At 41.3% G+C, this 72,089-nt stretch overlaps 1 protein-coding gene across 2 annotated transcripts; it reads right to left on the bottom strand.

The window, feature by feature from the left end:
• Nucleotides 1-12,843: 12,843 nt before the first annotated feature.
• CACUL1 (CDK2 associated cullin domain 1) lies at nt 12,844-53,409 on the bottom strand. 2 transcript variants are annotated; one of them, XM_042818347.1, is made up of 9 exons: nt 53,075-53,409; nt 48,546-48,672; nt 44,797-44,899; nt 35,022-35,117; nt 30,349-30,451; nt 20,829-20,918; nt 19,395-19,533; nt 16,471-16,514; nt 15,679-15,803 (listed from the first exon to the last, which is right to left on the bottom strand). In XM_042818347.1, the coding sequence occupies exons 1-9, from the start codon at nt 53,370-53,372 to the stop codon at nt 15,763-15,765; spliced, it is 1,041 nt and encodes a 346-aa protein (XP_042674281.1). In that variant the 5' UTR covers nt 53,373-53,409; the 3' UTR covers nt 15,679-15,762. The 2 variants fall into 2 exon arrangements, with proteins under 2 accessions (XP_042674282.1, XP_042674281.1); XM_042818348.1 differs by lacking the exons at nt 19,395-19,533; nt 20,829-20,918 and having other exon boundaries at nt 12,844-15,803.
• Nucleotides 53,410-72,089: the final 18,680 nt, after the last annotated feature.

Raw genomic sequence — 72,089 nt, 5'->3', positions numbered from 1 at the left:
AGGGCTTCCACCTAACATCACATCCCCTCGTACCCAGCACCTGGATCCAACACCTCAGGGCCCTCCAGTTTCTCTCAGCACCACTTGCCATGGAGAAAAACACAACGCTGATAGTGAGCCACTCTTCAATTTCTGAAGTGTGACATCCACTTGGCTCAAAGCGATGCTTTCATGATGAGGGCAACCAAGCAGAATATCTGCTCAAACACAGAGCACCAGTTCCTGAGACATGGGGCCCAACCTGGGCCTTTTGCCCATCTGTGTTCCATTGTAGTGTGTGCTGGAGGCCTCCAAGCAAAATGCAAGGCAAACAGCTGATATCCTTCCTTCCTTCTCTTCCTCACCCCAACTGTTCCCTTTTTTCCTTCTCAGTAATTACTCTCCTTCCCCATTAGATCAGGGGTAACCAAACCCACTCCAATAGAACCAAGGGTGCACCAGCTGCAGGCAGAACGTGTCATTCCAGCAACAAATACACCTGAGGACTTATTTCCTTGATTAATGGAACACCTATGCTATGCTCTTGTGCAGGAAATGTGTTACTGGGATAGTTACTGCAGTCAAATTGCTGGAAAACAGGAAAACTTTAGGAATGCTAATTTTGATAAATTTTGTCTCTGAACATTGCAGCTTGGCAGAATGGAAATAGCTTTCTTCCAAATAATAAGTGGGTTCTTTTATAAACTTAAGAGCACAGAAAAGATACGGTTTATAGTGCGTGTTGTGCATAGAGCAAATAGAAGCAGATGCACATAGCTGGCAGCCTCCAGTTCAGTGCCTTGTCTGGGAGTCCAGAAGTCTCCCTTTACATAAGGAGGCTTGCCAGTGACAAAAACAAACCCACAGGTTTTCCGAAAGCACATCCCGGGCAGCATCCACTCATGCACGATTTTAAATAGCTTTACCTTGGCTGCAACAACAAGCCCAGGGGCACGGACAAAGGTGTGACAGCAGAGACTTGGAGGAAATTAATAAGTACAAAGGAGCTGCACACAGCAGAAAATCTAAATATGAGAGAGACGATGGAAATGATCCATCCCAGACAGCCCAGAAGGTGAATTCCCACCATCAAAAGGCATCCTTAATCTCTTAATGCATTAAGTGGATTCAGCAGTCATTACAACTGCCTAAACATTTAAAGGTTAATTGCAACCAAGATCTTCTAACAAACCAATGTTAGAGAATAAAGATTTCAGGAGATGGAACAACTGTGATTAAAAAGTTGATATCACAGATTCATCTCTCCCAGAGATTTGTTCAGTGCCTAACAGGACAGCTGTCCCCTGGGCAACCTGATCTAGTGGGTGGCATCCTGCCCATGGCAGGGACATCACAACTGGATGATCATTAAGGCCATTCCCAACCCAAGCCATTCTAACTCTGATCTTCAGCTTTACAAGCATGAGTACATCAAGTCCAGTTTTTCCTGCACTGGCTTTACACAAGTGCAGAGTAGATGTAAGGCTAGAGCTTTGCTAATTTGAAATAGTAAAAGAAGTGTAAGTGAAGGAGAAGAAAAGCAACGTTGGTATCCTGTAAGACATATGACTTCACTCAGCAATACTTCTCTTGGATGAAATCAGATCTCTGCTCTATTTTCAAAAGGAGATCTGAAAGCAGGACTAGCACCATGCCAGGAACATCTCTACTTACAAAGCAAGATCAGGAAACCATCCCAGGAAACCCATCCCCCTGGATCATGTCCCATCCCTGGAGGCATTCAAGGCCAGGCTGGATGTGGCTCTGGGCAGCCTGGTCTGGTGGTTGGCAGCCCTGCACATAGCAGGGGGGTTGAAACTAGATGATCATCATGGTCCTTTTCAACCCAGGCCATTCTATGAAGCAAGCTGGACTTTCCTTAGGAATATACCTCAAAACCTCTCCTCTGACATCTGGTGTTTTAGGACTAGTGGTATTTGAAAAGGCTTTAAAACCCAGTTATCGTAACAGCTAAATGCATTGTTCACATTTCATATTGCAGGGGAAGAAGAAAACAAAGAGACAAGACCTTTTCCATTAATAAACAGCTGAAATCACCTCTTGGAACTGCCTTTTAAGATAGGGATTTCTACTTGCTTTGCACTCTTAGGGTGTGCTCAGGAAGAAGGTTAAGACCGAGGATGTGAGGTACAAGTGCACCCTTCTAAGATATGCTCTTAACAGAAGCCAGGCAGTTTTCTCCAGGTCTGGTAGGAGTCCCAACCAGCTTTTATTACTTTCTATAGGGAGTTTTGATAGATGTGTTGCCCCCAGGAAGGAAAATGCTCATTTAGTCTTGATCTTGTTTCTCATTAGCAAGATTGCTAAGCGAAATATTGGGCCACCTAACTTCAGATTCAGCAGGACCAGGTGCAAAGTATAAGGCTAACAGACAACCAGCAGGAAGAATTCTCAGCCTCTGAAGGTCACAAAGTATATGCAAAGGAAATGCCAATAACTATGTGAGCTGACAAAATTTGCAATGAATCTCTAAATCTAAGCAGCAATGCAAATTGGCTCTGTCACTCAGCATTCAATTCATCGTTCACCCAACACAGCAAAGAAATCATTCTTCTAATTAAGACAGAAAGTAAAGAATCAGTGATTAACACCAAGTCTATGAATGCTCTATTATCTGACATTAACAACCCTCCACAACCAAGGATTGGTTCCAGGCACCTCAGGCCCTCAAGAGCACCTCAGCAGAGGCATAGACAGCCCTCTAAGAGATATATCAAGACCAAACTCAGGAAACTTTCATCTGTATCATAAAAGCAATGTAAAAAAAAATATGACTGCAGTTAAGCCTGTAAAAAAAGCCTAATTCTTAACTTTTGGAAAGTGATTAGGGCAGCATTTTGGAGCAATGGATTGGTGGGAGCCCCACGTGAGCTCAATTTTGGAGGTGCAGATGATCCCACTGAGAAAACATAGCACAAGTTAAGGATATCCAGCTTAACATACACCAATGTTAAAATCAGGCCAGGTTGAAATGAAAGAGGGCCGTTTTTATGCTGCTGCTTGAAGTACAAGACACATGGTGTTGTACATTCTCTCGGTATCACAGGGAATAACACTCATCCTTAGACTTACTTATCCTCCATGGAAAAGGTCACAGATACGCACGAGGGTTGTTGCATGGAGAAGGCCAGCAGAGCTAATGGAGCTCCCAGCTCCTGCCAAGAAGTGCTGTTCGCAGTGATGGAGACAAGCACAATTCTTCTGGTGAGAAAAGGCAGGCCTAAAACTTTCCACAAGATCATTTCAGAAGAGTTCATACAAACTTCTCAACAGAAACAGGAGAAGACTACCAGCCTGAGACAAAATTGAGACGCTCTCCTCAGTGTTCTTCTGGACTTCTGGAAGGTGCCCAGCTCAACAACATGCACACTAAACAGGCAGCGGAAAGGTCATTTTGAAATTAAATTCTAAGAAGAGACACTACAGCTAACATTTTCCAGGCTCAGAAGCACAGAATTGAGTTATTTATTCAGAACGAAGCGGGTCTGGCTAATGTAGAGTTCACATGTAATTGGCTCTGATGAACTATGAAGTTACAAACTCATTTCACTAGTGCATGAACGTGCAGAAGGCAATCTACCATTGAGCATTTTATAGAAAATCCAGCGACATGCAGCCTTCTGCCATGTGGATCACAGCCCATTTAACAGTGACATCGATGCTGGGCTGTTCTGAGGAAGGAAAGGCAGTTCTTTACATCGCAGCCAACATCATTAGGGTCAATTACCCCATTAGCACTGAAACAAACCACAGATTCCTTACGCACGAACAGAGAGCTTCAATCTTCTCCAAGTATCACTTTCAACTAGCGATCACAAAATGGGTATGCAGAGATATTCAGCTACTTACAAAGAGCACTAAGCACCTAGCAGAATTGGGTCCTTAATTAGGGTTTAATAAGATGGTAATTGTAATGGTAGTGGTCTCATTAGCCTGATGCCTCATAACTGTGAACACAGTTCAAGTAGAGAAAGCCAGTCAACCTTGCAAGCCTTTCCAAACAATGAGACTAGAGTTGATTAAAGCAAGCACTGCTTTTGTGGCAACTACTAATTAAAAGCTATTTCACAGCCGATGGGGAACTAATAGCAATTTGTGTCACTCTTTTTAAGTACATCTTTAGTAAGAAGCATGGGACCAGGAAGTTTGTTAATACTAAATAAATGCCAAAAATAGAGAGGAAGAATTTGTAGTCAGCACCATAAAAATCAAGAACATTGGACTGGAATGATGTTTGCACCAAAGACAGTCCATGGAAATTACTAATGACTGTTCATTGTAAAGTCTCTAAAGCAGACCAATACATTTCTGAATCATGGAAAACTTAATGGCCTTTGGTTACCTGCTATATCTATTTAAGCTTCCACTTCAGGCACAAATTTGGGCACTGCTCTATTCCATAGGAACTGAAGTCATGCTGGATTTTCAGTGTACCATTCTACTTATCTTTGATCAAACAAAAACACCTGTTCAGTGATTCTCATCTCCATTTGTACAAGGTCTTAGCTGCAGGTCCAAGACAAAGCTGTGCATTTATTAGGAACAGCATTTATGGCAATGTGTGTCATGATTTTTTTTCTTGTGATTTTGGCAGTTCAGAGGAAAAGCCAGAGTGCCCCATGAACAAAATGGAAGTACAGATACCACTTCATGCTGGGCAATCCTCCAGCTGCCAATCAACTAACTATTTCTGATCACAGACCAAGATGGCACATCCTCTAGACTGTTGCTCACCTACTTTCAATTGAGAACAAGGCTTGCTGAGACTAGGATCTTGCAGCAAGCCATTTTACATCATCCTTTCACCATCAGAAAGCAATGTGAGAGTTGGTAAAATGAACTCAAAAGAAATGGTTCATTAAAAGTAAATGTTGATTCATTTTGCTAAAGCCATTTCACTTAAAAAACAACAAAACTTCTGGTCTTGATCTCTTGATATCCAACTAGAAAATTTAGAAAATAACCTTTTGTTGTTGTTGTTGGCCTGTTTCTTTGTTGGTTTAGGTCTTTGAAGCTGCTTACCCCAGGACCAAACATACAAAGCATCAATATCATCACTCTGTGTATCAGTCGTGTGCTTACAGAGTCAGTGGTGAATAAGAAGCACCTTTCATGGATGTTAATGCACATAGAGCTCCTTCAGGGTGGCCCAGGAGCATTACAGGAGAATAAACACATATCACAAGGTGAATTAATATAAAACAAGAACACAGAGCCACAACATTTGGAAGTCCAGCTGCCTGCTATTGGTTTTACACTACTGGCTACTGAAATCCAATGGGGAATCTTTGCTAAAGGCTCAATCAGCCTTCAGAAAACTCATTTAATACCAAGGCACAACGGCAAACACAGGCCAAGGGTACAATAGAGAGATTTCTACCAGCCGTGCTATGCAACTGCTCTTTTGAAGGAAATAGATGATTATCTCAGTACCAAAAATGCCATTTCTAGCGATCAAGTGGCCCCAGACCCATGCTGTAGGATGCAATCCACACCAAAACCCTGCTGTACATCAGAGAACTTCCAGGACAAGCCAGACAATGGGCATGTAGCAAGGCAGAGGACATCAAAGGCAGATGGAAGACTTCAAGCTTGTAAAATACTTAATGAGGCAAAAAGAGATTTTTCATCTGTGCAGCATCACTTAAGGGCAATCAGAGCTGGCAGGACTGAGGTTTTACCCTGGTCTGTGAAATATTCAAAATGGAGATGAGGAAAAGCAGTAACAGCCTCTTCATAGATGAGAAATGGAGGCATAGTATGACTGAAAAAATGTACTTTTAAAGTTAAGTACCTCAATATAGGTGAGCGGGAATATAGGTGAGCGGTTGGACTGGATGATCTTTTAGGCCTTTTCTAACCTTGGTGATTCTATGATTCTATGAATACTCCGAAAAGCATCTCGATTACTAGACAAAAGAGGGCTAACATTACCCAATACCAGGAACATCTCCATCACAAGGATGCTCTTTCCTGAAGTTGAAGCAGGTACTGAAGGGACTGGCTCTGGCTGAGGTGCATCAAGAAGTACAATACAAATTCCCCAGGTCACCACCATCCTCCTTCTCATCATGCTGTCATTTAACAATTCAAAAAACTGCATTCAAATCTCCATAGTCAGTGCAGATTCCAAATTATGGGGCATGGGGTACTCTGATACACCCAAGCTCTCTCAATAGAGAAAGAGATGGACAGTGCAGCAGGTACATATGTTATCATTGCCAAAAAAAAAAAAAAACAAACAGGGTATATGGCTTATTCTAGAAGGATGCGTGGAACGGCTGTGCAAGAGGTTGTCATACCAGCAATCAGAGTGAGGAAAAGCAGAGCTGTAAGCTTCTTTAAACTTATAACTTCCTCATAAATTAGGGGCGAATACTTCTAAAAATTGCTTATAAATTGCATTACTCTAGCATTCACATCAATTTTGATGCTCATATGAACAATTGTGTTTTATGGAGCTTAACAAAATACACAAAGAAAAATTTAATTTTAGCAAAGGAAACAATTTTGTGACTGGAATGTAAAGTCTCTCTTGGTTTCTCCCATCTTACACTCACTTTCAGAGCCCACATCACCTCCACCACCCTTTCGTGCTGAAGGAAGTGATCTGCCCTGAATCCTCTGAGGGCCGCAACTCCAGCAAACTCTATTTTCTTGCCTAACTTACTGTCCAACCCAGTTTCAGCATGGTGGAACCCTTCACTCGAGTCACAGTTTCACACAACATCCCTACTCGGTTGGTGTATCATTCAAGGAACAGACAAATGCCATTTCCGTCTTTGCACAAGTGGGTGCAGTCACACACTTGAGCACTTACTGAACACACACTTTATGTCAAACTTCCAGCCTTTGGGATTTCATGGGGCAGTTCCACCCCGGGATAGCACAGGCAGCGCTCCCATCATTCTTCATAACAGATTTCTATCTGTTTTGGAACATCAAGCTACCAGCATTTTAATCCTTTCTGCAACATGACAATTTAGGGGAATTAAAATGCCACTCTGCTAAATGACTGCCAGTACATCATCCATGTAGAAGAGAGCAATTAAACCTGCTTTTGCAACTGCAGGGAGATTACTAAGCCCAGGGGAATTCAGGTCATAATCTTTCTCCTCATAAAGGGACAGAGCCCTACAATTGCACTGTTGTCCTTCCCTGAGCACCCACTCCAGCAAACCCAGGAGTGGAGCAGGAGGATCTCATGCAATGGCTTGGGCTGGGAGGGGTCTCAAGGCCTGTCCAGTTCCAATCCCCTGCTGCAGGCAAGGTTGCCACCCACAAAATCAGACAGCATAGGGCCCCATCCAACTCAGCCTTAAGCACTTTCTGAAGGTGCTCAGCAGCTGCAACTCAGAAGATGCTGCTGAGCTGAAATATAGTCTTGGCATTTGACATTACATGGAAAACTATGAGCTTTGGACAGAATCCAGGCAATGCTTTGGAGAAGAAAAGGATGCTGAAATTAAGCCTATGAAGGCACACACCTTGTGCACTCCCTCCTCTCTGTTCATGGGCTGTCATGTTCCACATGACCTGGCAGCTGTATTTTCACCTCTCTGAAATTCTGAAAATTCTTAGAGATCAGTATTCATGAGCCTCAATTTGACTGATACATAACTAAAGCTACACTGGCTTAATTAAAAACAGCCAGATCTGACCTCTTTCCTCTGCACAGATAGCTTGTGGATGAAGAAAAGTAACTTAATCGCTAAAGCATTTGTATTGAACACAAAAAGAATTCATCAGATTGAGCTAAGCTTGAAGTCACTCACTCTGAGGATGCAGCCCAAACCAAAGTTAAATTAGCTCCAGTGAGAATGAGCTTCACATGCATTATCTTCCAGAATGCTTTCCAAAATCAATAACGCTCTTGAAATGGTTTAAATACAATCAGAGATTTGCTGCTAAACCAACGTAAGAGCAGAGGTTTGTTCTGCATTGGGAACTGCTGAACTGAAACAGGCACCATTTGGTGGTACAACTAATAATGTCCTGTTAAGTAAATTCAAGGGCAGAGGACTCCCTGCTCATAAGGCAGAGGAGCCCCTAACCCCAAAGGTTAGGCCAGGGGCTACATGCACACTGCTGTTACACCATTAATTAAAAGCTCAGCATCAGGGCTGTGGGTCCCACTGCTCACCCTGCCCCCCCCCACACTGCACTGGAGAGCTCAGAGCAGTTGTGTCCATCTCTCTCTGACATTTCAGAAGCAGAAAGCCATGACTGAATTCTTACAGCAGAGCCTAGATATGACACACTCCAGGAAGACACAGCAGCCCTGGCAAATAAATTCACCTCAAAGGCAACTCCAGAAACTTGAACACCAACTGTGGTTTAATTTAACATGTGAAGGTGCAAGTGTGGTGACAGGCAATTTAAACGACAAGGAATTAAACACCCTGTAGATGAAGGAGAACATTCTGCAACAATAACTGCAAAACCAAACTTTAGCCACAGCAGCTGAGCTGCTGCTGAACTGCCCTGCTTACAGAATGGCTTCAGCTGGAAGGGACCTTAAAGATAATCAAGTTGCTCAGTTTGGATTCAGATTCAAACAGGTGCTTAGAAGATGAGTTGCTGAGCTGGCAAGATGACTTGGCAAATTACAAGCTTGCTTGCTACCCTATAATGGATAATCATGAAGTCCAGATGATCAGTTAGTCTGATCTCAGAGAATCTGCAGTAGTTGGTGCAATTTCCAGTGTAGCAACTCTTCGCTAAATAAAACGAAGTATTCTCATGCTAGACGTCTCTCCTATTTACTTCTACTGAAGGAAATCAACTTGGTAACTCCCAATTCACCAGCAGGATCAGTTCACGGTATCACAAATTCCCATTTGAATTAGTCATCTCCAAGCTCAGACATGAGTCTGTCCAGCAACACCTATATGCTAAAACAGTGAGCACGAATGATGGAGGCTTGATTCTATAGTTTACAGAATGGCCACGGATTCATGTGGCAGTAAACATAGCTGGGTTACATTAAGGCAAATCATTCAGCAAGCATGCGGCAAGAGCCTTTGATAGCAATAATGGGGAAGCTTGTAGTAATAAACTGCCATTTGAAAGCCATGCAGTAGGCACAGGCAGCTCTTGCAAGACAGAGGTGACCAGCAGAAGACCATGTGCTAACTGCTGTGCTCACCAAAAGCTGAAAAAGAGAAACAGCAAAACTAGCACCCAGGGAAGTAAAGAAGATTGGCTACAAAGAGCTATAGGATAACATTACACTAAGCAACAGGGTAAGCAATCCAGATCACTCATTTTTATATCAAGTGTCAAAATGACACATCAGAAAAACCCAATCCTAGTTTTCTTTTCACAAGGAGGAGCTCTGAGTTGCAGTTAGCCAGAAATGAGATCTTGGGACTATGACAGCTCTAAGAAGCATTAGCACCATATTAGCACCAGTTATTAAGGAAAGACAAATTTTACAGTGGGAATTATTAGGAAAGACTTTCATATAAAACCATGAATCAGATAAAGGATTTATATCAACAAGAGCACATGCAGTTTTTCAAGTTGCAACACCTGCATGGGGGAATACTCAGAACAGAAGCATGGCTCAAGGATCCCCCCTGTTTATCTGTACTTAAATATGACATCCTCTGAAGCAGAAAACTGGAGCCGTAACTAGAAGGCATACAATCACTCGAACATGCTTGCAGCCGTTGTAACCCAGGGAACAAATACAATGATTAGTTTATTTGTATTATAATCAAATAATCACTAGGTATGATGCATCTCTCTACTTTAAGAAAATGGTTCCATAGCTTGAATGAAATTCTGCCTAACATTCATTGTAACAGATCAAACCATCGTCAGCATGAAAGCAGGGCACAAGCTAAGACAACTACAGCCATTACCAAGACACAGCAGGAAAAGCCCTTGGTATGATTATATACCACATTATCTTTACATAGCAAAATTTAAAGGGAACTTCAAGGGAACTGCAGGTGTGTAGCAGTCAGAGTTGTGTAGTTTGAAAAATATGTGCTACAAAAAGCAACAGGGAGCAGTAGGTGTTTCCTCAAGACTGAACACAGAATCCACTCATGAAAAAGGAACCAACTGGGCCTGTTTCCTTGCATGGTCAGACAGGTCCTGCCTGGCAAGATTTGCTTCAAGCTCCTTTAATGAGAGTGGTTCTGGTACCAGCATGCCATGGCTAGCAATGCACAGATTCAACAGCTGAAATCATGAAGGATATGTATTCAGTGCTATGTGGGAACTGCTGAAATTCTTGTTTGCTTCACTTTGTCCATAGAGGAAATTCACATCATGCATCTACAATAGGCAATTTTAATGTTTCACACCTTGACCCATTTCAAGGGTGATGCTCAGCCTTATCTGCCACAGTTACTGCAAAGATAAGATGCGAATTTGTAGTACATCAGCTGTTCCATGGTAATTGCCTCTGCAGACTCTTTCTGGGTGTATGCTCAGAGTAATTTAGTTTCAGTCACTAGGTGCTTCTATGGGACAATAATTTCAACTTAAGCAGATGCACCACAGCACCTCAGCGAGAGAGAGAGGGAGAGCCAGAAGGGGTTTCAGAATGCTCATTGTCCATGAAATTTTGGAATCCCCTTAAACCAGTCACTCAGGTTAGGTCAAAATACTCAAATTTAATCCTTCCACCCCCCGCCAGTGAAGTACTTTGTTAGGGAGCTTTCAACTGAGGCCAGATCATCAAGGTGGTCTGCCTTGCACTGCTGGACCATCATTCTCCTGCATCCCGACGGAAGCTGAGGTTCCCCTCTGCAGGAACTGGACAGATCAACACAATGGGAAAGTCATTGCTACAGAGGTGTGATGACAGAAGGGCTAGCACACCAGAAAGGTGCTATAAGGGAAGGGAAGAAGATTGTTCACCCATATCAGAAGATTCTAGGTTCACATGAGAAAGCTTCACCAAGGAGGGATCTCCAGAAAGAGAACCTTCCCCAGTGGCAGTCAGTCCTTAAATGGGGTCTAAGAGAGGTGCAGCCAGGCTCCAGCCCTTCTGGTCACACAGCTGAATTGCCCTCACCTGTGCTCCCAGGGCTGACCAGGTCCTTTCCCCAGCTGCTCAATCAGTGGTTCAGGCTCAGACTCAACAGTTGCTACCCACCCTCAGACATGGCTCAGCACCCAAGCCAAAGGCAGAGTATTTACGTACCAATAAAGATTAGATTCTCTGAACAACTTCTGTTAACAGGCACTGGAGCATAAAAATATTTTGTTGGGACCATATCACACCAACTGATGACATAAGAAGTAATGTCCTATTGGACAGAACTTCCTCTACTACAGTTACTGGGAAATCTACTCCAGTACACATCTTCCCTGGTTGTCACTTTATCTGAAGCTTGTAAGCCAAAAAATAAAAAAATAAAAATCATTTACCTAAACCCAGAATTCAAGTGCTGCAGTGCTACAAGCACAGTACCCTCAGTGCTACTGTCTTGTACCATTACCTTGGAGACCAATAGGCAAATATCCATAGCTTTGCCATGAAAAAAATAACTTTTTCTACCAGAGAAAACCTCAAGATAAAGCTTCTGAAGGCAAGATCCCTGATTACCTACTAATTCTCCTCTTAGCTAGAGGTAAAATTTTAAATATAACCTTCATTTCCTTTCACAAAAGTCATAATAGCTATAGATTGAGAATCTACCTTCAAATCCCATGCCTGAGAGCAGGATCCAAGTACTATTTCAGCTCTGCGACCATTACCCTGAGAGCCTCCTCCAGTGCCCAGCCACCTTCTGGTGAGGTACATTTTACTATACCCAACTAATATTCCCACATTACCGCCCTGTAATGCCATAACTTGATGGAAAGCACAGCAATGATAGCAGTGTAGCAAAGTCCTAGGCTGCAGCAAGTAAGGACAAGCCCAAATACAGCAGCTGTAGACGAAGAAACAAAGGGGCAAAAAAATTTGCTTACCCTTAGAAGGCCTCAGCTATACAGGGATCTCCAGCAAGATCTCCTCACCTCCCCTGCCAACCCTTAAATGAGGCTGGGAAGGGGTGGATCCTGGCTCCATCCGTTCCGGTCACTCAGCTGCACTGCGTGCACCTGAGCCCCCCTGGGTTGGCTCTGCCTTTCCACCAGGTGTTCAATCACTGCTTCAAGCCACTACTTAGCATTTTTGCTACACACACCATCCCAGCAGAACAGATAAGGAAGTTTACAACCCAAGCAGAGACCATTCCTCACGAGCAGTACTTCCTGGTTGCAGTCAGAAACTGTACCATAGAATCATAGAATCACAGAATCACCAAGGTTGGAAAAGACCTAAAAGATCACCCAGTCCAACCGTTCACCTATTCCCAATAGCTCCTACTAAACCATGTACCAGTCCTAAAGGTACTCAAACCAACACATTGTGAGCTCTACTGCATGACACCTGGTGCATTTCAAGATGTCAAAACACTTTTGGTTTTCTCTCAGCAGGAGCTGGGGGTAATGACAAGAGTAGAGATTTAAGTAGGTGGGTGTTTCTTTTACTATTCCATACTTCTATAAAACGGTCCTTTCCCCAGGGCTGCCACAGTACACACGAAAGATATTTGTCTGTCACTCAGAGCATGATCTTTGTGTTACTGTTATTCTGTTTTTAAACCTGAGGTCAAAAGACTATTGCTTGAAACCATTCATTTTACAAATACTTCCTCAATAACTGCTGAAAGACATCAAAGAAATACAACTACAGAAGAGACTAGCGCTTATCTACGTGGGTTCCCTTTTATGATTTGTATCAAAGTCCATCTTAAATATATATTGGCAATCCCCTATCATCACAATCATCATGAACTTCAATATTTCAACTTTCAAAATCAAGAACTGAAATTCATCTAAAAATATTTTAATGTAGCAAGTTTGGCTATAGAACCAGTGCAACATAGAGAGGACACCCATTGCATAACCAACTTTACTGCTTAATCTTAACAGAGTAAGCTACAGATGCAACGGATTTACCACAAGTTATTTGGTTAAATTAAATACTGCAGTTAGGGTCATGCTGTTCATAGTTGCTGTGGCTTTACAGTACCAATGCTCAAGGTGGCTGAGTTAGTTTTACCGTAAAATGCAAGTTTACAGAGAAACAAATAATTTAGTATAGTATGCTGTACTCCGTTTCATGCTCAGTCACAATGATAAACTCTTAGACAAACACGATTTCAGCATTATGTTAATAATGCCAAAACACACAATTTTTAATGCCAAATTTACAACATAATACAGTGATTAACAAACAGATTTCTCCTGTATGTTGGCCGAGTGAGAATGCTGCACAGGACTGAGAAGCATCCAAGCACTGCTTGTAGTGCGTATGAAGTGAACCACGCCGACAGGAATGCTTTCTGTTCTGAAGGAACTGCTGTGCTACAAGTTTGTGCCCCAAGCATGATGTGACAAAATGTTAAAACTCTTGCCCCAAACGAAGCAAAAGCACTATGTTATTTACAAACCTAAACCAGTAAAAACATTTGAAAAACAGAAAAAGTTGTAATCAGATGACAAAGATGATAGAGCTCACTTACTGTACGTACTATGTGAATGAGAATGAAGTTGTAAACAGACTTTAACCAGGTTAGGTTAACACATCTACTCTGAATTTGAGTGCTGTCATTTCAGCAGAGTGATTTTTAAAGCTAAGGACACTACTAGAGGTTTTATTTTTGTTTAAAGCCAAAACTTATACAAATCAGGAAGCTGACGAATCTTTTTTTATTCCCTCCTAGCACTCATTAATTTCTCCACCACGTACCAGCAACAAATATACCTGATTCTGTTTAATGTTGCTTCAACTTAAGTGGCTGGTAGAAAGTTGAAACAAATGCTACAAGCATTTGAAAATCCCTCTTCAGGTTGGTTTGCTTTTCCACTGTTAGCTACAGGGTCTGACTGCTGGCATTGCTCTCTCTGGAAAACAAAACACTAATGCACTCATTTTTAATTTTAAAACTTCCTCATAATTAAATTTTCTTTGCATGCATGCAAAGCCATACATAGGTATAATCAGACTGTCAATCATGGTGTCAATCACAGTGTCCTTTTCCTTCTCCACTTTCTTCCCCCCTCCAAACTAAAGGTACTGCCAAAATGGTTGATGTGAAACTGATAACATTAAACTCACATGAAGTCTGGCTACAAAGCATAAAGAAAAACAAAGTTTATCCCTGCCGCACATATTATTATTAAATCTTCTTCTTGCGTTTCAGAATGAATACATGCAAGCATACAGGGGTTTCTGTCTTGTTTTTTTTTTAAAAACAGGAATAAGAGTTGTGCAAGACATAACTAAAAACTGTTTCATTTCAGAAAGATTTTATATTACCAACTCATTTACCTTTATAACTAAAAGTGATAAAAATAAATCCATAGTAATTAAAAAAAAAAAGTCAAACTGCTCTTTCAAGTATGTTTTTCCCCTCAAAGGAATTACATTAGCCATGTATGGATAAAATCTCACGTCACAATCATAAGGATTCAGACCATAGGTCCTGACCTCCTAGAACTGGGCTCAGCTGGACATCCTGCTGAGCCCACACAGGACTGGAAGCAGGTACACATGTATGCGTTACACCACTTCTGAACTCCCTGATTCTGACTACATCCACCATCATACCCCCATCACATCCCTGCACCAGGAGAAATGGCACAGGAGACACACAGTGATCTTGGAAAGGTGGTACTCACTGATTGACCAGGTGCAAATCTGGTTTGTGCTGACGGAGATGTAGTTTACAGACCTACTACAGTGGAGAATTTCTCCATGATCCACTCTAAAAAATTTAGCCGTGGCAACTAATGTTTCCACATGACACAGCCTAAAATACATCATGGTATTTCCTTCAGTCTGGAATTCACATCTCAAACAACTGCAATCCAGAGGCCAATGAAGAGTTAGAGAGGGGTTCTACAAGAGTTGGTCCCAGCACTGAACACTAATACATACAAAAAATGAAAAGGGACAAACTTCTGAGTCATGATTAGTGATGGTAATACGTTCAACTTTTCTTCCTTCCTCTTTAAATTCACCTCCTACAGATGCAAGAGAAAAGTGCAACTTTGCAGCATGTTTGTTCACATCAAGTTTTTCCTCGAGAACACATTTTGCAGTAACAAAATATGGTCTATAAAGTTGCAAAGTGCACAAGCTGAAGGCACAGAGTACAAACATATAGGAAAGCAGAGTTCAAAATAAGAAAAAAACCTGGAATTTAAGACTCCCTGACAGAAGATACATTTATATGGGACCAACTCTTAAAAGGTGACGATTTTTATACTAACAAACAAATACTGCAAAATAATGAAAATTTATTCCTATTATTTAATCAAAAGCTCCAGAAAATACCTTGAAGTTTAAAAACTAATTCACTGACATGTTAACTAGTTTTAAGAACGTCCTTAATATTAAGAAAAGAGTGCAAAAAAGGTTCTTCCATTCTAATGTTTTTGGAAGCTGCTGATTTTGGCTGCCCATTCCCACTTCGAAAGGATTACTTTTCAAGGTGCGTTCCTCACAATAATCGTAGAGCATGAACTTGTTGAGAGACTAGACCAAGGAGATACGTCTTTCAAAGTCATCCCAATTGTAGCAGCAACTGACATTATATGAAGAAGAGAGTCCAAAGTTCTTCTTCGAGGCATAGTTCATGTCAGAGCTCAAGTATCATCAGTTGCCAAAGAAGGCTCCGGATATCACTTGCGCTCCTCCAGTGTCTGTTGTGGCTAGGAATAGAAGCTGATCCAGTATATTCACTATCTGTACCCCCTGGAGCTTGCACAAGCTGATGAGCCATCTGAAATCATACAAATAAAGTTGAAGATATTCTCACATTAAGGTTCCATGTTAGGTTCTTTGCCCGCCTTCCCTAACCACCCTAAAAACAGCACTGCCTGCAAAACATTAACAGTGTAACCTGAAGATGATACACTAGATAAACACTCATGTATTTCAGTTTGTAATAAGTGTTCATAATCATAGAATCATAATAGAACTGTATAACATTTTACAGTCAGAAAGGAAGCAAACATGCTCTGCTGAAAGGACATGAAGAATCTTAGTGGAGAGAATGCAATAAAACAGGCTGAAATTAACAGCAGCACCAGAAATAGATACTATTACCAAATTCCAGGGCTGTTTAATGATAAGCAATCAGGACCCCATACTTAAATCCTAATCTAGAATATATGGGACTAAATTATCTCCTAGCAAAATATTTACAAGATTGTTGGGCAATACAGTCAACTCTCACTGAAGCCAAATAAAGCCATGACTGCTACCTCTTAAGCTGCCTATAAAGCCTACTAGACTACTGTAAAAGGAAACAAGATTTGTTATAAAGTACAAACAGCATAGTTCAGAAGGTACAGAAATACACACAGGTAAATATCCCCTACTCTTATTTGTTGGAAGGAACTATACTCAGCTCAGTAACGTCATCAGAGTTGAAAATTCATACTTACTGTAAGATAACTCTTCTCCAGCTCTTTTCCGTGACTGGTCACCTCTAGAAAAGAGGAGCAAGAGAGGTATGTTTATTTGCCAAATGAAAACAATAACAAAATTCCTCAGCACAATCAACTTCTTATGGACTTATAGAAACTAACTACAAAAACACAGGAGTTACACAAAATGACTTCAGGATTCTCAGACTACTAAAATAAGTATTAGCTAATTTTATTTACTTAATCAGTAAAAATAGTTCAATTTCATAGTATTTTTTAACAAAATGTAGATAAATATCATGGTGCATATGAGCACTTTCCTTGAGTCCCATATAAAGTTGCTTTCTTTAGTTCTAGAAGGTTTGGTTGAGAAATTTTAAAACTTTGAGAAATCTCCACCTATCAACCTAAGGCACTAAAGCATGCCTGGAAACCCAACAGACAGACTTTATGTCAGCCCAAGCTGACAGCACTCCCTCTCCAAGGAGAATACTGCAACAACTGCAGAGTTCTACAAATGCAGATTGACATCATCCCTCCTTGAAAACTCAAAGCAATATTAGTACCCACGTAGGGAAAAAACGAGAAAAAAGAAAACCCCACAATCTCCCTCTAAACCTCCTTTTATTCTTATGCACACAAGCTCTTCAAAGCTGAAAAATCTTGCTGCTTTCCCAAGTTTTCCGTGACGATAGCCTTGCTGTTGAATCTGTTATATAAGGAATAGAGACTGCAACATGTTTTCATCACAGTAGTTATAATTCCACACTTAAGTGCTGGAAACTGGTTGAAATTGGGAGTTCTAATAATACAAAGCGTTCTTCCTCTAAAACCAATCCTAGGGTGATAGACTTGCTGAGTATACCTTGATTAAGGTCATTCACAAGAGAAATGCCACTGAGTGATTGGTTTGTGTTCCCACTTTTTGCAGCAACAGCAGGTAATGGTGCTGATCAACTGACAATTCCAACTGCAGCCTGGCAGGTCATTAACACAGCTCAAGACTCTTTGTTGTGCTGCATTCCTCAGTTTTTTGATGTAATTAGAGGAGAGCAAAGAACTCAGAATAGAACAGACTTGACACGCTCCTTCATTACAAAAAAAACAACCCTTAAATACATATATACACATACAGCTTTATATAGGAATGTAAGCAGCATATTACATCTTGAAATGCGTTTCATGGCAAAATGCATATCAAATATCAATGCAAAATGTTATGAAGCAAATGTATCAACCGCACTTCAGTTTTATCTCTTAATGATGACAGACTCTATGCCCCATTCATTCTTAGTAGAACACACCAAGCACCCTGAAAATACAATACCACAAAGAATACTTTGCAAAACACTTTCAGACTTAATGCTGTCAGTTACGCCACTACAAAGTTGTATTTTGCACTTTTTATTTATTAAATTGAAAGCAAGCTATGCCAAAAGAGCATTTGCACCAAAGCACAGGCTAGTGCAATTTTGTAAAATCACAAGACAAATCATTGCCCCTTACGTGGCCAATATCCTTTCTGACCTCCACCAAACCAGTTTGATAGAAAGCATAAAGCAACTGGCACAGCTCAGACTGAACAAGAAGAAAAAATTTCCACTGTTTCATCTACTGTTTCACCCCTCCACCTCAGCTCAAGGCTCAGAAGGGAAATTCTCATTTAAAATAAATACCTTAGTTGTATAAATAACTCTGGGAGCGGAATAAGGAGAAGTCATTAAATGACATTTTCAGGAGCACCATGGAAAAAAACGCCAGCTAAGAGAAAATAAATGACCAACATAAAAGCCTGAAAAAGAACATGATTGTGCACTGGAAGTACAATCAAAGGACAAGCTGAGTGGTGCGGTTGATACGGTGGAAGGAAGGGATGCCATTCAGAGGGACCTCGACAGGCTGGAGGGCTGGGCTCGGGTGAACCTAATGAGGTTCAACACGGCAAAGTGCAAGGTTTTGCATTTGGGCCGGAAGAACCCCAGGCACCCGTACAGGCTGGGAGGAGTGGTCCTTGAGAGCAGCTCGGCAGAGAAGGACCTGGGGGTCCTGATGGACGAGAGACTGAACATGAGCCAGCAGTGCGCTCTGGCAGCTCGAAAGGCAAATGGGATCCTGGGCTCCATCAGGAGAGGGGTGGTCAGCAGGGACAGGGAGGTGATCGTCCCTCTCTACTCGGCTCTTGTGAGGCCCCATCTGGAGTACTGTGTCCAGGTGTGGAGCCCTCAGTACAAGAAAGACATTGAGATTTTGGAAAGGGTCCAGAGGAGGGCGACTAAGATGATCAGGGGGCTGGAGCACCTCCCCTATGAGGACAGGCTGAGGGAGTTGGGCTTGTTCAGCCTGGAGGAGAGAAGGCTGTGGGGTGACCTCATTGCAGCCTATCAATACCTGAAGGGAACCTACACCCAGGAAGGGAGTAAACTCTTCAAAAGGGCTGACAACAGCAGGACTAGGGGAAATGGATCGAAGTTGAAGGAGGGAAGATTTAGGTTGGATGTTAGGGGGAAGTTCTATACAAGGAGAGTGGTTAGGCCCTGGAACGGGCTGCCCAGGGAGGTTGTGGATGCCCCGTCCTTGGATGTGTTTAAGGCCAGGTTGGACGGGGTCCTGGGCAACCTGATCTGAATGTGTATGTTTGGTGGCCCTGCTAGGCAGGGGGGTTGGAACTACATGATCCTTGAGGTCCCTTCCAACCCAGGTGATTCTGTGACACGAACAACAACTAGTCTATTTCAAGAAAATGCTTTAAGATTTCCAATCTTCTGGCTATGGCTCCCATCTGCGGGGTTGGTAGCCCTCAAAATACGTGCAAGTTTAGGCTGTATTTTAGGTACTGAGTTTTGAGGGTTCTTTATTAACTCTTAAATTAATCCTTCAGTAGTTTTACTTGTATTCACCTTTACTGTCCATCACAATTACTACAGAAGACTAGCAATCGTTACCTAGTAAACCCATTCTGCATAAGTTCTCTTTGAAGTTTCTGGTCTTGAGCAGCATACTCCTGAAGCTCAGATTCTACAGCAGGGGGTAGAATGTTCGGGATGAATTTAGAAAATAAAGCAGGTGCCATCTGTACCCATTCTGTAAGAAGGAAAACAACAACAAAATATATGGATGAGATCATTTGTGAAATTCTACTCTTTAGAAGTTACCAGCAGATCTGGTATGGACTTTTGCCATGTCTGAAATAACTTCTAGTACTTTGAATTTAAAAAACCCAAAACCTTAGAATAAATATTCACATGCTTGCAAGTAGATGGTAGGATTTTTTTGTGTGCCAACCGTATGATCAAAACAAGATTCAGTTCTTGTTGCATCTCTCAAAGACTACAGCATCTTTTACCCGGCTCTTCCTACCCAGCTGTGCAGAGGAAATTTCACAAGTTGTAGGTACGGCCCTACAGATGTAAGACAACTACTCAAAATCTGATGAGGCCCGTGATACCGCCCAAACTAGCCTGAGAAGTTAACAGGCAAGACAGAAACCAACTGAAATGGATAGTAAGGAAATCACAAGCTCAACATCTATCATATTAAGTGCAATACAACAGAACCACATGGGACTGCTTTAAAAATAAGTCACTTTTACACTTACTTATATACTCTTCTGTGGTACTGAGCAGTTTACTGAAATTATGCCCTTCATTTTTAAAATGTTACAATAATCCTGTTGTCATAAAGGTAAATCTTGCTTACTAAAAGTGATTTATCCATGCATTTTGTAAATGGAGGGTCCACTATGTTTCTGGTCTGTATAAATACTGAACACTGCACTACAGAATTAGGGGCTTTTCTGCAAGATATTCCTATCCACACTCCTATACAGATATAGTTGTTGTTGCATAAGATGACCGTAATGGAGTCGGGAACTAATTTAAGGCCCTGCATGAAACAATACCATTCAAATAATGGCTTCAGAGAAGAAACTGTCAGTCTTTTTACATCAAAGATCTGACCTTTTGAAAAGCTGCTGTCAGTAACTCATTATTTTAATGCATCACCTTCAAAACCTCTGTGATAATCAACTTAAAAAAAACTTCTTTATTGTTACAGAATGCAAGAAAAAGATCTTCCTACAGCCTTCAGAGCAGAGTGTTTGTTGCTGTGTTATTTGGGTTAACAAAAAACAAAACAAAAAAAAACCACAAAACTTTAGTACCCAGGTGGTTACCATTTCACTTAGTGCAGGACAGAGATGGGCAGCAAGAACCAGTGGGTCCTTGGACTCTTTACACAGTGTAACGAAGCACTATGACTGACAGAACACAACACACGTGCATGGTAAAAAACATAGAAGACAGCTAGCAGCAACGTATGTATTTAGTGAAATATATCAGAACAACAGCACTGAGAGACTGAAGCATTTCTCTTTTTACCTGGTCTTAGTGTATACAGGCCTTTCACAATATTTGCCATGGTTGATGGAGTTATTTGAAAGGGTGTTGACTGAGCTTCCAAAAGTAAAGCTGAAATAAAATGAAGAGAAGTATAATTACCCATCTTCCTAATTTAAAAAGCAGGGTTTTACTCACATACTTTAGTCTGAAAGAAATACAGCAACTGCGTCCTTTTTGTTATCAGATGTCCTCAAAGGAAACAGCCACCTATTTGAACTTAGTTCTTATTAAAACTTCATTTTTCCTGTAGAAGCATTCAGCTCAAGTCATGTAAGATGAAAACATGAAAACTTACTTTTCACCCCTTTTCAGAGAGGCAGTGGGAGCTGTGAGGTAAAAACAAGCAAGCAACGGCTTGAAGTACTCTGATACACAAGTAAACAATTATTAGAAGTACTCTCACCAGTGTGGTAAACACCTGCAGAGTCACCAATCCTCCCTTTGTATTATTTAGCATCTTGCTCATCAAACTGAAGCTGGATTGAAAGTGAATGAATGAAACAGCGCAGAAAAAAAAACTGCACAGATTGAGTCATTTGTTCTTTTAAAAAAAAAAAAAATTCTATTTCATTCTTGATACCTATGCCCTGTAGTAAATATTGCAATAATTGCACCTTTTTCTAAGGGAAATAACTGTCAGTAGCAGATATGCATTGCTTATGCAATGCTAGCCAGACCTTCAGCCTGTATTGTGCTTTCTTCGAGGTTTGTACTTATATTTGAATTATAAAAACCATGCAAAAAAAAGATCTCTATGGTTTAAAACAGCTGCTGTCTCTGTTTTTACACCTCTATGAAGTAACTGAATAGTACACAAACCCTTGCAGAGGAGAAACGACTGTTACAGCTCTACCTAAAGGGCATGTCTCCTGCACCTACACACTACAGTCACTGGTTTTCAAACATCTTTGCTTCTTCAGTTCCAACTTCTGTACCTATCACTATAGTACTTATCATAAGAAGAAAAACCTGCAGTACTACATTCTGCTCATTCTGTAAGTGTAAGTGGCTCACTAAAGGGACAGATTAATGAAGTTTTTTTCCTAACCTCTCATTCCAAGTAATCAAACTGTTATAGACCTGTGTAAAATAAATTCATGTAGCTTAAAAGTGCTTGCTCCTTTCAGCTGAAGGCTTGAGGTGGTGACACCATGTGATTTGTTTTATAATGCCATATTTACAGCCCATTTCCTACTCTTTAGTCTCCTGACAGCCAAGAAAGGTTGTTACGTTAAAAAGGGGTTAATGCTCTATAAGGAATATCTGTAGATAGATAGTCATGGAAAATCCATGCAGTGTGTATGGGCAGCTTGTGCACTGTAACCTGCAGGTGGCCATTGCCTCTTGTCCTGCCCTGGGCACCACTGACAAGAGTCTGGCTCCTTCATTGCACCCTCTCAGACAGTGGGGTAAAGCCATGACCCAGGCCACGCTATTTCCATAACCTGGATATCAATACCTTAAGGAGAACAACACAACTGTAAGAACAGATATTTCCAGAGTGATTTCCATAAGAATGCATAAAACTCCAAATGCTTCCAGATAGGCTGAAAATCTCAATGCAGGTTTACAGACAAGAATTTAAGTACATCAACAATGGGGTTCTTTGCACAGAAACTCACCTTGCAATGGAACCTAACCACTTCTTATTCAAAACTTTCACTCCTGTATTACATCCTAAGAAAACTACTTAAACCTAACAGAAACAGCTGTGCTAGTCACACCAAAAATGCTATGCTGTTATTTTACAATACTGACCTTAGAAAAAAATCTCCAGATATGAAGACTTTCACTCCTGCTTTTTGGAGCAGTTAAAGAGAATCCAAAACACTGGAGCTGCATGGGCTCCTTCAACCCTTGGCACTGGCACAGCTGCCCAGAGAAGTGGGATTCTCCATCCCTGGAGGTGCTCAAGGCCAGGTTGGATGGGGCCCTGGGCAGCTGATCTGGTGGGAGGGAACCAGTTCACAGCACCAGGTTGGAGCTCAATGGTCTTTAAGGTCCCTTCCAACCTAAACCAACCTGTGATTCTATGACCCAGTGCCAGGAGGTGGCATGCACACAGAGCAGGGTGAGGCAAAGCCTTGGGTGACTGACAACAGTAATGACTCCATGATACCATCTGACCACCTCCACAGCACCTCTGAACTAATACTGCATCTTACAGGCTAAGTAACCAACATGTAAAGAAGTTAATTAACCTGCAAACAGTCTTGAAAATGACTCGCAGCAGAATCAAAGAAGTGGAGTGTGGGTTCCCGTGATGAAATGCTTTGAGTACAGGGAGAGATATGAGATGCTTTGGAACACCGCTAACCTGAGGGAAGCCAATACCCGTAAGGGCCTTGGGATTTTTGTCACTGATCCCACAGCCCTTCACGGACTCCGCAGTGACCAAGTTTCTCCACCCCTCATAGCAGTGCTCACACAGCCTGTTCCTTAACAAAGGTTCAAGTTACTCTGTAATTACAAGGGGCACCTGGGGCAAGACCAAGGACCCAAGGATTAAATGAGTAGTAGATGATACATTGCAAGTTCATACTTAACTGTATGCAGTTCAAGATTTACTTACAAAAAGCTAAGTTAACCACTCAGAAAAAAATCTATGTCCTTCAACATTACTTCAAAATACTAATTTTGCTTGGCAGATGTAATTTTTCTAGTAAAACAGTGCGGCTTTGTATGTTAGCTCACAAGATCTTTAGAACTTCCACTAATAAGATACTCTAATGAATCATGCTTAAGTCTGGCTTAGGTAGACATGTCCAAAGTTGTAATTACTCAACAGTGCTCTAAAAATTATAAATTCTTAACAGGAACAGAACTGAGTGCTTAACTAAGCTACAAAATAAGTACATTAATGAGGTTCTTACTCCATCATGCAAAGTATACTATTTAGTACTTAAATTTAGTAATGTATACAATATTTACAGTACACTGCAGAATAGAAACAGATATTCCCAGAGTTAGAGCCCTCCCACTGCTCTAAGTGAGAAATCAGTGAGAAATACAGAGACGCAGAGCAACAGAAAGGAGTTACTGCCAATGCAGTTTAAACAAAGCTTACTAGCAGAGGCTTACCTGGCATTTTTGCCCTTTCAAAATCTCATCAGTTCTCACACAGTCAACTCAACAGTATAACAACTTACTTCTCTCAGCTGAATCCAAGTGGATCCATCTGATCCCAAACACCCTTCTTCTCCTTCACAATATCACATTCACCTTGGTTTCAAATCTCAGCCCTTACTCTCAAACCCAGTCCATGCAAAGCATCCCACCAAACAGAACAGGAACAGAACTGCTATGAACAGAGTCCACAAAATGTGGGTTGTTAGATTGTTTTGTTATTGGTTGATTGGATTTTTGGTTTTGTTTCACAAGCCTGCTGCCTATTTTGCTGTTAAATTAACTAATGAAGCTTGAGCATGTATTACTTGTTCATTACTTTAACCCATATATAATTGAATACAACAGCTCACTTGGAAGGGACCACAAAGATAAGAGTCCAACTCTCAGACCCCCTCAGGGGTAACCAAATACTACAACCTGCTATTAAGGGCATTGTCACGTGCCCTTATAATAAAATTAGAGCATTATCATCTCCTCAGTATTAATATATTTGTACACATTAATCGCTGATTTAGGTCTTTAAAAGCCTCCAGCATGAAAGCAACCTTCCTTCTGGCTTAACCCTCATGATACTGCCTTTGTATTTCCTGAAATTAAATCAAAATAGTTTTTGGTCATTTAAATTCTTCAGAAGCCTGAAATAAGCTAAAACTAAGTTAGAGAAAAACATGAAGAAGCTGGATCTATTACTAAGCATTTGCCACTAGGCATTCTAATGAGACCACAGATTACTTTAAAGTATTCATGGTATAGCCCAAAAGCTTTATTGAATATCTAATAAAAATGCTACAATCTAAAGCTTTCAAGTCTTAATCACACGGAAAATATTCAGTGCTGTTAAAAAGTAAGTATGAAAAACAAAGCTGTAAATGGAAAAATATGGACTTTGAGAATTCAGGAACTGGGGAAGAGGTTTTTTTGTGTTTACAGTTTTATGAAGGTTTATCAAATGGGAACATTTTTGTTATTCCCTTACAGTGAGCCAGGTTAAACAACAGTCATTACTTGGGAATAACATTTCTGATTAGAAAATTTCCTTGCTTTGTGGTGCTGCAACATGAAACAAGAAAAATAAGGAACAGCTGCAACTTTCCAAAGGAACTTTGTTTTTTAATTAAAAGTTTACTTCACTGACAAAATTTGTGAGTAGTTTAAGTGGTGTTTAGAGAATGAGTGCACAGTACCTGCTAACAGCACTGCTACCAGTATGGTTACTCTACAGTTACTGAGCCCTGCCAAATCACGACGACCATTTCAACACTGCTGTTACCACTCTTAAACTGGTGGGTGTTGCTCTTGATTATTCCATCAGGTCTGTGGAGCACAAAGTACAAAGAATACTGGTTGCTGAACAAACTATTCTGTACTGCCCTTGTGAGTGCAGAAGTACCCTCTGAGGTATAAGAACAGACTGACATAAATGTGTCAGTTCAATGTCTTAAAGAAGGAATGGCTGACTATCCTGCAATAGCAATGCCCCAGCATTAGAAAAGAACATAACTGCAATTGGTGGCCATTAGCAATCACCTGTGTCTTCCAATATTTGGGAAGAAGAGCATGAGATTTTTAATGAAGAACTCAAAAATAGTTTGCCTCTGAATAAAAATTTAAAAAACTGTTTTATGGTTTAGAATAGAAATTTGAAATTGAGGTGATAGGATGATACTGCTTGCCTACATATCTTAGCCTAGAAATTAAACACTGCAAACCAAATCACAGTTCTGGGACCTCCAGCAAAGAACTTGCCAACACATTTTGAGAAGGACCTTCAGTTTCATACAACAGAAACGCTGCAACTCCCATAAAATGTACTATCAACTATTGTTAGGTTCAAACACACTAGAAAGGGTCAGTGTTTTTTCCTTGTACTGTGTTGACTTGCTTTACTTTTAAGACCCTTAGAAAGGAATCTTCTCATCCCATTTAACCCATCGAGACACCCACTCTGAGTCTTCAGACACAGCAAGTCTCACCACAAGAGACTTATTCTCCCCTCTTTTTTTTTGAAGTTTCCTTTTAATAAATCTACCATTTATTTTTCATATCAAACTTAGAAAAAAAACCAAGAAAATTGTATGAAGATGGTGAAGTTGTGCAGATTCTCTTTTGCTATTGATTTTTGCACACAAAGGAAAAGGAAAGCAGTGTCACAGGGCAGAGCAACATGCAGTGCTACAGAAGGAAAGCGTCTCAGCGACGGAGCTGCACCTTTTCCTTATTGCACCATACTGCTTCTGCCATTATAGCTGTTGCTGTGTCTCTCTGAAAGAAAAATACAGTGATTTCAAATGCTTAAGGGCTCATTCTACATTAATTGTTTAGTTCAGATTAGAAACATACTTTCAAAGCAAACTCGCTGATCATCCCATTTACTGCACTTTGCTTCATGTGACAGAGGTGCCCTGGAGCACAGCAATTCAATTCTTTTGGTGTAAACTTAAACCAGTTGTGCTCAAACCCTCAAAGAACACTGCATCCACGGGAAAACACATAACCAAGTGTGAAGTAAAAACTCCCCAAAACGCACATAAACATGAACCAACACCAGGTTTTCAACAGCAGAATACTGGCTGTTTACACTCTAGATCATCACCTGATGATGCAGATGTAGCTTAAACAGTGAAAGACTTCTTCAGAGTAAGTCCACACAGCATATAAAAAGGCTGTGGGCAATGCTTTCTGGAAAAGAAAAAAAAAAAAACAAAAAAAAAAAAACCAGAAAAGTAGAGTGCTTCTCTCCTCCCAGGGGATTCTCTCTGCTGTCTGAGAGTCAAGATGATGATTAGCTGCTTCTCTTAAGCAGGTTGAGATCAATGTTAGAATGGAGAAAAAATAAACACCAGCCTAAGGAGGGAAGAAGTCAACCTGCATCTTCTTATCCAACTACCAAAGAGTGAAGCATGGGGAGTAAAGGAAAAACCAACCTGAAATCCATGTTATGTGTCACAGCTGTACTGTCAGGCTACAAACCTGGCTCGAAGTCTTTCTCTCAACCTTTTACACTACTGTTCTTCTGGAGTATTCACAAAGGAAAGCCTGATTTGGAATGCTGTTGCTAAAGTTATGCCATAGCAGTAAGCAGCCAGAGATGAGGGTCCCTTGCTTCATTGCCACTATGGTGTTTCTGGAGGTCAATAAGAATCAGTTGCTAGCAACGTAGGGCTGTACACGCCAGCACACCTTTCCTGCTTAACCACAGCCTACACAACACACACATCTCTGCAAGGCAAATACAAACACTGATAATTGCAGCAGAGAACAACAGCTATAGCTTCATTCATTTTCTGTCATTTTCTATTACATTTGTACCTGCTGCAACCAAAAAGCAGACTTCATAAGCACATCACCACAAGCTGGTAGCAGCCCTCTTCAGATTTCAGGTCAGCTTTGCCAGTATCTTGCAGAAACCACCCACACAGGAAATACCTTTCCTGCCACTTTAAAGGAAGAATCTTTTGTAACATAAATTACCTCTCTCTTGAAGTACATCTTCACAACCAAAAACTAAAGAGATGAAACAGCAAAATCCCTTCACCTTCACTGAATCCAAGTGACAGATCTTTCTAAAGCTACTTTCTTCTCCCTGACTTGTTTAAGCTACTATTTCTTTTCCTCTCAACACTGAGAAGCTGGGACCTTGTCAACTTCCACAGCAGGATTCCAGCCCAAATCTCCCTTTGTTTAGCTTCTGTAAGGAGAACAGGGGTAATTAAAAGCAACTGATCTATCCACCAAGCAGAAACAACAGTACACTGCAAATGGAACAAACAAAAAGAGCTATTATAGAGCAACCTTGCTTTTGGTATCAAGCTCACAGAACTCTTACAAGGAAATAACACAGCGATTAGTTAAAACCACCCTCCCCCCACTGATTTTTACCTATTTGTAGTAGTAAAATTGGGGAGCATGAGGAGCTGTTAGCCACTTCCACAACTGAAGACACTGCAATTACAACCCAAGAAAGCCAGCAGAGGTGACAATGACAGCAGGAACCCAGAATGAATAAAGGCAACATTCTTCGACTGACAAGTAGGTATCCTCTGCATTATTTACTTCTGAGGCTTCTTGTAAATAAGATGCTGTATCTCTGTTACATTCACTTAAGTAGTTCTGCACATGACAACTTCTCCTAAGCCATTTTATAAAGCACCCTTATCAGCAAGAGCCAGCTTTAGGCCTCATAAGGAAAATCACCAGGTTATTTTCACGTAGTTTGTATGCATCACTTTAATTTGAAAAGCACTGACTTGATAAACAACTGCCAGTGTAAATATACTTCACAAAAACACAACCATGTTTTCATGTAATTTACATAAATTGTAAATTAGCTCAGAAGTGCTATGAAGCCCAAGCTTTGCAGGCAAGATCTTGTCCACTTACGCTGCATTTTTTTCTGCAAATTAAGAATTCTCACCTAATAAGAGGTATTTTATTTTCTGCAACTAAGCTCTCAGACACACTCTCCATTCTGTCAGAAGCCCCTTCTGCATCCTCCTGCTTCCAACCACAGCACGAGGACTAGGAGCCCCTCACAGCCTGAGCAGTATCAAACACTGAGAAACAGATGTATGTTACACTCACTTCCTGACACTTCTTTTTCTCTCTTTTAATTTGAAATAGAGAAGGAACTTGTAGATCGAACTGCAGTTTCCCTACAGTCACCTCCCAGACATAGCCTTGGATGGAAGAGCCAGCTGCCAGGCTCTGATGGAATAAGAAGGCACTACAAACAGAAATGCCTGCCCATGAAAAACATACCAACAAATTCAAGAGCAGGTGTTACCATATTCCTTGAGTCTAAATCACAAGCTGATTCAACAAATGTTTTGGTTCTTTCTTGGAGGACGCACTTCTTCGTGCTGAGCACAACCAGAACTCAATTTTTTCAGTACAGATCACAAATTACAGAATTTGATTTATGTATGCCTGCTCAAAATGTTATTTTCTTCCTTCATAACACACCAACACTTCCCTATTGAACCAAATCTGTATAAAACTTTAGAATAAACAGTATCACACATTGAAAGTGATGTTTTAAAGTCACAAAGCCCATATATAAATCCTATTTTCAGACCTGTCATATTTCTGAACGTTAAGGAAATATCAATCTTTCTGGTATGAAAATCAGCAATCTACAACAGTTGAGAAAATATAACACTAGAATTTCCTCTGTACCTCAACAGTATTACACATACTGTGCATATTCAGTTGTTTCTTCAAAATTTGTTCATAAGTTTGGAATTTTATTTTGCATACTTTATCTGAATTTAAAGATCCCACTACTCAAGGTTTAACCAGTCAGATCAGTTAAGAGTTTATGCAAGTCTTAGGAGTAAAACAGTAATGAAATGACTTGCTTTGCTAAGCTGAAAGTAGACTGAAATGAAATCCAAAAAAGGTGCTCATAAACAACACTCTCCATATAGAGCAGCCAGACAGGTGGCAGATGATTTCTCAGTGTTTTCCTTCCATTTCAATTCTGTAACTATCACAGAGCTAGGGAAGAGCTTTTTTTCCCCCCTTTCATTGCAATGCATTATCTGTGGCTTCTATTTAATTCTCCTACATCAATTCACAGAAAACTACACAGCAACAAATTTGACATTACTTACATCCTGAAGATTTGATTCAAAGCATGACCTTTACTTTCTCATTGGAAAAAAAAGAAAAAAGTCACATTCATATTTTCATTGCCTGAAACATGCACACACTTAAATCTAACAGCAGTTGAATTTTCCATGATTTTCTTGGAGGAATCATCATACCACACTTCAGTAAATGCCTTTGGCCCAAAATACAATGTTAGGTGATGGATGGACCTTCCTCACTAACCTCACATTTCCTAGCTGATCTGATGCCTAAAAGCTTTACATCACAGACTTTTCCAGACGGCAAGAAAATGATGAAATTAAACTGATGATCTCCCACTATTCTGGTGTACCTCAAACCCTTCAGTCAAAGGAGACAGGCATTACTAACCAGGAGAAATCAGAAAGAAAACCCAACCCTTGCCACTCATCATCTGGATGCAGCATACACACACCAATTGCTTCAAGGTAAATACCAGACCAATCATTACTTCATACACAAAAACATTTTAAAATAACCGTTGACTTGTATCCCTTGATGTGGTATATAAGAAATCACAAATTTCGTAAGAAAAACCTAATTTTAATACACTTGTTTTTCATTTATGGTTGAAAATTAACACAGAAGAAACAACAGTCCTTCCTATGCCTTCCAATGGAATTTGTATTTGAGCCTTCTTAACCATTTGCCATTTTCTGTTTGCTGTGGATTTCTGCAATATCTGAAAGCACTGCAGTTTTCCAGACTCCCATTACAAGAAAAAGCCACTAAGGGTACTTACGCATTAGGTTGTAAATGTGCTTTTCTGCAACATGTTCCGTAAACAGCTTTATAAGGTCATCTTTTAAGTCTCTGTTAAGCTTGGTTTCTATGTAAAATTTATTCTGGAAAATAAGACAGAAATATCAGTGGTTGGTTTTTATAATAGGAAATAAAAACCTTTTTAAATCCTGAATAAAATAGTTTATATTTTTAAAACTGTAGAATATTTAACCCGCAAAATGCTTCCTTGGTGCCCACTTTTATATTGCATAGAACAGTCCTGTACAACAAAAAGACATGTATTTAAAATTGAGTCTGCATGTGGTACTATAGCATTAATAAAGTCAAATATCTACAGATGCTTGGTTTTTAAATGCATCTACAGATACATCTACATATTGATCCAGATGAGAATCTGTAGAAAAAAAAAAAAAAACAAACAGTGTTTTAGAACATCATAAACACCATAAATAGTAAAATAAGGCTGGATATCACATTTAAAATACCTAATTGTGATTAAGCCATTAAAATAGGTATATTATAGTAATAAATTACCAGTAGAGCTATTCACTCCTGAGGTTCATTGATAATCTCAGAAGACAGATACCCAAAATTAATGTACTGTGAAATTAAGTGATATATACAAACCTGTATTAAACTAAATTACATTAAAAATTTAATTTTAAAAATTATCTTGACCCACTCAGCATTAATAAATTTGTCTCCTCAGCCCTCAGAAAAAATTCTACTCGTGACTTCCCCGAGGGACCTTAAACCCAGTGTACCACTTGGCATTACTCCCCAGTTCCAAAACTGCAATTCATAGCAAGATACCCTCACTGTATTTTATGCGTGGGCATTAAACACCCAAAAGCATAGCTGTTCCATGAAAAAATCTCCTATCACTTCAATACTAACTTGGAAATAGGCCAACTGAACTCATCTGGACAACCTGCATAGTATTATGCAGCCATGCTACTAGAAAATCAACTTAATCTTAAGGTACACAGTAGAACACTTGCACAATACTGCTTTTTTCCACCGATGGTTAACTGTCATTAACAGCAACAGAAATTCACAGTAACAGAAGCAGCTCTACTACTAGGAAGTACCAACCTACACACTGTACTTCAGCCTTCTATCAGTTTGATTTCTTAAGGCTCCTCTACAACACACAGTGACCCCAACCAACACAGGGCAATGTCAAGCTAACCACATTCTCCTAAGAGCCGACAGAGGAGATGCTACCTTCTTTATTTTCACAGCCTCAAAGCTGTCTTACATTAAATGCAGCTGACAAAGACATGCAAAAAAAGTGATGCTATTTTCTTATGCAACACTTGAAAAACCTAGTGCAAGTACTTCATTTCCAGCCCAGAGTGCTGAAAGGAGATAGCAGAGTAAGTGCCTCATTCTTGTTAGTGGAAAACCAGGAACACCTTTCACATAAGATGTCACTACTTTGGCTCTATCAGTATTTATTGAAAAGTGATTTAACTTCAAGATTTAGCAGACAGATAAATAAATAGTAAATAGATACTAGCACCTGAGAAACTCAGATACGATGCAAGCATTTCTTCTAGAAACCATCCTAACATTAGAAGACACAATTCTGTTAAAATCATTAAAAGGAGAGCAAAACACTTCAGAAAGAAAAAACCAACAGTACATAGGTGTTTATTACCTCATTCATGTATGTATACAAACATCTCTTCATGTATACACACACAAGACGCCCCCAGCTAATAAGCAAGTGCAAAGCCACCCAGTAAGAACAACATTTTAGAGACAGTGATAAATAAGGTTCTAATCTCAACTAATTCAAATCCTTCAAATCCACAGGGTTCACAAGAATTAGGCCCACCTCATACCACAAAATAATAGATTTTTATCTACATAACTATAATTAGCCAGCAAGAACTTATCTTCTAAGCACTGATTTTAATTTTTCTTTGAATACATATCTTTATTCATTCATGTGTGCAGTGTACTGTCACATGCAAGGGCTGCAAGCATCTAGAATAACTTCATTTAGACTTACTGATCATACAGAATACAATTATTTACTTGATATTATCCTTGGACATAAAGACCTTTGTGCTAAGCTGACTTCTAGCTTCATTTGCTTCATCTGCATTTCTGTACCAGAATTTCTGAAGGAGATTAAACCCACTGAATTTAGAGTCAGAACAGTGATTTAGTCAGTTCTCCGTGCTTTCCTGAGAAGTTCAATGTAGCAACGGATGTAGCAACATCATTAGAAGAAGAAAACCACTAATGTTCCTAGCAAAGAAAGAATGAACAATTCCCCAGTTGCAAAGTCAGCCCTCTTAATTGTCACCCAAGGGCTTGGTCACCACATAAAAGCACGCTAAGAAAACTCCCGTCCTGTGTTTCCACCATTCACACAAGAATATGGTTTGGTACAGACCAGCAAAGAGAAGTACTGCTGTAGATTTCAAATGCACGGCACTGAGCCCTAAGGCTAATTACATCTCTTGTGGCCAACAAAAGACAAAAACACATTCCAGTTGTATTAAAAACCTTTGTATTTTCCTTACCTTCCTAGATTTTTAAACATGTAAATGCATGTCTGAAGTTTTCCTAAGCATTAATATAACCACCTCTTTAGAACAAAGCTTATTAGTGCAAATCAGCAACTTCAGAAACTCCTGATTAAAACAATTACATCGCTATCAAAAAAGTAAAGCAGTGGCACTGTGAACAAAAAGGCAGAATCCAACAACTTAGTCCACTTCCATTAAATGCACCTTGGAAGTACCTATTAAACCAACTGCAAAGCTGTAATTTATACTGGAGAATAACTAGGCTTTCAGCTCCTGCAGTTGTTTCGTAATCTTATTTTCTTGTCTAAATAAAAGAAACTGCTGCTGCATAACAGAAAACGCAATGAGATGCAATAATGTAAGACTGCAGAAGAGGCTGTACATATAAATACTTCCCAATATACACAAATAAACTAAGAAGAGAATGTTTTCCATCCTGACTTTTCTAGCAGCATCTTCCACATCATGTGCAACTGATTAAGATATCAGGGAACAAGTTTGAGTCTTAACTTGATATTATCCTTCAAAACAACTAAATAACTGATACAACAGCACTGCATTTGGCAGATAGAGGAACAAGCACAGAAGTTGCTGTCAGGTCTATTCTCATTTGCAGGAACAGAGTTTTACTGCCTGAACAAATCCCTACTCTTGCTTCAAAGATATTGCTCCTTTAAAATATCAACTGTGGACTTACATGTTTTTTAAAACAGTCTATATTACAATTACTATGCAAGTACTCATTTTAGAGATTACTCTTTAATGATTTTGTCTATGCTCACGTATCAGTTAGACTCAAACTGTAAAAATTAAGGTGTACAAAGAAGGATATGGAAATCTATTCAATTATAACTAGCCTATATAGGCTATATTCTATATAGGCATGCTAAAGATAGTCTGTGTCTACCATGAACATTATTGGATGCTACAGGTACTGCAGTCTTAATTTTGAAGATTTTGACCTCTGATTGAAGAGCCTCTGAGACAGATCTAAGCATTCAATAAAGTACAAACCTGAGCAGCTTATCTCCATTTGTAAGCAGATTGCGATATTAAATCATGACAAGAATTGCGAGAAAAACAAAAGTTATCACCATGAACACACTCCTTGGCTTACACGTGGTGCTGTAGCAACAGGATTTCATTTTGTATGAACTAGGTGAAGAGTAGATCAGAAGAAACCCAGTTCAAGAAAGACAATTTCCTCTTGTAATGCAACAAATCTACATGGTGAAACTATGCCGAAGGACTATAGCAAACTACTCTGTTTCAGGTACACCCACTACAATGTAGGTCTTTGTTTCCCAAACATTGGGATGCTACCAACGAAAATAACTTCTGAGGAGTTTGAAGCAATGTTATGAAATCTAAAGCAATTTGTTTTTTAATGCATTTCTTTGCTAAAAATTTTATTTCTAAGCAAATCAATGTAAGGATAATTTCTGGGAGGAAGGCAAGCTTTAATTATTCTTTACCATTAAAAAAAGCAATAAGAAACTTGGCATTTTGACTAAAGTTATGCATATTACAGACTTTTTCAGAGACACAGAAGACATCATAAAGTACACGATCTGCACAACAGTTACAGTCAATGCCTCCTGAACCTCTGCAAGCATGCCTGACAGAACTATGAAAGTTTGCCCATGCCCAGTCAGAACTGCTTTACCAACCAATACAAACATTTGAAAGAGATATTTCTTTCAGGCACAAGATGTCCATCTTGTCTTAATTTGTGCAATTTAAAAGCAATAAAATCATCCTTATAACCTGCCCAAACTACCAAGCCAATACATGACAAGTCAATAGACCATATCAAAAAAAGATATAAATAATGGCCTATTTGGTAAGGCTGCTTTCAAGTCAAAATAAAAGTAATTCCTCCTATTTCCAATAATACAATACTAGGGCAGAAAATCAATTCCAGAAGCCTGCATTAAGCAGCATAGCTTCCTTTCTTCTTCCCACACATCTTTATCAGAACTGCTATACAGGTAGAAAGAAAAACAAGGCCTGAATGGTAAAAGCTGCAAGAAAAATTGTTAGAGTGCATTCTACTCCTTTCAGCTTTTAGTCACAATCTTGTGCATGGACATAAATTATTTGAACATAGTTTTCTAAAACTTACCATATATATGAAAAGAGGCACAATGCTCTGCAATGCTCCCATATATTGTCCAAGAGCTACGTTAAATCTTTCAATATAGAGATCTGGAGGGCTGGCCTGCAAGAAACCATAAAAGTCAGGTTGTAATTTGAACAAGAGAAAGATCTGGAACAGCATGGGCTATGCTTTCATAGCCAACTCAAAAACTACACAGCATGTGATCCACTAAAAGCAAGCCACACATCTTTCCAGAGTTTCTACTATCACTCCCTGTGGCAAGAAGGATTTTCACCACTAAGTGATTTTGCTAAGGACTGTGTGTGAGAACAGGTGCATTCAGTAAGAAATACCTCATGCCTGTGGCAAAATAATATTTAGCATATGCAAATAAAAACACTTATTAAAGAGTAGATATTCTTTTTGAAAATGCTCTCTATCAAGTCTACGATCCACAACCAGATTTCACAGCATTGCAGTGTGTGCACTGATCCTACTGCCCTGAGACAGCAAAGTGATGCTGAGCAGCTGCCTGGCTCCTCAGTGGGCACGGAGCATATCCTCCAGCTTCTGAGAGCACTGTCCTTCCCAGAAAGCATTTTTTGTTTCAGCTGGGTCACACAGAGCAAGGCTAATATTTAGGATGTTGAGTCAGAAGGACTGAAGTAATATCTTCAGAGAGCTCTGCATCTGAAACCTACACAAATCTACTGCACAACCTTGTAGCCCCAAGCAAAGCTGCCATACAAAAACTTGAAGTGCCATCTCCCTGACAGGCCTTGCAGCACCACTATGACAGCTGCTGTTTTCTGTGTAAAATACCTTCTTTCCTAAAGGAAAAACATGGAAGCTCACTGCAGAACAGGCTTTTTTAGCTAAGTTAAATTGTGAGAGGAAGCAAGAAAATAGGAAGTACTAAGCACTGCTTGCTTTACAGATACTTGAGATTCAAGGAGCCACATCAGAGCACTTAGGAGTGCACTAAGCCAAGGATGGATGTATCTGCAGAGCTGGGACAAAGCATTCCTCCACTCATCTGCACTCCATCCTGACCATGCAAACCCAATGCCCCCACCACTGGCCACCTCTTGCTCTCCTCCTGTGCTCCCTTCACTAGAGTAGGGCTGGCTGCCTGAGCTTCTGCTGCCGCACGCCCAAGTGATGCTCGCTTACAAGCAGCACAGCTTCTTTTCTCTTGCATCATCTTCCTCTCCTACTGCTCTATTCAAGAGAGTGTAAAAAGGCAGCAGTAACAAAAAGCCTGCAAGAAAACACGCTCTAATATCTCACACAAAGCATCTGCGATGTGAGAAATGCTCAAGACTGACTACACCACAACTACCTTATCACAACTTACAGCTCTTATCTTTAAGCAGCAGATTTTTCAACATTTGCACAAACATTCAGCAGAGGCCTACAAAGTACAGTTAGAATTCACATTGGTGTTTTGCTCTATTAAGTGGTCTCCATTTACAAAACCTTTTTTCTTTATGCTGGCTTCCTTAGCTCCCCTTCTTAATATGTTTAATGAACACATGAGTAATTTTCACAGCTAACTCCAATACAGAACACACATTTCAGGAAGGAAAGTAAACCTGGCAGAGAAATAAAGAGTGTTATTCTATACATTCATTGCCAAAGCTTACGACCAAAATGAGGAATAACAATATAGAAGTTATTAATCTTATTGCACATTCCATTCTCAGGGACAGCCAAACAAATTTTAGTGCAAAATGCCAACAATGTATAGAAGTGTCAACAAACCCCAGGGACTCCTTTTCATGTATGTGCATACGTATGCATATACATGTGTATGTATGTATATGAAGACATATAATTTATGGTAAATAACATGCAATGAAATCTGTATTTCTAAGCAAAACGTATTCCTGCTTCAGTCCTTTCTAACCTCAACTTTAAATATGGTTAAGACTCTCTGGTTTATAAAGACTTGGTAGGCAACTTCTAAGATTAAAGAAAAAGGAAAATTGTACTTCAAAAAGCATGTCAAACAGCAGGCAACAACAGCCTCACGCAGAGCAATGCTTTTCTCACACTGACAGCCCACACTTTCCACTTGAAACAAAATACAGAAAGCATCCGGACAATTTGCCAGTCCTGTTTACAGGGGCCATCAAGTTTGATACCTTTTTGCTGCACTGAAGAACACCATTTGCTCACCACGCAAAGCCTGTGTCATACAGAGAGCAATGTTAAGAAGGAATCACAAATGCACACCCAGCTGCCTTCCAAGAACAACCTCAAGTCTTCAATCAGAAAATACCAGGAAGTTGCTGGCTACCACTGCCCTACAACCAAGCAGAAAATGAGAGCTCTAGGTCCAAACAAAAGAGGGTGAGAGAAGCCCTAAGAGCTACAAGGGAAGCAATCACTAGGCAAGCATTCAGCTTTGTTCTTAACCTCTAGAAAGCAAAATCATGACATTAACATGTCATTATCACTGAGTCTTATTCTCCTGGTAGCATTTCAGTGCTGGAGATGCAAACAGAAGAGCATCAACAACCTCATCCCACTTGTTTCAAAAGAAAAAACAAGAGCTCAACAACCAAACTCTCCTGAATTATTGCTTGATTTGTAAACTTAAAGAAAACCACTCACAAGCACAGGCCAAAGAACTCAAAAACAGTATTTTCACAGGCCATCTATTTTCACAGCCACTGCAACCTGTGTGGGGAAAATAAAACCAGCTCTATGTCTTCTGCTTACTGTGTTGTTGCACAGCTGCTCAAAACAGCCATACTGATAGCAATAATTTGTCTGAGCACAGGAACTTTCTCCATGTTCTCTATTCATGCTAGTATGACAATAACTGGATTGGGATTAGCTTCATATAAACACAAATTTTATTTATATTTAAAAAAAAGCACTGCACTAAGTCAACCAAACAACCTTTTGTGAACAAACAGAGGTTCTAAGATTGTTCTATTAAATGGCCAGCATTTAAAAAAAAAAAAAATAATCTATCAGTCTGCTGTGATTTTATAAGAAAATAAAGAAACTGCTTGAACTGGGATTTTTTATTCTTGGTCTTAGTCCAAAAACAGTAACACATCCATTCAGCTTTTAATTACACAGGGAGAAAAATGATAAGAATATTTATTCCTCACAACCCTCTAGAAAATACTAAGTCTTTAAAAACCATTCCTATCATACCTGAGGGATGTATTAAAGCATCTACCGATATAAAGAAAGAAAAATGTACCGCCAGCCTAAGGATTTCCCAAAAGAGGAACCTCATTCCTCCACTCCTCATTCTGAAACCCATCAATCTGAGAACTCATTTCCCCTTTCAGTTGGCTCCATATGGAAAAACAGCTCAAATCCTCTCCTACAAAAGGTCTCATCTACCATTCACAGTTAAGTACAATTTCCAGCAGCAACCATTTAACGTGTCTGTTCACAGGAGAAAGCAAGGTCAGATTTCTCAGACTGTGATCCAGTTGTACTAAAAAACAAGTTGAAGATGTTAAATGAGGTCAGATTTCTCAAACGACAGAGATGCATTCATTTAACATCTTCAACTTGTTTTTGAAGACTTTCCTAGCATAAAATACTGTGGCTGTTTTTAAAAGACTGATGCTAAGGACATCGTTAAAGCTCCTTCCACATAACAGACATCTCAGCACCAAGAGATATGAGAATTAAAAGCACATTTGAGAAAGATGACGTCTACATCTCATACGTCATCCCTAACAAGCAATGACATGCAGTATACTAAAGTGGCCTTCCCTAAAACTCTAGCATCTAATATAATATCTAGTCGTTTGAACTTACATATATGTGAATATGGGTTACTTTTTTTTCTGCAATCTGAATATCATACTTGGACTAAACACACAAAAGAACAAGCAGCAGAAGGCAGGCTGCTGGCTCAACACAAAACTGCTCATTAAGAGAGAAACAATGACAACAGGTCTTTGTTTCAGAACACAAAACTCATCTGTTTATGAATACTCATCTGGCACAATCAGCAACATGCTCAGTAAAGCCTGCATTCTTACACTGCTGCACAGTTCCATTTTCTTGGGAACACTCACTGCCAGGATGCCAGCACACATGCTGCAGCATCCCTCCCATGCCTGCCAAGTGAGAAGAGAGTGAAGCTATAACTACATGAACTAACTCGTTATTTGTGTAAGCACTCTGACTCTTTTAAAGCAGCTTTTGTTCTTCCTCAGTAAAGCACCATTTGCTTACTTTGCCCTGCAGATATAGGAGATTCCCAGGTCTGTCTCACCAGCCAAACACGCTATCAAAACTTCTTATGAAAAACACTTAAGCCAAAGTTCAATTTATTCAAAGACTGTCATCCATTAAAAGCCTGCCCTCAAGCTGTACACCATAAATACTCATAACTGTCTTCATCTTTTTGACATCCACACACCAAGATGAACATATTTCTACATCTGGTTTCTGAGAAACTTCTAGTACTACTCATTTGATCTGATTCAGTTCCATGTGATCAGAGCATTAACAGCCTGTTTTACAGGAAATTAAGTAATGTTCCCTTGTAAAACTGCTGGATGAACACCTACAGCAGCAGAATGATATTCTTCTGCCCCTTAAATATCACTGACCAGAAAAATGGCCAGTTTGAGTTTCCTCTTAAAAATACATACATATTACCTGACCCAGAAGAATGCTGAGAAATACCAGCATACATAAGATGACTTGAGAAATGAAGGTTTTCACTTTGTTTTCCAGCACAACTTATGCTCTTTTCTACACACAGAACACAGCGGTGGCAGTTTCTTTCTTAAATCAGTGCTTGAGAAACTCTAGTAACTATGGTAAGCATTCCAGGGAATGAATCAAATATTTTTAAATAGTAAGAGCTCCTTTGAGTGTTACTTTCCTGATGTTTCGTTTCTTGTAGCAACCACCAAAGCTTGCTACCTCCTCTCATTCAGCCAACAAACCAAGCAGTACCCATACAAACAGTGGAACAAGAATGGGATTCTTCACACAGGTGGCATGCCCAGCCTGACCTTCCATACAAAAAAATAGGCAGAGATGGTGTTGTCCGGCTGTATGATGGAACTTCTGACACATGTAACCTTCAACATACCTTGGAAAGAAAGCAAAGCATCTACAAAACAGTTTGGGCTAAAACTTAAAGTATACTAAGAAGAACTGCAGTGCTGTACCTAATGATGCAGTGTTGATGAACTGCCCAGTTCAGTTTTACCATGCACTGAAAGTTCTACCTGGTTGCACTTTATAACACCATGGTGACTACAGTAAAGTTCATAAGCAAAACACAACCACCTAAAGCTTCACATCTACTCTTGCAATCAGCAGAAATACTGAAAGTTACACAACAGTTTCTAAAACAAAAACAAAATTCAGAAGGTAATCTGAAGTTCCAGGTCAGGCATCTGACAGCCTTGCTATGTTTATCAGATTAGTATTTCAGAAAAAACTGGGGAAGGAAATGACAGCCCACTCATCAATGGAAGACAAAATTCCCTGAAACCACAGGGAACAAGCAGGAGACAAACATGATAAAGAAAGAAGAGGCAAGGAAGGAACAGGCTGTCCACAAAGGATAACTGCTGACACACTTCTAAGGACAGGAGATGACAGACAACAGCACAATACAAGGCACTCAGTTCCTAGAGAACAGTTCTTAAGACAGCAGAATGACTTGACGGTAACCAGATGCTAATGCATATTCTTCCAAGTAATCAATAGATTGGAAGATGAGAAAAGATTTTCTCATATGCAGCCCCAGTCGGTTTGAAAGCTGGCAACAAAGAAGGCTCAGAAGCTGCAAGGATTCATATTAGGCAGGAAAGCTCTCTGCCATTGCACAGCAAAGACTCAACCTGCAGGTGATGGGGACTATACAACATATAGCATCCACCAACACCAGAGACTGCTCAGCACCCTTGTGTTCATAATAAAATAGTGTTGTTCATAATAAACACACTCCTCTCATCATACAACAAAGGAGAAAAACCTCAAGCTCTCTAGAGCATCCAAGAGGATAAACAAGCTATCAGCAACTGGCTCCACACTCGATACAGTGCTTTTAGACAGGTGGAATCTAAGCAAGAAATTCTGCCATTTTAGCTCTGTTTGGTTCAAAATAAACAGCATGCAAGCAAACTAGTGTTAATTTACTTAAAGAAACACAGGACTTCTCTTAGTAACTTCACTGAACACAAGAATTACAGTCAGTGAACAGAACTGTTTCTGATAAAGACTTAGAATCAAGAGAACCCTTTTACTCCTTTGCTCTAAAATAAAAGCCTTGTAACACAACAAACTATTGCTTTTCACCTCACTGTCATTTCCTAAGCGATTTACTGAGATTTTTCTAACCAAACCAATAATAGGTTAACTGTACTTGCACTTTGTCATGGGCCTGCTCAATGCCTGGATACATTTTGATTGCCAATTCTCAAAGTCCTTTCCAGTGTCACTTCCTAAAGAGATACATAATGGACAGATAAATTAATTTCAAATGACTTTACCAAGGCACAAGTGACATGTTTAGGCCAAACACTCATCATTAATGCAAATACAGTCTTATAGTTACACTATTTTTAAAAGGAAATGTATTTAAATTGAAATTATGTCTACATATTCACCTCACCTCATACATCTGAATGACTCAGCACTCACCCACAAAAACAGCTGTCACTATTTTAAACCACAGCATAATGGGCTATGTCCATTACCAATAAAAAGTTTCCAAATAAAGCACCTTGAAAAAAAAAAAAATCATCAGTAGGCATACAGGTATAATAGGCCTCAGGACAACAGCAAGTACATCCATTTGTGTGTTCTGCCATCACTCTCTTTAAAACACAAACCAGAATTCTGACCAACTAAGAGTTAGGGAACTTTCATTTTCCTAACAAAACTCAATCGTACTAATGCAGAAAAGCTGGTCCAACATCAGCTGGGAGAAAGGAAGGCAACCCTTGCTCATAGCCTCTCCCTATGTGAAACAGGCGGAGGAGAGGATCATTGACCTGCACAGCCAGGAGGGAGTAAGACATGTCTCAAGATATATGTCTCCATCTCAAAGGAGTGATGATGCAATAAGAAATTCACCTCATTTCAATGTACTTCTCAGCAGGCAATGTTCACGGCTTTTCACCCAATGCCGAACACGCTGAGTGTGCATTCAGCCCACTCATATTTTCTTAACTCCTCCCTCACCACCACAAATTAACTTCTCAAGCCAATAATGTGTGGGGCAGCCCTTCAGGTGTACTAGGGGAACAAACACCAGGGCCACCCAACACAACACCCAGTCAGCAACAGCAGAAGTGAGCAGGTGGGAAGGTGCGCATATCCCATTGCATCCTCAGCAGTACCTGGGGCACCCAGACCAACCTTGCCCACCTCCATCCTTTCACCAACTTCAGCCAAAGGCAGGCTTACCAGACAAGCAGAGGAAGAAAAAAAATTACATAGGGAGTTCATGCAATAAATGCAGCAAGGAAAGAGGATAAACGTCAGTATGATGAGGAACTAGCAAAAGCAGGTCGGACTGGTCTCCTTAGATGCTCCACTTCCACCATTTGGTATCTGACAGTTTTACTGCTGCTGCTGAGCACTCCTAGTATTGGAATGGCTTGCTCTGGCATGTTGGTTACACGTAGATATTCTGCAATCCACCTGCCATGAAACCATTGCACTTCTACACAAAGAAGCTGTTCAGCTTGTCCAGAACAAGACACTGCAGCTGCCCGCCATATCAGTTGCTGTGATGATCTGTGTTCTCACACAAAAACCTTGGCTTGTCCTGAGCAGCCTTGGCCTCTCTATACATAAAAATATTACTTCTCATTAAGTCACACCTCGCCAACTCAAGAGAATTCCACAATTCAATTAAATATTGTTGGCAGGTGGAATGAGCTTACGTCAGAGAAAGTGAAACATCACATACTGTGCACTGAAAGGATATGCATACATCCTATTTATATTGTGTGAACTGGAAACTTCCAAGTGACCAACGTTTATATAGTGATTTTTTGTTGGTGATTGTAGGGTAAAGATCTAGCACCATGCTTCAGCCCTAAACCCAAGTGACTACATGTCACCAAAAGGAACAAAGAGCAAAGACATAGGATAATAAAATGCACTGTAGTAACACCACAATCCATAACTAATACGGTTTCTTTACAGAACAATTTTTTTTTTTTTTTAAGGCATACAGGTTTTTCTTCAAGCAGCTCAAAAAGATGTTTTTACCATTTACCCAAAAACAGAGTCACCTGAAGATGGTACAGTGTTGTATTACCACTCTCCTGCCACCTGCCATAAGGTGTGTCTACCCTACCTATGAAAACTTTTGCAAGACAAAGGCTGCATTACACAGTTGTCAATTACTCCTTCCACTACTCAGGTTCAGATTACCTTGTTTTTAGGCAGAAGAACTGAATGCATTTATTTGCCAAGGGAAACATCAAAACCTGCAGTTTCAGGACTGAGGAAGCCATCAAGGACTGCTACAAAGAAAAGAATTTGGGGTATTTCCAAATTCAAAGCAGTATAGTACTCTCCTAGGGAATGTATCAGAAGAACTGGCCAAACCTGTACAGCTGCAATGATTCTTACTTCTCACAATCAGAGGAAAAACATACAGGCTGCACCAGTTCAGCGGGACCCAGGGAAGACTTCATTCTAAACATTATGCTTATCTGCACTGACAAGCAGTTACAGAACAGCTGAGGCTGTCTCTTTGCAAGGAATAAAGAAATCATAAAACAGAAAAGCAGCAAGAAATCCAGTTCAAGTTGACCTAGATATTTCATAGTTAAAGACTGTCCCAGACATCACATCCACTACATTTCGGGTCTTGGCTCCTTTTGGTTTTTGTGTTTTTAAAGAATGCAGTAAGAGGAAAAGCATGACATGAGAGCAGAACATCAGAACGATTACAGTGAGGTATATTTTGATGGATGTGCAAGCTTAGCCAGAAGTATCTGATGCACTTAGCAGTAAGACTGCACACGACGGACCGAAATTACCTATCAGTTATTAGAAGCACTGAAAGAACTGCTATAATTTAGGCTTCCTATGCATTTGGCATCTCTGCTTGACTCAACACAAGTCAGTACAGAACTCAAAAATCAGTCAGAAAATGACACCAACTAAGAAAATAAGTGTTGTTGCCAGTGACAACAAAGTCAAGCATGTGCCTGGAGATTCTAACCCAAAAGGGATTTTCAGTGAGGAACGCACACGAGAACAAACATGGATGCACAAATAAGATGTAAAGATAGGTATATACAAGTTGTATTAGGACTGCTGTAAACCACTGACATCTAGAGATAGGCAAGAAAAATGCAGAATAAACTGCAGCAATCTTCACATGGATTATGAAATACCAGTTATGCATTACTGCATACTTAAGTCACTTTAATTTCTTCCTTTAAATTTATTTTTGCACTGCTTATGAAGCACAAAGACTATAAAGCTGTTGATAAAGATTAACAAAGCAATGGCAGATATCCATGTCACGCTCAGATTATATTTCACTGAAGTGTTTACATAGCAGGTTACACTTTAGATTTCCCCTTCTCAAGTCTTTGATTCTGTATTATATTAAGTTTTAGGCACTGCTGTCCTAAGGCTAATTGGTGCCATCCAATCAGACCCAGTAGTTGGTATTCTATCAGTGCGTGAGGCAGTTCTCAATTTAGTAAACTGGCATAAATTAGAATTAACAGCAACACCCTCCATAGGCCATCTCCATGCTGCTCCAATATAAGCACAGATCCCAGGAAAGATAGAATTAGATTGTGCAGCTTCTTACCTGCAGCTCCTTTGAGACTCTCTCTAAGTGGTTAGTTATCTTTTTTATTAGGTCACTATACATCTGTTCCGAATGCTGCTGGCATACACACTTATACACACAACTGCAGAAACAAATATAGGAACAAACAATGAACTTACAACAGTTTGCAATGAAGGGTAACAGACTTCAAAATATTTCGTTCAAGTCTCAATTCAGATGCTAACAAACTTAAGTGAATGATTGCTGAACTTCTAAATGCAGCCCTACTGCAGTAGACTCTTAAGTCAGCCATGCCTTCAGCCCCACCTAACTACAGCTTAACTTACAATGAACTCTAACAGGGCACTTCTGAACAGACCAGCAGAAGTTCTGAAAATAAAGCCCTACGCATGTTGTTCTATCTTCTGTGACTTAAAACCTAAAAACAAAAAAACAACCAACAACTATATTTCACAATAAACAAAGATGTGCAAAGAGAAACACAACTTTTGTTCTCCACTTCACGGATTGGCTGTATTAATTCTGCTCTTCAGTGTCACTTTTGCTTTTTAAGAACATTTTACTGCTCTCATTTTGCAATAACAGCACATCTGCAGTAGGTCTACGTACGTAAAACATTTACAATGGTTATAAGACACACACACACACACACACACAATTTTAAGCAGCAAGTAGCATTAAGGCAGTCATCTTCAGGGCATTATCAGCACCAAGTAACTTCTGCTTCACTACAGTGCTTACATTCTCTAAGTCAGCCCCTGAAAGATAGCTGCCAAAAACTAAGAGGCACAGGAAGCCTTCATCTGGACCTTGGTCAGACCAAACCTCCTCCCCATGCCTCTTTCCTGCCCCTCTCTCCCTGACTATGTGGAGTACTGCAAGAACAAGTACTTCAGGCCAAAAACTGTTCCTTAGAACATGCACAGAAATTAATGAGATGTCCAGAACCCAGACAACAATTCTGGTATGTTTTTAATGATACCTACAGGCTAAAGAAAATCAACACATCCCTCCAAGGTAATAATCACATGTGATTCCTAACTGAGCAAGTGATTCCAGGAAAAAAAAAAAACTGAAGAGGTGGCATTGACACAGCTCAGGGCTACTCTAATTTTGTAATGCAAAGAAAAGGTAAAACACCAACACTTGTGACTTCAGGGGCCAAGACAGTACGTACTTCAGTAACTGCCATTCTCAAATCCTTTTGGAAGAAGGTTTGACAAGCAGACTACCAGTAACAGATTTAATATTCCTTTACCTTTTACAATTCCCTTTGACAACTTCAAAAGCACCAAAAATATTTTGTTCACCCTTATGTAAAGCCACTGTTGTTGTTTTTTAAAGAAAAAAAGATATCCTACACCACTCCCTCTCTCATATTTTAAAAATAATGTGCAGTGTGGTATTGTTTAAAAAAAGTAGTCAAAAAACCTAATTCTTTCACATGAAGTCTACCAATAGTAGGTCCTTCTGTGGAACCATCAGGAGCAGAAGATATTTCGTTACGGTGCTGCAACAGCAAGCATATGAATTTAATTTAGATCAAAGAAAGAAACATTGGTAAGAAAAGACAAAATGACTACTGTGATCTCTTACAAACCAGCCAGCACACCAACAGCAACAACGGCCTGATGTTTGTTTGCTGCATCACCAATGGGTATACAGCTGCTTCCTCAAGCTGACAGCTTCATTTATAACTTCATAACTAAACTGAATTTTAAAGCAGGTCTGCTTACTGCTACATGCACTATCACTGTACTTCTGGTGTTTGACTACAGGATATGTTGCAGTTTTTAATAAGTGCATGTAGGACATGTTTATACTTTATCTGAACACTTATATTTAGATGTTACTTCCCCATTTGCAGATCCTGTTTTCACTTCCCGATTGTAGGCTGACTCTGTGAATCATCCTTGCCCTTCTATTACCCCCAAAGAAGCCACTGACTTGTTAGTCTGTTAGCACAGCTCAGCACCACTCAAGTAGGACAGTTAGTGGGAGGAATGAAGTTTTGAGATTGTAAGGTGTCTTGAGGAACAGTGATCTACTTGCATTAGCCTTAAGAAACACTTGTAAGGATTGTCAAAAACACAGCTTGGTTGCCCACATTTTCCTCATCTCACTTTGTTACAACTCTGTTAACTTCATTCCTTTAAGAGGAAGCAACTATAAACAGGCAAGCTTTGGACTCAAAGATGAGAACAGTCACTGATCACACTTTGGTAGCTTATATCTAAACTGATCCACAGCAAATATCAGCATACACACCTCTGAAGTTATCGCCTAGCTTTCACTGCTGTGCAGTTACTGACCACAGAAAATACTCTAGCTTGTATATCTAATAAGACATTTCAAGTCCGCAATAAAGAAACCTCAAGTCCTTTATTCAGCACAAAGATGATCAAAGCAGACAAGCCAATTTTCAGCTCAATCTCACTGAGGGAAAAAAAGATATCTAGCTGCTTGAGACTAAAAAAAAAAAAAAAAAAAAAAAAAAAAACAACCTTAATTTTCAAAGCAAAGAACTAGCATAGAGAAGCAGAGAGGATCTACACCCTAAGTCTGCTACTTACTTTCTGTGATATTCCATGGAAGCATCATCAATAAATTCAACAAAAAGGAACTTTCTTCCATCCTCAATCTATCTTGTCTAGATTGTAACTCAGGCAAAGGGACACCACAATAAATAAATCTCCAGGCTGGAAAAGGCTGTGTCAGTGTAAATACATCCATAGGCAGCTTTAAAAGAAAACTCCAAAAAAGGGATGCCAGCTTTCCCAGCAATGCTATGTTACAGACTTGTTTTGATAATACTAAAAATACATGCTTCAGACATCTGTGTATCACTAAAATACTGCACTAAGTTTCACTCTGATGTCCAAGGGTTCGATTGAATTAACTTAAAACGTATTACCCCTTTAATATATAATTTTAAAAAGAATCTTAACCAGGTATAGATCATGTCAATTACAGAGGACTGCCAGCAGATGATGACTTCACTATTCCTGATGACTGTTAGCACATATGTAATTTCAAGCTGGGGAGGGGAGTTTCATTACACACACTACAGTTGCAAAACCCATCCCAAGTCAAATTGACTACCATTATTATTTATACATGTGCTGATGTCTGAATCCTGACAAAAGCAGCTCCAGAAGCTTGAAGAGGAAAGAGGAGTTTTACTGAAATTCTTAACTGGAGTTAAGATGGAAGACCGAAGGTCTGCCAATCTGGTATCTGGCTCTTCAATCCAGAGTTTCAAACTAGATGGACCAACAGCTAAGAACAAGTGAATAGGAGACACAGCTGAAACTTTCTGAAAAGAGCAGGCATTGACTGAAATGCCTGTGTTATTCCTCAGCGTGCAACACTGTGCTACTAGCTGTGCTGCAGGCAAGGACCAGCAAACGGCAGCAGCCCCCCAGTCAGACACCTACCATGCCTTTCTCCTCTTCCCCTTTGAGGAAAGGGATGTTGAGACTTCAATACATTTCATAATGCATTACACTAAGCAACTGTGGTGGAGATTACTCTTGCATCAACACTTCATGTATTTTCTCCCCTTCAGTACTTACTTCTGACAACATGGGATATAAAGTTATTTATCTGATATTTACCCATTCAAATGATTTAAACAATGTTCTACTTTATTGAACCTTCTCTTCCTTCCACATAAATACAAAACATGACACATGCATAGGCTGCAAGACAGAACAAACATTAACATACAAAAAGGAAGTCATGAAACACTTGAAAGATTTCCTTACCTGTATATTTGTTCATAGGAGATAGGGATGTAGTCACCAGGACTCTGAGTTAAAAGCTGATCTATGGCACTGTCCAACTTTGGCCAATATGTGCTCTTATAGTCTTCAATTGTTATAACATTCATTACTACAAGGAAAAGAGGAAAATTATATTTAGTGACTTTTGGTTAAACGATCAGGAGTAAATGAGTGAGGTGCAATTTCAAAACACACCTCCGAGCTTGCAGAAAAAAAAATAAGGAACAACTCAGTTCTGCTAAGATAACCTCATCTACAAATAAAGCCCATACTTCAATTTGCATCTTTTTATTTAAATTAAAAGGAAAAAATCTGCCAAATGGTGCCTGGATAGATTGCCTCTTCCAATGTCCTTCCCAGCAGCTGTTATGCACCCCAGACGAGGCCAGCAGCTCACCTGGCCTAAACCTTCATACCATACAGTTTCCTTTGTCTTCAGTCATAGTTAGGATGCTTTCCTAATATATATGCCTAATCTATATATTTCCTATGCACACAGAAGGAGAAAGCAGCAGCAGCAGCCAGGCCTAGAAACACTACTCAGCTCAAGCACAAAATGCTTTCTACAAAAGCCCCATCAGATTTGCATAAGAAACATTCATGGGTTCCACCTAACTTCCTAAAAGCTTTGATTCCCACACTTCAGTTCTGAAGACAGGCCAGGCACAACATTTACATCTCTAAGAGCCCAAGGCCAACCCATCAAACAATCACTATTTTTTGTTCTTCTAATCCAGAAACCAGATTACTGTCAGGTTTCAGCAACTGTCCCAAGTCAGCAACAGCCTTTTTGAAGGCAGTATCCTGCTACTGCAAGCTCTGCGAGAACAACCTCAGGACCAGGAAGCAAAGGAACCACACTCACCTTACAAAAACTACAACAACCCTTCTAAAACCATCTGTAACCTTTTTTCCCCACATCTTTTCAGGATGCTGTTCTTAACAGTTTATCCCTACAACAGGCATCCAACATTTCAAAGAATATGCATCCAACTGTCTCCATTTCCAACCTGCAGGGTAAGGGTGATTCTAGAAGACAAGCTTGATTTTCTTGAGGTTGGTCAAGTTTGTGGGAAGCGGTGTTTTCTGTAACAACACACACATTTCATTTCTCTCCCTGCTCCACCCAAATCTGATTCAATGGACACTGATACTCTCCAGCAAATTACATTTCACAAGCAAAGCTAGAAAAGCAACTGCTGCTTTTCCATGCGCTGAGAAGTTCAAAAGAAAAACTGTGCAAGTCAAATGCAGCACTGAAATCATGTAAGTGAAAAAGAATATGCATGAGCTTCATAGCATAACCTAAATATTTTGGTACCATAGCCAGAACCTAAATACAGCCTTCTCCAAAACATCTATCAGGATGGCAAAAAAAACCAAAACAACAACAGTTAGAATTATAAAAAGAAGAAGAAAATCCAAAAGTAGGCATGGATCACTCATCCGAGTGATAGGAAAAATGTAAGAATTTTCTGCATAGCCCAAGAAAGGGCTATGAAAGGTCATAATACAGAACAGTAAGAACAATATTAGTAACAATCAATGATCCTGTTGATTGTTATTTATGCAAGGCAACTTTACCTGAAAAGCACTCCAAAAGTTTACTACAGTAACACAGAAAAGCCACCCTTCTTTTAAAGCCATGGCTGAAAACGGAAGGGAAGAAGGCATAAAGGAACCCAACCTGCTGCCAGCTAGGCACACCATGGTCTGTCCATCGTCTGTCATTTACTGAGTCAATAAAAATTCAAGTGTGAAAGAAGCAAGACGTCTTTAAGAAGCTTTGATTATTTCATCTCAGAAATGAAATACGTTAAGCCTTACCACCTAATTAGCAATGTGCACTACAACTCTAAAAACATTTTGTGCAAGCGTAAGAACATCAGACAGACAACTGAGAGTGCTGAGCAGACCTGCAGCCATCGCTGTAGACCCATGTCTTTCTTTTTCTCCCTTCTCTCTTGTACTCACACAGCCTGACAAGAGACTTCCTGAGCACAGCACAACAGTTTGGAGAGGGAATACAGCAAGTGCATGGATCTGCATCATAGCAGCTTTCAATCCGTTTGTTTTTAATGACAGATTTCTCTATCTGCACTAACACTGGTGAGTAAATATAATGTTCAACGTCTTTTTCCCCTCTCATCATACTATTTGTGTATGCAGCCACGTGCAAAGCACTGTACATTATGCAACAGGGCAGGCAGAGGTTTACTGGATATGCTGACACAGCCCCACATGCCCATCCAAAATGGGACTGGGATTACATATATTCATACTCACCCTTGTTTGAAAAGGATGAAAAAAGAAGACTGTACATTCTCCCCACAACCAGGGTATGCCCCCAGTTACCAGTGTGGAAGAAGTTTCTCTTACAGCAATAAAATTTCTTACTTCCTCCTTTATGACAATGAAGAAACATTTTTCATAGCAGTATTGCTTTACAAATCATTAGCAAGGATTGAATCTAATCAACTGGAAATAGGTTTACTTGTAAGTCCACCACAGCATGGAAGATTTCCTTATGTTGCTCTAACTTGCATAAAAGCTATTAAAGGAGACAACACATTACCACATCTCAGTTCTCAGCCTTATCCAAATCTAAAGGAAGGAGAATTTACTTGCACCCTCCAGATGGAAACTTCTAAATATTTCTAACCTTCTTCCTCCATTTATCTACAAGATGAATAAGACCAAAAAGGGACCATTAGACCACATTAGTCTGCAACTAAAAACATGAACAAAAGCAATAAGCTGCAATTAATTACATACTAAAACACAGGTGATAGATTTGTTTGTTTGTTTGCTTTAGAGGAAAAATACAAAGGAATAAACCAATATGAATGTCACCAGAGCTCTGATTTACCAGAGCACTGCAGGAAATAAGCTATTCATGTCACTGCAGGACAACCTGTCCAAAAGGAAGTCTCAGCTTCTTGACAGAAGCAGAGAACAGCCCTTCTCTGAAGAACCCCTTCATGCTGCACAGAGCAGACAACTTTCTTGTCAAGCTCAGCGCTGACAGGCAGTTTTGCACGTGTGCTCAGCCACTGCAAAAGCACAGCAGACAGGAGGGGAATGAGCACAGCTGCCTCCCTATTCACTGCCCATTTTCCCCTGAGGAAACTTCTCTCCCTTTATTCATATGTGATAATTAAGTAGAGATGGAAGAGTCCTACGTCAGTATGAGGATTGGAACATGCAGGACCCCAGCTCAGCTGCTGTACTTTCTCTGTCCTCACTGTCTCACTGGATTTGTGTTGATTGTATACACAATTACCAACAGTAGGTAAAGGTGCAGAAAAGTTGTACCAGATATAACACCTCACAGGTTTTTGTATTTTAAAGGACTCTTCATTTTCTTTTTAAAAATATCTGAATACCAGTAAGACAATTGGGATGTTGGATATTAATGCTGGAGAAGCAAAATCTAGAACTCAAAAAAGCACACACTAAGCAAAATCACACAGAGCTGCCTTTCCTGCCCCTTACATACATGCTACAGACTAGCTAGGAAACAACCTTCCCATTTGTGTAAGATCCAGAGTTTGCAAGCATTTTCATTCTGAAATAGAAGGAAAAACTCCAGCTCTCAACTTCTGAATCGGGAATTGAAGGGCTCTATTTAGCGAAGCCGAGCACCGTTTCTCTGCAACCTTCCCAAGCATTTACAAGCCACCCCAAGGTACCTGGGGCCCTGACAGCTGGGCAGGCAACGAGCCAGCAAGCTTAGGGAGTCTGGGAGCCTCGGCTTCAAAGCAACCGGCCCTGGCAGTGTGCCAAGAGCCACGGAGCTGGGGCTGCAGGGAGCCTGAACTTCTGGCTTCTGAGGAGCTATGCAGGTGAGCTGGCACAGGGAAGAAGGAAAAAAAGAAGTACACTTCCCATCAAAATTTCATCATGGCAATTACATGGCTATAGTTCGAGGAATTTATTCACCAAACCCAAGTTTTCTGAAAGCCAATAGGGAAAAGGGTGTACTTCGCCCAGAGATATGACTGCTAGAAATGAAAGTAGAATCAAAAAGAACAGCAGAAAGGCCTTTCCTTCCTTCAGCCTTAGCTCAGCAAAACGGCAGAAAAAGGTCTACATTTACCATTGCTGCTAAAACCATACTGCAAACGATGGTTTGAATCTAGCTCTCTGCTTCTCTTCCCAGGCCTCTACAGACACATGCAACCCTTTGGGGACGGGTCTGCACGCATTTCCTCTCCAGCAAGCCAACGGGCTTCGCACCATCCTGCACCACTCCCTGCTACTGGGCTCAGTTCCCCAAGTCACGAGCCCCAGGCCAGGCCACGCGGTCCCGCAGTGCCGACCCCCGGCCCGTGACACAGCTCAGCAGCCGCGGCAGCGTTCGGAAAGGCACTTCTCCCTCCCAGCCGAGCGCCGACCACGCTCCATGAAGCGCCTCGCGAAGGCTCCGAGCCCCCACCCCCGGCCAGCCCAGCTCCGAGCGAGGGAAGGAGGAAGGCAGCGGGCAGCCCCGCCAGCCGGGGCTAACTCACGGAACTTGGAGGTGGAGGCGTTGATGTTGATGGCGGCGGCGATGGCTCCCGGCCCCCCCTTGCCCGCAGCGCCCGCCGGGTCGCAGCTCCTCAGCACGCCGTTGGCCTCGGGCTCCACGGGCAGCAGCGGTCCGGCCGGGGGCCCCGCGGGGCCGCGCAGGAGACGGTCGCCGAGAGGAGCGGCGGTGGCAGGGCCCAGCAGGTGCCGCCCGTAGCCGCCGGCGCCCCAGTTGTTGTGGTTCTGGTCGTCCATCATGGCCTCGCCGCCGCCCTCCTCCTCCATGCTCTCCTCCTCCATGCCGCCGCCGCCGCTGGCAGCGCGGGGTCAGCGCCCTCCACCCATGGCGGCCGCGCTCCGCCACCGCGGCTCGCTCCGGGCACGGCCCGCAGCCACCGGCACAGCCCGCGAGCCGTGGCGCGACACTTTGCGGCAGGCGGAAAGCGGAAGGAGGCAAGGGAGCCGTGCCGCGGGGCACGCTGGGAAGCGTAGTTCCGGAGATGCCGTGCGGTGATTGGAGCACGGAGCGGAAGTGGGCGGGGCTGCGCTCGCGTGGCGCGCGGCACGTGGCCGGGCTGTGAGGGGCGCATGGGTGGAATCGGGGTTCCGCTTCTCGGGCAGCAAAACGAATAATGTCTCCTTTCCTTTAAGAGTGACTGCCCGATGCCTCGCTGTGCTGGCGTCCGCTGTTTGGTCAGAGCCCGAGGGAACAGAGCTGTGTGAGGGGAGGGGTGGGTGGGGACTGGGGGAAAGGGTCTGCACCAGAGGGCGGTGGGCACAGAACAGCTGCCCAGGGCAGTGAGCACGGCCCATTCAGACACAGAATTTGGGTTTAGCTGAGTGTTGCAATTTTCTGTTAATCACAAAGAAACATAAATAAGGTTTGCATCTCTTGGCTTCCAGAAAGACACGTTTGTGCTTTCCATCTGCAGAGCAGCTCCCCTGTGCCTCCCACTCAGTGCTTCCAGTGACCCCAGAGCAGCTCTCAGATTGTTTGCCAGCATTTGGGAACACCATGACCTGAGAAGAAATCAGGAACTTATCAGTAGGGATTTATCTATGCTTGATTCATGTCAGAAACTCTTACGTTAACATCTAAGACAAGCAAAAAAGAAGTAAGAGAAACCCATCACTTTTTTTTTTTTTCTTTTTAATCCTAGCATTTCATTTCTGTTTCATAGCCCTGTGTTGCACACATGTGTAATTACCACCTCTGTTGTTTACTGACCAGGTGGGGTCATTCATTTTCTTTGCTTTAGAGGTACGTTTCCTTTCTAATACCTTTCACGTTCCCTGCACAGCGGCTGCACCCACTGCACTTCCTTATGGCAGGAGTCCAAAGCAGCTCAGGGAATGCTTGGCTGCAGCATTCTCTGTGCAGTCTCCTCCATTGCCTTGTGCAACAAGCTGTCTCATCTTACAAATCAAACAACGAGCCCTTTCTTGCCTCCCATAAGGCAGATGAGGAGCTGAAACAGTCATCTGTGGCTCATGCTATTTAAACACATGACTGCATGCCGATAAAGGCACTATTAAATATTTTATCATTAATGAAGCACTTGTTTCTGCATGCACTTCACAGACCCGTCCGTGTTGTTTCCTCTTTTCCTCGTCAGCATGTGGAAATCTGAATTATGTTTAAACACAGTCTTTGCAAAATAATATTTTGCAGTAGCACAGCTGTAATTATTTTCAGTATTAATTGGCACTGCCATGCAGGGTTCTGACAAGAGCTTCTTGAGTGTCCTCACATCTCCATAAAATCCCTGGAGTCGGAAGGCTTGCAGTGAGCTCATCGGTACACTCTAATGCTTTAGCCCACAGAGTAACATGCAGATGGCAGACCAGCAGCAGCACATTAGTTTCAGTCTCCTGAATCATATTTAATTATCTAGACAAGTGTAATTGTTAAATCTTCATAACCTTTTTTTTTTATTTTTTGGCTGAGTGCTTTTATAATCAGGTCACAGCCGCAGGCTGTATTGCAGTTTAAAAACGAAGATCAAGGTTTCCTAACATTATCCACAGAAAGTGTGATTCATTAAAAAAATTAGTATTTTCTACGCAGAATTGTGTAGAAATAAGGCTACAAGGGAGCTTCTCCATCAAGGCTTTCAGAAGCAGGCTGTGATGCTTACTTCTGTTGGCTGTTTAACTTTTGTGTAATTTCCGTTTTATATCAATAGCCACATCACTCAGGTATGGGTATTTTCTTCTTCCTCTTATACCTGTGTTTCTAAACACCACTGGGATGAGTAGGAATCTCTGAGCAGTTGTTGCTGCACTCCATGTGAGAGCTGGGTGCATGGAAGCAGCAGATAAGTGGTATTGTTGGTGAACAATATGCAGGTTGTTTTATTTCTTGCTAACCATGATGACATAGATAGAATTCTTATTTTAAAACAGACTGGCTTTTCCTTATTCACAAGCACTCAGCCCACTAGGGTCAATAAGAAAGCTTTCAGTGAGTTAAATGGAATTTCAGTCAAGTCCTAACGCAGCATATAAAGCGTCCCCCAGATTTATGGCTCTGGTTACAATCACCATATGAAAAGAGAAAATACTACTGAGAAGTAAATGTGTCCGTTACTGCAATACTGACTGTAGTGAGAGCACATTTCTTTGGCTGTATACACTCTGCAGATGTGATCTGTCTCATTATACTGCTATCTTAGTTGGCCACTGGCAAGAAAATGAAATAGCTTATGTGATAAGTCCTTGGGAACTAAAGGCTACACACACGTTTTATCAGCAGCATTGATTTCTGAGAGTTCAGAAGGAAGCACAGCACAAACTGAAGTTAGCTGCATGAAGAGAAATCATCCTTGCCATCTTCCACAGGCAGAAGAATGCAAAGGAACCTTATGTGTATTTGGCACACAAGAAAACTGCTGCTGTGTGTTCCTATGCACTGTGCCATCCGTGGGTGCAGCCAGAGAGCAGCATAGTGTGAGCTGCTGGGTGAAGCCAGGCACAGTCGTGATGCGCCAGACAGACAGACAAGTTCCTTCTGCACAGAGCCAAGTGGAAATACAGAGAGGAACACATTCACACCTCGCATTATTAATGGAAGGTGCCCACTGAACAGAAATTAAAATGAAATTTCAGATTGTCGGGGACAAACAGGGAAAGATGCACGACTTCATCTGGCTTCATCTCTGTGTTGTGACAGGTTGAGAAAATATCACCAGGAAACTCTGTCAAAGCCATAGGAGTCACAGTGTTCTGCTCACTGTTACCCTGGGTGCATATACAAAACCTCAGGATGATGTGCACAAGGGTGAATGGGAGTTTTGCATTAGACTTATGTGCATACCTGCCTCTGTCCTTTAGCAAGTAAGGCTGTGCTCCTCTTTTCCAACCATGCAATGAGAACAGGGCCCAGAATTGCACAAAGCTCTTTGTAAAGTAGACGTGCTTTCCAGCCAGCTCCCTTTTCTCTGCCCACCCACCAGCGTCAGCAACTCTTCAGGAGCTCAGTGACCACAGCACTATAACCACAGAGATTTTTTCCAGCTTCTCCACTAGTGGTCACCTTCCCTGCATGATCTGTGCTTGACGGCACGACTAAGGGTCTCCCAGCCCTTCTTCCTAGGAGCCCCATCGTGCCATAGGGTTTGTACTTTAGCCCTTAGCTGTGCTGTGTGTGACATTACCTCTCACTGCCAGCTCCTTGCAAGTTACTTGCTCTCTTCCTCAAAACCTCTTACAATTATTTCTCAATCTGCATCACTCAGATCCTGGATGTGAGTGTGACTCCAGAATTGTCCTGGAACACAGGCAGAATAGAGACTGAAGGAAGATAGAAGGATGGATGGCAAAGGTATCCTGTATTTTATGGCACATATTACAGCACTGATACAAGGCATGAATCTTTTGGCATAATCACACTGAAAGCATTTTTGTGGCACGTGATATGAGCTAATCCTTCTAACTACAGGCATGGCCAGACTATTCCATAAAGCAATACCAAAATAACATTTATTCGTTTGGTTATTTTGTGAGGCTCTGGTCAGTCAGTGCCATGTGTCTGGACCACGCTACAAGCAACAGAAAGGACACTCTTCAGCCCTATACAAAACCAAGTGACCACATCTTGTGCACAGTGACAAACCCAGATGTGAGCTACATAATGGACATAGTGTACAGATAGTGTGGAAGCAATTCCTGCCACCAGGGAAGGCTTCAAGCACATCAAAGGTCCTGACACAGCCCAGGACACAAGGAGGGAACTGGGCATGGCTATTGGCTGACAGCTTAAGGGCAGGGAGTTGTACCTTTGCTAACGCCCTGCTCAGAGCCGCAGCTTGCCCCGTGTGTGTAATTAGACAGAAAATAAGGCTTTGGCAGGATGTGAAGTATCCATTGCAGCTAATAAATAGCATGCTGGCAGTTCAGGCTTGTTCAGATGTTTCATGATGGCACCGAATTAAAACCCCTCAGCAAGGGGCTCTGGGCCATTCCACTGGGAGCTCCTAGGACAGCACCACGCATCGTCCTCCCAGGAATGGGCTTAGGCTGCAACACAGCATGGTGCAACACAGCAAAAGGCTGCAGGTCAGTTCACTGAGGTACTAATGTCAGCACACTCCCCAGGAGCTGGTGGGTCTGTGCAGGTCATTACCCACACACACTTACAGGCTATCATTTGGCAATAAACACAACAGTACTGGTTTTATTAATGCAAGAAGGAAGAAACAAAGCAGCATGTGCGTTTTCTGCTGTTTCATTTTCCCATTTGACTTGCTCCATTATCTCCCTGTAATCTGCCATCCTACATCTCCCCCCGTGTGTGTGCAGCCCACTGTGAGCTCTCTGAAAGCACAGCATTTAGCACACAAGTGCTGCTGGACTGCAAGCAAAGGGAAACTCAAGCCACCTCACAGCAGATTTGTTCGTTGTGTCATTAAGCAGTTCATTTCTTTCTCACAACATATTCACGGAATAGGCAGGAGTCTCTGAAAATTGCTGTTCCAGCAGAATAGACATCAATAACAGAATGCAGCAGGTAATATTTTCTGAGAATCTAACAATGGTTGTTTGTTTTGATTTGGTTGTGTTCCTTTAAATCTTTGATCCAGCTTATTTTGCACTCTATAGAGTGAAAACTCCTTCCTCGTGGGCTGTCCCAGGTGTGTGCTGCTACCAAGGACCACCAGTGTCACAACATGCTCTGGTTTGACTTTTTTTCCCCAAAATAATAATTACAAGCCAAACAAACAGCAGTATAAGGTGTGATGGGCAGCTCATCTGGTGAAGCAGACTGTCACTCGCCTAGAGGTGGAGCCAGATATCTACAGGGCTCATACACAGAGGAGTGACATTTTCTGAGCAATAAAGCAGGAAAAGTGAAAGCATCTCAGTCAGATATTTGCTTGAATAATTGCTGTATGATACCTGTGCAAGAGATACAGGAAAATTTTTTGGGAAGAAGACTGGGGCTGGAGTTGGGGAGGAAGAATCCTTGCACAAACAAAACCAAGTATGAAGAGGAAGAGGAATACCAGCTCCTTTAGAGACTAATGCCCTCCATACAGTACTCTCCTAATTAGCCCTGCAAAATGTTTTTGAGCTTTAGGCAGCACTTCTCCTGCTGTTTCAAAAACAGGTGTTCAGGACTTTTTGATCAGGTAGTAGGAAAGCTGTCTGCATCACATCTTTCGCTTACTTTCACATCTAAGACTTTCTAAAAAACGATCTGGGCACCTCATATCCTGCTGGCAGAGCACCAGGATGCTGCAGCAGCAGGACTGGAGCCTATCTCTATTTCATGTTAGATAGTGGCTATTAACTACTCTGTTCCTGGTATTTTCTCTGGAAACAGTAAAACTATATCCACGGTTCCCCCTGCTGGATAAGAATGCACGCATTCACTGTGTTTTAAACTGGGTCGCTTTCTGTAACTGTAAGACAGGAAATGCAGGTCCATTTAAAAATTTTCTTTCAATAAGATGGTGGGCTGGGGAAGGTTCTTGTGGCAGTCTATGGTTATCATAGTGATTGCCTGGTTTCTTGTCTGCTTTTGATTCAGTACTAAAAGGAGGCTCTCCCCACATTCTGTGGGATCAGCTGCCACTTCCCACTTTCCATTCTGAATTGGTTAATAAATGTAAAAAGTTAGCAGTTGCTCTGATTGCTTCCAAAATCTCAAACTGAGAATTAGTATAGGGTGAAAGGGATAATATGAAGGCAGGAGGTTTTACAGACAAACTTAGAAATAAGAAACGTGAGAGATTGCAATGCTATTAGCCAAGGAACAAAGGCATCAGCCCCTCACCCTCATGATTACTATAATTACCAGAGCAGCAAGTGGTCCTATCTTAATCAGACTTCACAGTCAGTGCTCCAGCTTCATCCTCCCAAATCAGTCCAGGGCTTTGGCATCATTCACCACTGAAAATCTTGTCCTGCCTGTTTTTTTTTTCTTCCTACTTCTTCACTTATTTCTCCTCCTCAGCTCTGTTCTGTTTGTGTCTTGGGTTTCACCTTCTCTTTTTCAGAAGGGAAATTACCAATGCAGAACCCAGGTTCTGTCTTAATCCCAGGCTTAACTTTCTCTCCACCTGCCTTCCTTCTGGCAGTACAGTCTCAATGCAGCATTCTATACATTCAACTTCCAAGAGACCTTTCAATTTCTCTCCCAGCTCACCAACTTGCCTCCATAACTTGCCTGTTTTTCGGGTACAGACCCGCAGCTCCTCCTAGGTACTGTCCTGCTTAGACTCCACATCCCACATCCTGGCATCCTTGGGGATGGAGGAATGCCTTGGCACAGCCCCTCTCAGCCACCTGAAGATGCAGCTCTCCTTGGCAGATTCTTTCCCCTTTCCTCATTGCACTGACATCTTTTCTTCACATTCTCTCTACAAATGCACTCATGTTCCCATCTTATCCATCAAGCTGACCATGTTATCAAACCATGTCAACTCCGCTTGACTTTCTTTCTGGATCCCCTTCTCCAGCACATCAAACAGATGTTTCACTGTCAAGGTCAGAGGATCTAATTCTCCTCTTTCATTTAGTATCAAGAAAGCAACTCTGTCCTTCATTCCGCTCATGATAAAAGCCCTTATCTTCCTCTTAAAACATTCAAGCAGGCACCTCTATGCTTTCTCCCAAGCAGCTATATCTGCAAATCTACCCTAGTTATCCTCAAAATTCTCCTTTGACGTTATGTCAATAAAATCCCTAAGTGCTGGGCCGTGAGTGTGCTGGCACCATGTGACATACAGTGCTTAATGATTCTTTGCCTTCCTGACTGCCTAGCTCCTATTTGATAGCGAGAGCTCAGGATGTGGAGGACAGACACTGTCTTTCTCTTTCACAACCCCTACCACCATGGGGTCTTGATCCATGGCTGTGTTATAGCACTGAAGGAATAAATTGATCCACGGTCTTATTTAATCAAAACTGTGCTTCACAATACATCTTAGTGGAAAACATGCTTGGCCAAATAAACCAGCAAAAACTTTACTGAAGACTAATTCTGATTTCACGTCAGAGTGAACATGAAGTTCTGATGGCACATAAAGAGAACAGTGACAAAAACATGGAAAAGCCTTCCTGGGATATATGATATGTAAAATATTTTTAACTCTGACCTTTACCTCTGTCAAGAATTTGTCTCTAACCTCTGATGCACTTTTTCAGGCCTTTATACTATTCCTTAAACACCAGCACCTTGAACTCAAACCAATATTAAAAGGCTATACTCTCTCCTATTAATGCATTAAAATAAAAAGTGATTTTGTTTTAGACAACAACTTCTAAGTCATATTTCTTTTCCAGGGCAACATTTGCTGGTAGAACAGTAGTGACAGCAGAGCTACCATAGCACTCCTGATGCTTTACATGGCAACTCTTCAGGTTTTACATACTCCCAGGCCTAGAACGAGGGGCTTCACTTTTAAACAGCTTAATTCATTGCTGCTATTTCTTTGATATATACCAGATAAAGACTCAGGATCAAAGTCAGAAGGAAGATACTACTGGACAACAAAGTGAATGGAAAGCAATGCAGGAGCAAACATAAACAAAATAAACTTTATTTACAGTGAATAATAGGGCATAGGAAAACAACAAACAAATATTTTCCTATGTGTATTCATTACTGTGGCTCCAGGCATGTGAAAATGTTACTACAGAACTTGCTGCTACAGCTCATAATTAAGAAAAGTGCAAGGATTGCTTTCTATTGCAGCAAGGAATGTCAGCTGAAACTCACTGTCTTTCATACAGCTTTCATCCACACTTCTCTGCTGAGGAGTTATGAGAATGAGCATACTGTAAGTGAGCTTTTATGTGCTGCTTTACTAAAGAAGTTAACTTCTATGCAAAAACAAATAAATAAATCTCTATGGGGGAACTGGCTGGATTATACAAATACAATTCTGTAGTCAGTAGGCTGTAACTTAAAAGGAAAAAAGGCAGCAAGCAGCCTCTCAAGTTGGACGGCATCACAGGCAGGAAATGACTCTGAGCTCCCCTTAAAGATTTCTTTTTTAAGTGAAAGTGGTGAAGAAAAGCCCATGAGGCAAAAATAAGGGGAATTAGGTCAGCTTCTGGGCTCATCCTTCAGTATAAATGCAGCACATCTCCAGCTCATACAGTTCCAAAATCATTTGAAGTGATTGTTTTTAAGTCCATCTCCCATCCCCACATTATTCTTTTTTCCCTACCAGGGCAGAAATAGCCCCTCGTTATTTACCCTCTGTGTCACAGCTTTGCAGCAGCTACCCCCTCTGAGCCATTGAGCTCAGATTGCTGCATCTGCTTTCAATGCACACACTGGGACCATGTTTTCTCTGCTGCATTCACCTGTCAAATGTTGTTTAAGAGAACAGGCTTCAGACAATGCTAAGAAATGCTGCATCTAATCCACAGGGCTGTTCTGTGCTTATAATTCAGTGTGTTCATGAGCAGTCATGAAAAGAATATGGGACACATTGCAACAAACCAATGCTGCTAATCTGTATTTATGAGTTGGATATCGGAAAGTACTGGCTGATAAGATTTTAATTTCAAATAAACTGTTCCCGTGGACCCAAACATACCAGATTTCTGCCAAAAAAAAAAAAAAAAAAAAAAAGTTGAAACCTCTGTGCTCTTTTTCCAAACGCTGAGTACTGTAACCTCCCTGGGAAACTTACCTCGAAGGTGTGCTCAGAGCCGTCCCAGTCCCTGTGCAGTGTGAATCCCCTCCACATTGGCAGTGAGGCTCAGGAACAACCTTCCCACCTCAATGTTGGTGCTCTGCTCTCACCGGGAACAAAACCTGGTGTGTGAGTCAAAAGAGAAGCATTTGGGACAAGTGCCTGCTCTGGGCAAGCAGGAGCAGGGTTGTGCCACGGCTCATGCAGCATGGAGGTAGCACCCTTCCTTTTATAACAGCTCTTGACAAGATCCCAGGGCACCTGGGCTGCTATGCACAATCTGTCTGGCTTTTTCCACTGCCCAGATGAAAATTAGCCTGCTGGAAGCAGAATGGCAGTGCTGGAAGGGACCACCCCATCTTATCTTGTTATCTTCTCTGTCTGGAAACCCAGGACCAGGGCCCCGCTGAGCCAGGCTCTCAAGAAAGCAGTGATCTAGCAACAAACTCTGCTCTGGCCCATGTTCTGAGCAGCTGCTGGGCAGGACAAAAAGAACAATCCAGGTGACTGGAGGGCTCTCGTTATTTATCTATTTCCACACCCTCACCGTACTGAAGCAGCAGATTCTTTGTTCCTTTATGAACACGTGCACTGAGATTCAAGTCAATGGCAACTGCATATGGTGATTTGTGTCCCTTTATGTCATATCTGCATCTTCATCTTTAAAAAGTAGAAAGAGCAGCCAGTCTGAACTGGAATTCAACCAGCTTCATGTTGAAAAGGGGAGAATTCCCTTGAAGAGGTGCGTATTCAGCCTCAGCTTTGTTCAGCAAAACCTCCTGAATAGCAGGAATCACATTTGAAAGGTGTGTTCCTTTGAGCAGCTCCTGAATAGGAAAAAACTATAGGAGACTGCTGAACGTTTTTACAAAGGAAGAATATGCTCTTCTCCACTTACTGATCACATACTCAAAGAGCACAGAATTCACCTCCTGCAGGTGCCAGGCTCCGAGAACAAAACGGCATGTAAAAAGAAAAAATGGATATTCTGGTAACTATGGAGAGTCTAAAAAATTGTTTTTTTTCTAGGTCACTGAAAGCAGGCAACACACAGGAAATGTTTTCTGTTTCATTCCTCTCCCTCCCCTCCCCACTCCCCCCAGAGCATGAATCGTTTTATGCTGTGATTCATTGAAAGCTTCTCCTTCCTTGTTGAATACAGAAAGAGAATGTAATTGCTTTTTCCATATACCGATGATGATGAGAGAAACCAAGATACATTTTTTACATAAATGTAAAAGCATTTTTACAAAAAAGGCAATATGCCATTCATTGAAATTACTCCTGCGTGAAGCCGGGGAGTTTGTAGTGTAAGTGACATCTTCTCAGAGCACATACTGAAAGGAAGGCAGATAAACAGAAATTGTCTCCTCGTACTTCTGCACATCATGGCAAACACAGCTCTGTGGTTTAACAAAATCTGCCTTCTGTTCTCTCATACGAGCTGCAGTTCTGTTGAAATACAGCTTGTATGTACATATATGTATATATCATAATATTAACATATGTAGTATATATATAGGATTTATCATAATGTTAGTATAATGTATGGACTACATCTGTATTAAGAAAAATGTGTTGTCTGTTAGCCCAGCTGTGACAATATCAGTTCCTTCTGAAATACGTGGTTGTTTATAACTCTTCACACCTCGAGGGCATAGATTTTAAAAATATTTGACTATATTTGCTGCCCCACTGCAAACAGCAATAGAGTAGAAGGTTTGGTTGAAAGGATACTGCTCAACAACGAAGGTTTGTAATCGGGCTGTGGCCAGCGCAGGGAGCAGTGGACTCTGTTACAAGGATCCTCTCAGTAGATCAGCGGGTGATGCATTCTGGCTCTCAATACAGTGGTCCTTTCCAGCTCTGAGGACTTCTCGTAGTACTCCCTGCTGACAGCATCATCTCCCCACCGCTGTCTGGCATCCATCAGCAGCAGACCTGCTAGACCCCCAGGGCATTAATTCCAGCCAACTCTGCATCCCGTGAAATCCCAGAGCTCTCATGCAGCTGAAGTAATGGTATGCCCTCGGTCAGCAGCAATTTGTTCGCTGTCGGTTCACTCCCTGTGAGAAAGGCATCACCCAGCAGCACAGCACAGCCCACATCATGCAGGGGAGCACAGCTGGGAAATAAAAGTGATAAAAGTGAACTTGCACTTGTTTTTAAATCACCAAACACTTACAGAGCCAGAGACATCCCTTTGGCTGGGATACACCTAGCTGTACAGCAAATGCAGCACATCAATTGCTGATGTTATCAAAGGAAATAACATTTCCAGCCGCATGGGAAATATGTCAGCAAAACAAATGGATTCAAATAAACAGCAGCAGAAGGCACATAGAAATATTGATTCATGGCTTTCTATCCTCTGTCCTTTTCAAATGGTCCCTCTTCAGCACTCAAACTGCTGTGATAAACGCCTCCTCCCCTTCCTGTATTCTTGGCTATTGAAAATACACTTTGTGTGATTTTCTGAGCAGGGAGAAATGAGGAGAGAAACTGAAAGACCTATACTTCTCAGTAATTTAGGTTTTGAGCATTAGCCATTTTGACCACCTGCATCAGCTCCTGCTTTGCACAGTCCCCTAATACAGTAGTGGTTGATACATACCAAGGTGCTTCTTGGTAAAGGCAAGGGATTTAAGAAAAATGATGAACAATTATCATTAACAAAAGAATGGCTGTAGAAATTCATCCAAGAAAAGAAGATCAAAACCACAATAAAGAAAGCAATGGGAGAAACTGGAAAAGTCCTTCCCATTCAGACAGATCACTGATTGAAGTCCACCCTAAACTAAACATGAAAATTAGTTATCTGCAGCTTTGAAGAGAAGATGAAAGGTCACCCAACCAGGTTTGTGTGATAGACAGCCCCATCACAGAACCAATTACTACCAGTACTAGCAAAGGACAGTACAAGGTTGTAGGTGTGGTTAATTCATTCAAAGCATTTGTTGGACAAAAACTGTTCTGCTCATTTTTGGAATCAACTCCACTTCCATGAGTTCATTTGTGCCACCTAACAATGTAAGCACAGAAAAGATGTGCAAATGTTTTTTCTGTTAATGAATGGTCATTTTAGGGCTTTGTTGGTGTGAACGTTGGTGTAATTGGTGAATAAAAGGTTTATTCTATTGGGAAAAGACAGATACTCAATAGAGTGTTCCACACCATAGAGAAGTGAAAGAGAAAAGCCAAGCTTGTGTATCCCCACTTGTTAGCCATCCACAGGCTGATTTAGTAGCGAGTTTTCAGTCATAGATTTCAGTTGTGGGCATATAGATTCCTTCTCATGGAAACTCTTCCTACAAATTACAAGTGCAGGAGGGCTCTAAGCTGGAGCTCAGGGCTCATGTCAGAGGCAGCAAAGGAAACTTCACCTTCTCCAGGGGACTGCTCACAACATTTCAGCTCCTTACATTGCCAACAGAGAAATAAGTTGGATACCTAAGAAAACTAGCTTGTAAGCACTCTCCTGTGTGCAAAAATATATCAGCTGAAAATTCTTATGTAACTTCAATATTAGTTCTCTCTGCAAAAAAAAAAAAAAAGCAGCGGAACTTCCCACAGAAGCATTTAAACTGCATCTCTTTTCATGACACTTCATTTAGTGTCCTGGTTTGCTGTTTGTACAGAAATGAGACAATACTACCCAGCTCATCAGCCAGTGATGGCAGTGGGAACCCCTAACCCACCTCGCTCTGCAGAAAGAGTGTTGGCTCCAGTGTACAGGCACAGCCAGTGCTGGAGGACATGGAAACTGGGCATCCCTGCAAGCAAGTGGTCAGACCCATCCCATATTCTGTGGAAAGGCTTGTAACTGCCTTCCTCTTCCTCAGCTCTTTCTCTTATTAGCAAACCTCATCTCACTATCTCAGCCACAGGTGCCCTCAGGTACTTTTCCAACTAACCACCCCAGCTGATTTCCAGGGCTGTACCTGGGAAGAGCATTACTAAGCTCAAAGGAACCCATATGAGCAAGGTGCTGAAGGCATATTCAGGCAGGGCTTCCTGCAGACTTATGAGTATTTTGCCTGAGGACAGCCTGATAGCTTTATCTCATCACCAGCTTCATGCAGACATATCTGAGAACTGTGCAGCCTTCATGCAGGATGAAGAGGACGCCTGAAGGAGATGCCTGGCAAGTGCCTAAGTTTGCTCTCAGCTTATGGACTGTCCTCTCCACTGTCACCTTGTCTTGGGGGAAGGTGATACAGTCTCCATGAGAAAGGCTTCAAAACTTGGAGACAGCTCAGAACCCACTCCATCCTTTCTGGTCTAATATTTGATGATGAACACTGTAGCTTTGGTTTACTCAGTTCTCCAGCTGAAAGTCTAGAGGGCTTCCAGCAGAAGAGGAGAAAGAATGGATCTAAGTCATGCTCCCTTTTCCCAAGCCAGACTGGAAGCCTTGCCAGAGTTTGTGCGCTTCTGAGGCAAAGCTGGGCCAGCTCTCAAGAAATGCCCAGCCTGCATGGGCTACAGGGTGGAGAGGTACCTGGGCATTCTCCCACAGGTAGGATAAATGCATTCATGTAAAAATACAAGCAAAGTCCAGATCTCCTGTTTTGTTTACAGATGAACCCACACTCATAAGCTGTTCAAGAAGAAACCAGCAATACCCATGGCCTTCTATTTTTGGTCCTTACTTTTTGGTGGTGGCACACGCTGCCCAGGGAATCTGTGGATGCCCCATCCCTGGAGGTGCTCAAGGCCAGGTTGGGTGGGCCGTGGGCAGCTGATCTGGTGATCAGCATCCAGTCCATGGTGACGGTTGGAAATGGATGATCTTTAAGATTCCTTCCAGTCTAAGCCATTCTGATTCTATGAATTAGTCCTGAAAACACAACTGACTCCTTAACTGCCATCCACCAAAGCATACACCTTTTCCTCCTCCAGGCTCTATTCCATCCTTTCTCACAGGGATGAAGCTGGAAGATAGAAGAGTTTGCTGCTGCTCTTCATTCCAGAGCCTTGTACAGTCTGCACTGGGGTTGGGGCAGCTGGGGATGCTCTCACTTGCTCCCCTGCGGCAAGACCTCATACCAGGTATCCAAGAGAATTAAACTCTAATCTACAGCTCCACGTGGCTTTTACACAGTGCCAGTGCACAACAACAAGGCAAAAATAACAGCTATGTCTGTCACCTCTGCAACAGCAGGCAGCTTTTCAGTCCAAGTTCCCAGTGTAGTCATTTATAGCAGCACAGAGCAGGTGGAAATCATTGCCATTCAGATCTAGCAATGCCTTACACCCACTCTGAGTCAGTGTAAATCACTATAAAGAGGTGCATTGTAGGAGAGCCAAATATACAGCACAGTCTCCTTAAGACAAATGTTTGGGACCAGCTAATTTTCATGCTCACTGTTGCATACGTACAAATAAATTCAATCTGACTGGGTAATGTAATTGGGATGCTCTGGAGCACTGACAGAGCAGAAGGACCGGTTTCCACTAACAGGTACCCATCTGCAGCAGGGAGATGCAGCAGGTGCATCTCCTGTCTCCAGCCTGCACATCGCTTCCCAGGCCAGCTCACCTCTTGCAGGTTTTCTCCATCTCTGGCGAGCAAGAGAGGCAAATTCACTCTCCTTGCTCCCAATAAATTTGCATCTGCCATTCAGAATCTATGTTTTCTTATCACGGTGCTCACAAAGTGACAGCATTAATTAATCTTACTGCTTACAGAGCCGATTGATATCAAATAGAATTAAACTACTGTAATCAAGTTAGGCAGTTGCAGATGTGTGAAGTGCTATAGTTTATCAAACTCTGCAGGCACACAATTTGATTCTGCATAATGAGAAAGAACAATACAATCAAGATAGCCAATAATATGATGCAGTATTTCATGAAGGCCTTTTTTTAGCTCTTAAAAAGCACTATGCCATGTTAAAACCTGGCACATCAGAACTGTGAAAGCAGGCTGCACACTGGATGTATGCTGTACAAATCAACGTGTGCACACAGCCCGACTGCCAGATACCCAAAACCAGAGCTGAAGGCTCCATAACCGGGGTAATGGGAGTGCAGATCTACAAAGGTGTGAAAAGATGCTGCTGTGGGGGATATTGAAATAGAAGCAAGGGCAATCTCTCTGTCAAAGGCTTTCAGTGATCAATGTCGGCTGCCATCACAGAAGGAGGAGGGAAAACCGCAGCATGAATATTTGATTAAATGAGGCCAACCTGAAGTCTCTGCCAGAGCATGTGATGTGACATGTTTTCTCTGGGTTTTTATTTCACACTGGATTATATCTTTGTCTCCCCGGTTTATGGTTCTTCTTGAGCTGAAGTGCTTTTAGCTCTAGGAACGGCAGGTATGAAGCCACAGGACTGGCTGAGCTGACACATGGGATAGCTGCTGCAGAAACATCTGCAACTCACCTCTCAGGTCAGAAACAGGCATCCTCCACCATCTCTCCACCCTCCAGCTCTCTGTGCTCCTATCCATTCTCCAGTGGTGGCCCTCACATTGTTTCCCATTGTTTTTGAGCAGATTTAATGCATTAAGAAGACAGATACCTAATATGATGAACACAAATAAGTGACAAATTTCCTGTACAAAAGCCAGTATACATGGCAGCATCTACTGCATGTGCCTCTGCCTCTGAGAGCAACACACCGGTGCTGGAAGAGACCTTCTATGTTGTAAGGACTCACTCCAGCTATCAGAAATAACTCTTTCATGTAAAATTGCTCATAAATTGATCAAACTCTATCCTTAAATGAATTAAGTCTGTGACATCTGTTGCAAGGCCATTCTTCTCTAATGCCTAAAAGCTCTGCAGTTTCCAGCTTCTGTTCATTTTGCAGCTGGTTCATACTCATTTGTTCTGTTTACCTCTTATCAATCCCATTGACTGACTCCTTGACCTCATTTTATTTAGTGTTTCATTGTATTCCTTCATGTTCCAACACTAACAAAAGGAAGTGCAAACACTGTAGAATACACTCAGAGCAGCAGAAAGAGTCACAGAACTCTAAACAGTTGCGAGGGGATGGGGAAATGTAGGTGATAGTTTACAGCTGAATCTTACAGTTTTCTACATAATGAACGAAGCAGTGAAAAAAAGAGTCCTATCAGGTTGAAATGAGACACGATTCTCCATGCTGCACACAAACAGAATAGCATTACTAACCTCATAGAATGGCCACTTCTGTGGTAGATCAGTATTGAAGTGCTGGGGTTTGGAAAATAAAACCAGCGAGTTGTGTTTGGAGAAGGAAGACTTGAGGAAAAGGTATATAATTGCTGGAAAGGGCCAAGAGGGCACATTTGTAGTTCTTGGAATCTTGGAACCACCAGACTGTCCTTGTAAATAATGGGCAAAATTATGTTTCCTCTGCTGCTCAGGGGGAAGGTGAACATGAAGAGTTTATGTCTTGTCAATAAGAAAGCAGAGCTGCTTTAGGGTTTGTCACCATGGATCTTCGAGAAGGCAGACCAAGATTCAGGTGCTGGGTGATCCATGGTCAGAAACATCCTGGGGCACAGAAGACAGCAAGGTCCTGCAACAAAGAATGCTGCTTCATTTCATTGATTTGCTCATATTGGAAGGTCAATTTTCACTCCTGCTTCTCCCTCTCCTGTTAATAGCATCCTCCTTCCAAAGATTATCAGACTGGACAGTATACAAAGCAAGTAGAAGAGAGATAAAGCTCTTAAAATAGAGAAGTTTAATTCTCGTGAAGAATCAGGGCAGGCTTTCTTAGCTTTTAGCACACTCATTTGTAACATCTCCTCCTTCAATAACCAGGAATTAAAGTTTCTGAAGTCTTTTATGGAAATGTATTATGTAATGGCCTTTAAGAGAGAACAAATTGAACTGAGGCAATGGAAAACATCTTCTCAGTCAACAAACATAGAAGTAACTTAACAGACAATCATTTCAGGACTGACTAAGCTTTCTGCTGCTAACATTAGAGTTTAATTAATTGATACAGGACAAGAAAATAGACCATTAGGCACAGTTATAAAATATTCCAGCTCATCCGAGAGCAAGCACGAAAGCCTCATAAACAGTTGCACCACACTTTCTAAGCTAAAAGCAAATAAAAATGCAGTGATAAGTTCCATGAGTCTGTACCAGGTGGTAGGAACTCTGACTTTGGGGCATTTAAATATCTACAGATCTCTAATACAATTTCCAATAAATTATTGTGAACAAGTGCAATGATTTGCCTTTCTATGTTTAAAAATGCCTGAGAATTTTTGAAGCAGCACTGAAAAAAAAAATCATAAAAAATTGTATTTTTTACTTTAAAATTGCAAGATATTACATTTTAGATGACAGAAAGTATTCTTTTCCACATCCTTTCTGCAATACAAACTTAGAAACAACGTGTAAAAATGTCATTTGGGCCTGCAGTTTCCATTTTTGTCACACCAAAAGTTCTGGCAAAGATTTTTTGTTGTGACACTACTCATTTGTAAAGATCAGGTGAATCGCTGGAGAGAAGCACAAGCAATTAGGGGTCACTTCATTGCAATAGACACTAACTGCTTGTGTTTGAAGTTACTGCTGGCTTGCACCAACGCCGGATGCTCAGGAACAAAGTGAACAGGGACGTGGCCACAGTGACAGCTTCCTTCACTTGAGGACAGGCGGTGCCCATACTCTGTGAGCCCAGCAGAGCTTGGCACTGGTTCTGCACAACTGTCCCACTTCCATGATGCTACTGGGTGACCTGCTGAATGAGGAAATCAGAGCCTGGAGGTTCAAGAGACATGGCAGAATTGACTACATTTCTTGGGGGTGAGCAAAAGAAGTAGAGAATATTTGTACCAAAGCACCGTGTAGACTTGGTCAATAGAGCTAGTTCATAGATTCCAGTGTTTACACTGGAAAACATAGTGTTTTTGTTGGGTTTGTTGGTTTTTGTTTTTTTCTCCTGGTAAAAACATGCCAGGCCATTCACTTTCATGTTTTCAGAACGACATATTTTGTTCCATGTCAAAGAAATGTTTTGAACAGCACAATCTTTTTTTGCCCTTTTTATCTCACACTTCCATGGGAAGATGAAAAAAAGTTGGAGGGGCTGGAATCAACCCACAAGCATTTCCCTCACACATTCTAGTTCAGTCAGCAGACCAAAAAAATCAATTTTTCACCCCTTTCTAATATACAGGGTCACTAAATGTGAAACACATTCTTTTACAGTAAGTCATTCCTAATAAAAGGCATGAAACTCAGTGGGCAAATGTCTTTAGTGTAGATCTGGAGACACTAAAATTGAAATTAAACTAGCATCCAGTAGGCTTTTTTCCCCCACAAAAGATGGTTATTGAGAGGGAATGATTTCCAAGAAGCCAGTCCATGTGCGGATTTAATAGGTTTTGTGATGATTATGCTGCCCATTCAGAACAAATAGCATTTTACTGTAATGTTTTCTGTACAGAGAAAGGTATTGGACACATGTTGATTAAACAGTTTGTTAATCACCCCTATTTTCAGGTTACTTTAATCCATAGAAAGATAGCAAATGAATGTCTCTGCTCTCAAAGTACAGTTTCCTTTCACTTGTCACAGAGGGGACATTTATCTTCACATAGAAAGACAGCAGTATAAGCAGGTCCTCCATGTGCCAACCACACTGGGAAGTGAGCAAATGCTCAGGGGATGGAGATGCTCAGAGGATGGAGATGCAACAGCAACAGTCCCAGTCCCTTTGCCACCTCAGCAGTGCTCAGACCCATCTCTCCCTCCTTCTGTTTTATCTCTGGACCTACCTGTAGGGCCTCACTGCAGCGGTAGGACAACAGAGCTTTCCTTATCCACAGAATGGAGCTGCAGCTGTAACTCCATCACACAGCTTTGTCACAGCTGTTCCTGGTTTAGGAAAAAGAGTCGTGAAACTCC

The sequence above is a fragment of the Centrocercus urophasianus genome, unplaced genomic scaffold (assembly GCF_019232065.1).
Source record: "Centrocercus urophasianus isolate 14NV4802_14NV808 unplaced genomic scaffold, USGS_Curo_1.0 seq_17, whole genome shotgun sequence".
Taxonomy (NCBI): Eukaryota; Metazoa; Chordata; class Aves; order Galliformes; family Phasianidae; genus Centrocercus; species Centrocercus urophasianus.
The sequence above is the reverse complement of the archived record's forward strand: the minus strand, read 5'-3'. Positions and strand labels throughout refer to the sequence as shown.

Excerpts from the sequence above, each read along its gene's own strand:
- CACUL1 (XM_042818347.1), bottom strand. The coding sequence starts at position 53,372 with ATGGAGGAGGAGAGCATGGAGGAGGAGGGCGGCGGCGAGGCCATGATG. Across the intron at positions 20,919-30,348 it reads GCACATTTACAACCTAATGC|CTTTACTTTTGGAAGCTCAG; the intron begins GTAAGTACCCTT and ends ATTTTATTTCAG. Across the intron at positions 16,515-19,394 it reads ATGCAGAATGGGTTTACTAG|AGGTGACCAGTCACGGAAAA; the intron begins GTAACGATTGCT and ends CCTCTTTTCTAG.